Raw genomic sequence first — 72,089 nt, forward strand, 5'->3', positions numbered from 1 at the left:
TGCTGGGTGAACACTGCATGTTTCTACAGAGCCCATCTTTCTCTCTCTTTCACATTTGTGCTGGTGACTTCCCTACCCAATGGCTTTCCTGGGCACACATGCAGGGACTATTGCTCCCTAGGGGTCCCATTGCTCCCACCCTGGCATTTGCAGATCTTTCCTTTCTGTCTCTTGATGTTCTGGTGGGTGACTTCACCAGGCCCTTGACCCCCACCTCGTAACTCTTTTGAAGAATGCTATATGCCTGTTCCTTGTGCGGCTTTGTGATTGATATTTTTCTGTACTTGTCAGTTGTATTAATTTGCAGTTAACTAAAGTACTGTCTCTACTTTTATTTTTATTATTTAAATTCTACTTATGTGCCCACTGTCCACGTTGACTCTCAGTGAGGAGACATGGCTTTTAACTCCTTCACAGAAGAACACCAAGTATGTATTTTTTTTCTTTTCAATGTTTATTTAATCAGCATTCATAATTGCTTTACAAATACGCTTTATAAAGACAAAAGGAACAAAGTTATCAATTGGTTTACGCATAATCATTTTAAGCACATTACTATAGTTACACTTAATAGGATGGCATTTTCATAATTGAAAGAAAGCAAACCATGAAATAAATAAGGAATGCTTTAAAGAAATGTCTGAAAAATATCATACCAAGAAAAATAATCGAATGTGTTTCACAGCATTTAATTTCTGCAGCTTTTCTTACTGTAAGTCCATGGCCCAGTTCACAGGCAGGCACCACCTTTATATATCCACTCGCCAGTTTTATGGACCAGCTTGCAGCAAGTCGTCAAGAGGCTTCAGTCTTTTAATGGGCCTTGTGAGTAAACCCGACACACTAAAGGAATGCTCTCTCAAAATAATCCTTAAACAACGTGTGTATAAAAAAGCACCTTTCTGAATTATGAATTAAACTGTCCGAGTCGTCGTATTTGTGGTTTGCTACATCCCAGAGATCTGTTTGGAGTCCACTGCAGCTATACAGACCAAGTACTGGCGTACAGACCCCTCGAGCTGGCGTTAGATTATCCAATACGTTAAATAACTCGGTCGTGTTAGTTAGTGGGACCTCTCATAAACGCACGCTCGTTCACAACAGTCCAGTAAATAAATGGTGACCCGGTGATTGATGGCTTGGTTTCGAAATCCATTTGTCTACATTTAAATTAAACGGGACTTGCCGCTCCCTGGCTAGATAATCTTTACCACGTTCAAAAATGTTACTGCTTTATTTTGCATCACAAAACGTTTTCTCCTATTTCAGAAATTCCGATTGGGAGTGCTACAACTATTAATTAAAACCTGTTCCAGAGATACTGTAATGAAGTTGATGGGTTTGCATTTTAGTCCTTCGCTTGGCCTGGCAGCACATGTCTGGAATGTTGTAGGAACTCAATGTGAACTTAGAAAGGCCTGGCAGCACCACAGCAGTGGCATCGTCAGCTATGGCCGACGCGTTGTACGACCTCCCTCACTACGTTTGAATACAGAACAACGTTAGCTCAGTGGGACGACAACCCATTGATCCTTTAAGTTTCACCATTACAGGTGAGCAGACACTCAAACCTCACCACCATGACAGCTGCTCCCCGGACACAGAGGCCAATTTGGGCCTAACAGGAGCAGGTTTGATGGTCTTGTGTGTTATCCAGGCCAAAAGGACCCTAGCAGTTCTTCAGCTGACTGTCCCCCAACATTTATGGTCTGTCTACAGATCTTTAAATTTTATGAAACATTGGAAGATATGGACATTATTTGAAAATTTAGAGTTCTAGATTGTTCTCTCATTTTCACCATTACAGGTGAGCAGACGCTCAAACCTCACCACCACCACCACCATGACAGCTGCTCCCCGGACACAGAGGCCGATGTGGGCCTAACAGGAGCAGGTTTGAAGGTCTTGTGTGTTATCCAGGCCAAAAGGACCCTAGCAGTTCTTCAGCTGACTGTCCCCCAACATTTATGGTCTGTCTACAGATCTTTAAATTTTATGAAACAATGGAAGATATGGACATTATTTGAAAAAGTAGATTAGAGTTCTAGATTGTTCTCTCGTATCTCCTAATGCAAAAATAGTCAATTTAATGTTTCATTTGAAGATTCGTCAATTTCCTCAAGCAGGAAATCCAAGGTTGACTACACTGAAGGCTACACAGGAACCAAACCTGAACGACAGGCAAGTCCTTCACATGGCGCAGTCCCTGCTCCCCCTGACAGAACAGAACCATCTTTAAGATGTGGAAGGAAAGCCCAGAAGACACAGGAGAGCATACAGACTCCACGCTGACAATCACCAGTCTAACCAGGACACTTTAACTTGGGGGGGAAGTGGCCAAGCATGCTTTCTGGTGTCTTTTGATTCTGAAATGGAAAAAACGGGTTCAGTCAAGAAATGGACGACTACATCCCAACAATTGTCTGACGTGTGGCGCGGTTTTAAGGTAATGGCACACTCCTAGTGCATCTGTCATTCATCTTGTGCTGGGGGGCGTCCTACCAAATCCCAAGATTAGCATTCTGTATTCAGTAGACGGGGCCTGTACCAAAAATGAGTGCGTCTAAAATGATATTTCTATGTTAGTACAACCTGTAGATGAAAAATATTAAATATCAGCCTATTGCAGTACCATATACTATGTCCTTTTCCACCCCAATTAACTTGCTGCAATCTGCAATTTAGTGAATAGATGAAGCCATATAAAGCATTTCCTAAGTAGTGTATCCCGGCTTTTGAAATTTCAACTTCGGCAAATAAAACAACTTAAATTTATGATTTGAAAATCTGAACTGTAATGTTAAGAGAGTGGATTGAATCGCCGCTCTGCCTCAGTTTTTAGTCAGTAGGTAAGATGATCAAGACGATATGCGCGTCTGAGGAAGGCCCCTCAAATGGTCTGAAGGTTAAGAGCTGTGTAGCAGAGGTTAGCGCCCGTGCACAACACACACAGCAAGTTACAGAGGGACGACAGGCCGTGGTAGCGGAAGAAGGTGCTACGCAGACTCTTGTATTTGGGGTCCTTCTCCCGGAGGGTCTTGTAGGCTTCTTTCTTGGCTTTCATTCCCACTTCGTCTCCGAGGCGGTGCTCCTTCTCAATTTCCTGCATCTGCAGCATTGTGTCTGTCACCGTCTGACCAAACCACTGGGCATTGAGGCCTGCAAGGACCACAGACGCAAAGAACAGGCCAATCTGCACAAGGGACAGCAAACACACAAGTCAGTCTCGTTCGGAAGTTCAGGGCACAACGATCACCCAAAGCTGATCCCCTGACGGGAGCACAAAATGAAATGAAGTTTGTTATGATGCCAGTTTGAACTATAAAATTATTAAAACTAATAATCTCAAACGTATTTAGTAGTACTGATGAATGTAACTGCAGAATTAACAGATACTATTTTTATATAGACAAATAACGGAATCATTTCATTCAATTCTTACTTACATCTCTTTTGCTATTCTTCCTTTCAAATTTGCATCAACCACAAAACAGTCCAGCAGTAACCTGGTGGAGATCTTGACAAAAAGGTGCGTTTTACGGTTTACGTTACCTGCACTGACTCATGGGTGTCCAGAAGTTCTCTGGGATGATACACAGCGTAGATGGCCAAGTTAAGGAAGGACGAGCCCAGCACGCCGTAGAAATAAAACGGGAACAGCTTGCTCTGGACCTGACCAAAGGTATGGCGAGACACACCAGCCGCCATCACAAACCCTGTGGGTCTCAAGCAAACACAAAGTGAGATGCATCGCTCGTTCTTGCTCTCCGTCTATAGACACAATTTGGTGCTTCCATTCATTTTCTGTGGAACCAGCGTACAGATTTGTAACACTTCACCTGCTCGAGGCTGTTGGTTAACTCAAGTTAGAGATGAACTTGCTAACCTAAATGTTAAACGGCATGCATGGGGCAAATTAACACTCCACACCATCCAGATCGCACTGACCTGGAAGTCTTATCAGGATTAAAGAAAACGTTCAACATGTTCAAAAATGAACGTCTTTGTCCACAATTTCGTTTGACGTTTATTTGCCCCATCACCATGGAAGCATTTTTCTTGTAAAGAGGCTTCAGAGCCAATTGAACGAATGTTGTGGTAGCAGAACACGTGGCACTAGCTGTTTACCTTGGCGTCTTTCATTAAAAGTGTGTAACACCAATGTGAAAAGGCGTCGCCATTAAAGTATGATGGCACTTTAAGCTTTTCTGAAGTATTCTGCCAATGATGGCAACCCTAAGGGTTTAGGTTTGTTGCACATTTAGAAAAAGATTAAGGTGAACATGGAAGTGATACTTCTTTAAAAGTGATGTAGTTTCTTAAAAAGGAAGTAAACAAAAAAAAAAGGTACAAATATCACTCACGTGGCCTTTCTGCTCTGCCTTCTCTAAACCTGACTGAACATTCATTTTACGTGTAGCCAACTGTACCGGGCACATGCCAGCCTGTAATATGTGAAGTGCTGCTCTTGCAGGGCTGTGATGGTTTCCTGGAGTCAGGGTGCCCTCTACTGGAGACACCAGTGTCATGCAGGGTGTGCCCGTTTGTGCCACTTGTCAGTTTTAACATTACCTGCTACAAATGTGACCCACAGCTGCATTCCCCAGCAGGCCGACAGGATCAGCAGGTGTGCAACTTTCACCAAGTCGGTGGGCTGCCCTTCAGTTGGCATTCTGAAGATCTGCAAATAGAAATGATGGAGGTACTTGAGGAGCAACTCTGAAAATGTGCCACACAGTCGGGGAAGTCAAGTAAAATGACGCCTTTCACTGGCTAACTGAAAAGATTACACTATGCAAGCTTTTGAGGCAACTCAGGCCTTTTCTTCAAGGGTCATTTTGCTTGACTTCTCAGTACATTCATAATGGCCGACACGGTACAACGCCCCATTACTACCTCACATAAAAAGACTCGATTAACAAGTTGGCAGGAGGTGTAGAAATAGTTGCCCAACAGTTGCCAAAGATGCATCTATCAAAGACGTTACTTGGGGGTCAGCAGATATCAATCGCTCAGTTTTTGCCTTTTAATTAATTCATTAATATTTAATGACATTTGACTGCCTGTCCAAGAGAGAGATGACTTTTCTGTTTTAAGGTCAATATATTTCACGATATACTGACTTTCTGTGTTGTTAATTTATAGGATTGAACTGGAATATAATTGGGGCGGCACGGTGGCGCAGTGGGTAGCACTGCTGCCTCGCAGTAAGGGGTTCGCTTTCCAGGTCCTCCCTGTGTGGAGTTTGTATGTTCTCCCCGTGTCTGCGTGGGTTTCCTCCCACAGTCCAAAGACATGCAGGTTAGGTGCATTGGCGATTCTAAATTGTCCCTAGTGTGTGTGTGTGCCCTGCGGTGGGCTGGCGCCCTGCCCAGGGTTTGTCTCCTGCCTTGCGCCCTGTGTTGGCTGGGATTGGCTCCAGCAGACCCCGGTGACCCTGTAGTTAGGATATAGCGGGCTGGATAATGGATGGATGGAATATAATTGTGCAAGAAATACCAAGTTGAAGATATGTGATGCTGGCACGGTATCAAGTGAGCCTGGTTTCTAATGTAGTGGCACCCGGTCCAGGGTTGGTCACCACCTCACATCCATTGGTGCCAGGATAGGCCATGGACTTCTGCAGCTGGAAACGCGCTTACAGGTTAGAAAATGGATGCAGGCATAAAACCGACAGACGATTAGAACTAGAAGGCATTTATTTAAGTGTTAAAGTACATTAGGAGTATTAAAGGCACAGCTGCCCACACACACCGCATATCTGTAACAGAGTAGGGATGGCACAAGACTGATGAGAACAGCCATTCAGCCTTTGAGCTCATCCATCCCGTTTCCTCAGATTCTCCAAAATAACATCCCATTGAGATTTGAACGTCCATAAACTGCTGCTCTCCACCTCAGCACTTGGCCGTTTACTCTGTGTGTCTGTGGAAGGAAAACTTTCTGACATTTGTGCTGAATCTTACTTTTAACAGGATTTAAACTTCGCTCCTGTGATATTACCAGCTTTCTAAAAAAAAAAAATTAAAATCGCCATACCTGCACAGACATAAATCGATTACAAATATATTAAACTAAATTGAATGAAACATCTCATTGCTAAATAAAGTCACAATCCGACTGTTTATGATTATTTTGCCTTTAGTGATATTTTGTGTGACTGTTTTTTAATGTACACTCATATTTTACAGCTGCTTGATTCTGTAATGTGTGAACTTTGCATTTTATAATTTGAAGTAAGTGAATTTCTATAGGGGCAGCACGGTGGAGCAGTGGGTAGCACTGCTGCCTCGCAGTTAGGAGACCTGAGGTTCACTTCACTTTGCATGTTCTCCCCGTGTCTGCGTGGGTTTCCTCTCACAGTCCAAAGACATGCAGGTCAGGTGCATTGGCGATTCTAAATTGGCCCTAGTGTGTGTCCTGTGGTGGGTTGGTGCCCTGCCCAGGGTTTGTTTCCTGCCTTGCGCCCTGTGCTGGCTGGGATTGGCTCCAGCAGACCCCCGTGACCCTGTGTTCGGATTCAGCGGGTTGGAAAATGGATGGATGAATTTCCATACTGAGATGCTCGTCTTCTGTGCAAGTGACCGTTGTTTGTTCAAGTCACCTTCCTGTCTGGTTGTGCAGTTTGGCCGGATGGCCTACTCTTCTAGGAAGAGTCCTAGTGGCTGCAATCGTAATCCATTTCACAAACACTGAGGCCACTGCGCTCCTGATTATGGTCACAGCGGTAGAAACGGCTCTCCACCTCACCACAATCTGATTGTGAAATTCTACAGAAAATTTCTTGGGAGTTCAGGGTTTGGGTTTTGTCCTGACAAACAGTGTGGATTGTGGGGCCTTCTGTCCAGTCAGTTCAGTGTGCCACAGGTGGACTCGCAGAGAATTAAAGCACCTGAGCGCCATTACGAGTGCCACAGCAAACGGTCAAAAAACTTTTATAAGAGGAATTCCAGTTTGTGATTTTAAATAAATTTACAAACCTTTCTGAAAACATGTTTTCACTTTCTCATTATGGGGTATTGAGGGTAGATTTATCGATAAAAATTGCAAGTGAATCCATTTAAAATGAAATCTACCACACAATAATGTGTGCATAAGGAGAAGGGGTCTGAATACTTCGCAACTTGACTTTTTTTACGATTTTTATCGTTTACTATTTTTTTTTTTAATAAAGTTTCTCCCATGCCAATTTAAAGTCGACAGTTAACCAAACAACATGGCATGAATTATGGAGATGAAAAACCAATCTTCTCTGTTGTATAAATTCCTCAAACAGCCCGACCAAGAATGGAGCGGGTTACCAAGTGCGTCCTGTTTTTGCCCGCTGTCCCATGGGGAGGAAGGTCCCTTTACCGATAAGTATTACGAAATATGCATACAGTACATAGTTTTGAAACCGTTAAGTTTACCTAATGGGAGGTGACCCCTGTAGCACTGGGCGCGAAGCTGTCGCCGCTTATCTTAGCCTGGAGGCCCGTTGAAGGCGGCACTCACACCATCTTAAAGTCAAACCGGCACAATCTAACGTCACGAGTTCACCCAACACGCGCGTTTTGTGAATACGAAAAGTAAAAGGCTGTCAGAAGATCTCGCCGAGAACGCAGGTTTGTGGAGCTTCGGCACAGCAGCAGCATTAATTAACCACTGTGCTATTGTGCTCTTATTTTAGATATGAAACCGTCCACTGACTGACGGAGCGTAGGGCATTTATAAAACTATACCAATTTCGAGAGAATTGTTATTACTCTTTGCTATTTTAGCATATCCGTCTGTGTGCACCCACTATTAGATTACCTCACGTCACACACGTTATGCGTCACCTCGACTGCTGCGCTTCAGCCTCTTCACGTCCCTTCGGTCAGTCCCCAGTGAACTTAGACGTGACCGCGTCTACTAAAACAAACTTCCTCCAGCTTCGACGAAACCCCGCCCACTGGCAGCACTTGACCAATCGTTTCCGAGAACAAATTAATACGCGGCACGACTTTTGCAGTAACGGACAATTAAAAAATCCAAATATTGCGTAAGGTTTTCCACCCACCTCTGCATACGGAAGCCACGAAGGGACCCACAAGCACGTGACGTGATACAATTACTTAAACTTCTAATGTTTAACTGAGGTGCTAACTAATACAAAAAAGAACAATAGTCTATTATATGTATTTCAACGTATATTTCGATAGATGGTCCACTGCAAATATTAACATCGTGATCTGTTTTGATTACTTTGATTTCTACCGCTCTTAGATAGTTAGTTTATTGCCCTCCACCCAGTGGTTCTTACACTTTTTTTTTAGGGACCCAAATTTGCATTTCATGTGTTTTCGAGACCCAGAATCGTAGCTGATAGTCATCACTGAGGTGAGGAGGACAATCGCTGACGCAGGTCACAGCAGAGCACAGGCGTTTGCTCAAACTACCCATCGAATGACACTCTACAACCTGTAGGCCAGTGCTCCGCAACCTTTTCTCACCTACGACACACCAAAGTTCTTCCTAGAATTTCCGCGGCACGTCAAAACCTTTAATATTTAGCTGTTGCGTAGCTGGGGTTGGGGGGGTGGGTTTGGGCGGTCCGCTCCGAGCGCCAGCTATTTAGGGGCGTCCAAACTACTGCAGTTTCCTTTTTTTTGTTCCTTGAGGAGGCGCAAAAAAAAATTTCTTTCAGCTTTGGGGCGTCAAATTTTTCACCGCCCCGGGCAACATGATCTCCAGCTACCCCACTGATATATAGATATTAATTTAATACACTAATTTTACAATAAATTTTCATTTTTTATTATAAGTATACATTTATTATAAGTATACATACATAAAAACTATACTATATTTACTTTTATGCAATCTTAATAATTACTATAACATAATGACTGATTAATGTGATACCTGCGCTTGTTTCAATGAACACAAAAGTTTTATATTCGGCTCAATATTTGTCAGCGCAACCCGAAGTTCTTGGTCAAGATCTTTTAAGCATGACCGCTTATCATTTTTAATTAACACAAGAGTTGTTTGTCTTTTTTTGGCGTAATTGGGATGGTTTGAATTTAGATGGCGATTTAGTTTACTGGGTGCCATTGCCCCGTTTGATAGCTGATCGCCGCAAATGATGCATTGTGGCTTTGGAGCCGTTTCGTCACCACACCACGAGAATCCATATCGAATGTAGTCTTCGTTGTACTTCCTTTTCACAATCTTCTTTGGTTTTTTTGCAACACTTGTGCTGGGTTCTTCATCATCTGAACGTGAAGACGAATCTTTTCCACGTAAATATTTATCCATATTTAAAGGGGTATAAAACTAAATATGAATCACACGAAGAACGTTAACCATACACAATTCAGCAACACAACTAATAGTAATGAATGATAACTACTGTCGCAAGACGAGTGAATGCGACGTAGCACGACTAATACGTCGGCTTGAATTGAATCTAGGTGAGGGCACGGAGCGCTCAGCCTATCAAAGCATACTACGGAGTTGTCTGGCGACTACGTAGGGTCTACGTCGTAGGCGACAGGCGATGGGATTTATTATTTCAGAGAAATGACACATAAAATTATTAAACCTTTAAAAGGCCATTTACGCGAATATTTCATTGCACGTATTCTCGTTATTGTGTTTCTAAGGAGGACCGTTGAAATATTATTTAGTTAGAAAATTGTCTTATTTGACCGCGTCACACCTGTATCGGCTCAAGGCACACCAGTGTGCCGTGGCACACCGGTTGCGGAGCACTGCTGTAGGCGACCCTCTCTCATCGATTACAATCACGAGTCTGCGCGGGCCAAAATCAGACCCATAGTTTTAGAACCGATGCACCCAGCCCGTCACTCTCAGAGCCTACTTTTGTAGAGCACGGTTCTGTGTTAACGCCAGTCCGTCACTGGGCTCAAATGCTAACAGCATAGGTTATCCAGACGCCTGTGGCAGCGATATTTAATTTTAAAACCTCTGAACATGTGTGGTGCGGCTGTGCTCGGGTCCTAATCTGTGGCAACACGGTGCATCTGTGCAGGCTCCCAGCTCGCTCTCTCTGTAAAATTTTAATTGCCCCGTGGGGACAAATCAACTATGATAGATAGATAGAAAAGACATAGTCAAGACGCCGCAGTCACAAGCTTTAAATGTCAGAATTAAAGGTGAATTGAGTTGATTCGGTAGAATGATTTTCATCTTAAAAAGTGTCACATACCTATAGCTACAAAAGCAACAATCTAAGAGTGGAAGAATAAAAATTCCTCTTCTCACCAAACGACAGAAATATAAATTCAAAGTAGTTACTCAACCACAGCGTCTGTCGGTTCTGTGCAAGTGGGCGTGGCCTCGACAGGATATCCGTTTCTGCACCGCGCGTTGTGATTGTACCGTGTGCCTGTCACTCAACTATCGTCAAAGGGAATTACTGTACGAGTCTGAAGGTACGGTAACATTTACAGCTGCTATTCTTATTTTATTTTATTTTTTTGCACGATTCTGAATGCGTTTTGCGTCTTCTTTAAGTAGGACGAGGTGTAAAAGGCAAGCCGTTCTAAATTAAGGATACATTTGTTTATAAGCTGAGTAGGAGGAGGTTTGTGTGTACTCGTCAGGCCTGAGCGGTTTGAAGGGGTTCGTACACGCGCGAGGAGCCGAAAAGTTGACTGCACGTTTTATTTTTTCGTGGCGAAAAGCCAAACAAAATGACACCTTTTATTGGCTAACTAAAAAGATTACAATATGCAAGCTTTCGAGGCAACTCAAGCCCCTTGTTCAGGCAAGATGTAATCTCGTAATTTTTCCAAGTCTAAGCGCCTCGTAGCAGTTTAGCAGGCTCCGTTTCGCCGTGTTTGCATATCAATTGGTTGTTTTTGGCCCAATTAAGTTTACCCGGCATTAAAGCAACGGAGCCCTTTACCAAAGATGGAGTGCGGTGTTCAAAGCGGTCCTGTGCCGCTGCACAAATCTGTTATACTCCAAAAATGGCGCAGTGTGCCGGGGAGAGCAGCATCTGTCCTGCAGGCCCGGGAGAGGGGAGGAGAGCTGAGCTGACGCCCGCTTTTCGATTTGCAGGTAACGTAAACGGTGTAAAACGTGGGCTTGTCGGTACATCACGCAGCGCTACGATACACAGGCGTGAGTTGGCTCCAAAGGAAGGAATACGACATCGCAGAGTAGAACGGAATCCTTAATTTGAGCTGATTGAGGCTGAACATTGTCAGGCTAAACCTTTCATATTTTCTGTAGCACAAAAACTACAGACTTGCATTCAAAGTTCGGTAAAATAGGAAGCCGAGACCTCGGTGATGTTGCCTCTCCCCTTCCGTCCCATGGCCTTGTTATGACCGTGGAGGCCGAGGGGAACCTCAGGTTTTCTTTTTATCCTCCCCGTGACCGCTCGGCCATCTCCAGTGAGGCGCGGGCCTTTGTATTTAAAGTAAGTTTTAAAGCGGACACTGACGATGTCCCCGCGCGCGCTCGTGTCGTGTCTCTGACCCTCCTGCTCTTCTCTCTCTCTCTGTAGTTCTGCTCCTCTGCAATGGCCCGCAGGAAGTCGAAAAGGAAGCCACCACCGAAAAAGAAGATGACCGGCAATCTGGACACCCAGTTTACCTGTCCCTTCTGTAACCACGAGAAGTCCTGCGACGTCAAAATGTAAGGGTCGGGGGTCCCACCTGAGCCTCATTTCTGTATGTTTTGTCTGTAGTTGGTCTCCATGCTTTTTCTATGACAAGGGTGTTTTTTTTACTTTAACCCATTTGGGTCGAACTGCGCCATTTTGTTTTACAGGGAACGCTCAAGAAACACGGGGGTTATCTCCTGTAGCGTGTGCTTAGAAGAATTCCAGACACCCATAACTTGTATCCTTTTCAGGTTGGAAGGGGGGGGGGCTAGGTAGGTGGTCTCCAGCACTGCTGCAGTCCATTGATCTATAGGATTAGTGGGTATTCCACCTCTCGACTACTCCGCTTTCATTGTAATTTGAAAATTTGCAGTTTCCATTTTTACTGTGTGAAGCAAGTAATTCAAAATCGGGTTTTTAAATGTTATAACCGAGTATTCCTGATACTTATTTGCGGAACCCCGAAGGTGTTTCTGCTCGTGTCGCTTTGACCAGCCCTGGAGTGCGTAGCGGTGACGCCGTTGAGCGCCCTCTGCTGGGCCGTCTGTAGATTTTTTTTTTTTTTCTTGTCGTTTGTGTTTTGTATTTGCACGCTTCCTTGACTCCTCCCACAGATCTCTCGGAGCCGGTGGATGTGTACAGTGATTGGATAGACGCCTGCGAGGCCGCCAACCAGTAGCCCGCTCCGTGTTCGGTGGGTGGGGTGCTCTTTATATGGACGGAGAACTCGCGTCCGAGGATGGGGGGGTCCCACTGCCCCCTCGAACTATTCCTTATTGTTGAAATGTGAATTTTTGTGTTTTCAGCTTTGTATTTGTTTGATTATAGTTATAATAAAGGGTTATGATTGACAATTGAATTTATTCTGCCAGTCGTGTTGCCTTTCTCTGTCTTCCGTTCATTTACTAAGCCCACTTGGGCAGAGACGTGAGAAAGACTGCAGCCATCCCACCAAGCACTGGTTGTGAGGCAGGAACAATCCCCGGATGGGGCGCCAGCCCTGGATGAACGTGTGAAGAGGGTGCTTCGACTTGCAGGGCGTTTATATTTTCGTTTTCTGCGCAGTTTTACGTATTGACTGACGTGTAGCCAGGTGGTCATCGTATAGAGAAACACAGCCGTCCATTTCTTCTTTTAGTTGGATAGCAGAAATAAGCCACTCGTATTCATTTCTTCCCCTACCTTATCTATTTATTCTTTTAAAATTAGTTTTTCGTGACATTTCGGTGGCACAACTCCGGGTTTGACACTTCGGCCATGCAGTTGGCTTTGTTGGTTCTGTGTGTGTTTCTTGTGTCTCAATGTATTCCCGTTTGCTCCCCCATTCGAAAACTGGGTTTGAGCTCGACATACTCCTTTTTGGGATAGTGAGGGTCCGGAGCCTGGCCTGACTGCATCAGCACCAAGGCAGGAGTGGTCTCTTGGGAGACTGTGCATCTGATTTAGCCTGAGTGGCGATTCTAAACGGTCCCAGCGGGAGCTGCAGGGTCCCACCCAGAGGTTGACGCCGCTGAGATTGGCTGCCATCTCCTTGTTACCCAATTAAGGAAATGGCAGGAATGACTGGGGCCTTGTTTGATGGAAAGAATGAATTGAAAAATGGACTTCCAGAGCTCCTCCAATAAAACTGGACTCAAATGTGCAAATCTGAATTTTATTTAAAATCACAAACTAAAATTTCTCATTCGCAAAAGTATGCAGACCCCTACCTGAGTACTTTGTTGGAGCCCCTCAATTCCAGCTTCATGTTTTCTTGTCGGGTCTCTACAAGCTTTGCACACCTGGATTTGTGCAGCTCCTTGGAAGCGCTGCCAGTGTCTGTAAGCTGCCATCTTTAGGTGTCCCCCAAGCGCTTACTCTGTGGGTTTAAGTCTGGGCCACTTAAGGACACCCAGAGACTTGTCCCAAAGCCACCCCAGTGTTGTCTCGGCCGTGTGCTTCAGGTCATTGAACTGTCGCCCCAGTGTGAGGTGGTGTGCGCTCTCGAGCAGGTTTACTTCAGGGACTGCTCTGTGTCTGGCTGCCTTCATGTTTCCGTCAATTGTGACTGGTCTCCTGACCCTGCTGCGGTCACCACCTGGTCTCCTGACCCTGCTGCGGTCACCACCATGCTTCACTGCAGGGATGTCGTGAGGCAGGCGTTGGAGTTCTGCCCAAAGTGTTCCAAGTCCTGTGTTAGTCTCTTGTTCCTCATCCACCTTTAATGCCATTTGACAAAGTCCAAGTGGGCTGTCAGATGCATTTAACTGATGGACGTCTGTGGAGATGTCGTCCTTCCAACTGGTTTTCCCATCGTGGTGGAGGCCATCTGAAGTTCTGCTGGAGTGGCCATCATCCCTTCATCACCTTCCTGATGGCTGACCCTGGGGAGAGTCCTGGTGCTTCCAATCTTCTACCATCTCACAGTACTTGCAGCCACTGAGCTCCTGGGATCACTCGGGCCGTTAGGTGGGCTTTGGTCCTCTTGCCCCGATGTGTGCCTCCCCACAGTTGCACCATGGAGGTCTACAAGAGGGGCTTGCATTTTGTCCCATCATGCAGTGTGAATTGTGGGACCCTCTGTCCACAGATCCACGTGTGTGATTTTCTGTATGACGTCCAGTCAATTCTGGGTTTCACAGGTGGCCCCTCAAGAGGAGTTACAGCAAATGGGAGCCCCCTGAGCAGACAGCAGAGGGTCTGACTAATGGTAGGGGGGGGAGATTTCGGGTTTGATTTTTTTTTTAATCCATTTGCAGACCTTTTCTGTCCCGAGTTTCCATTTTAAATTGAAACCTGCAACTCTAAAGTGTGTTTCGGGGGTCTCAATACTTTATGAATCCCACCCTCTAAATGAATGTTGCTTTGGGCTCGGCCATCACTGGAGCTGCAAATCAAGAATCACAACCAAAAAGCACTTGTAGCAAATATTTTTTTTATTTTCTCCAAAAGTTTTATTCGCTTGATTTCAAACCGTACAGAACATTGTGTCTTTACGCGCCGCTGGGCGAAGCTCTTCATCCCGTGACGCCACTGGCACAGTCTAATCGGGGGGCCGTTGTGTTCCTCGGCGGCTGCACAGAAGCTTTCTATCGGACTTCACTTGCGTGTTTGTGTGGCACGTGGGCACAAGATGAAAACGCGACTCAAGTCAGCAGGGCATGTGGAAGCGGGTGGCAATCAGGAAGGCACGCTCTGTGCCATGGCTAAAGTTTTACTTGGCAGTACCATTCTGTTGAGAACTCTAAACATAAAAATAACTCTTAAATACATATATATATTATTTTAGAAAGTTATTGCGTGTAACTAGCTCATGGGGGAGAAGACACAATTTTCTGTAATCACGTCAGTTGCAATGCTGCAGGCCCCCTTGTCTGGTTTGCAGGGCGCGTCTCGATGCTTCTCGGACCGTCCTTGTGGTTTCAGGATGAGACGCTGCAGCCCGAGTTATTCTGCGTAGTTGTCGTAGTTCTGGTCCTGGAAGCCGTGCTCGTTGAAGTATTGCTCTCCCCAGCTGTCGCATTCGCTCACACAGTACTTGGGGTCGTACACCTGCCGCGCCAGGCCATACACCGTCATCCCCTGCTGGGATGCCATCTTGTTGGTGCCCATTTGCAGGGACACGTTTGTAGTGTCGCACTTCTCCGTGCCAAGCTTCTGGTCATAAATCTGTCTTTTGGTGCCAGGTGCTGTCATGCCAGCCTGTTTGTGTGTGAGAAAGAGAGAAAGACGTTAAACGGATGAGGAAGAGCGCAGCGCCTGACAAAACGATCTGCAGGGGGCTCGGCTCACGGGCGCTGCCCTGGTCGGTAGAAGGACACGCCAGTCAAAGAGTTTGTTTAGTTTGGAGTGACGGCCGTAGAAAAACATTTAATCTCCAGAATACGCAATGCTGGACAACGGCAAACGATATTAAAATGTCCGTTAAGAAATCTCCCTTTGCTCGTGTCACGGCGGCTAATTGTATGCCAACAACGTCCCAAGGCCCTGTATGTTCACGATGAAATGGTGTTTGAATCGAAACCCCCCCCTCCCACCTTTACGTTTCTATTCATAGCCACCGCTGATGTCCCCCCTCAGATTATTTAGTGACGCTCTGTGACACCACATGGGTGACCTCATTAGGTGTGGCGTGACCCTCGCTTTTCTTTAACTTGTAATCTTCAGTTGTTCTCGTCTGTTGTGCACATTGCAATGTCGACATCACGTGACGCACAGCATTAGCCAATGACTAAGCAGCTACTGGGCTGGACATGTGACCAGCGGGTCCGTGTTAGCCAATGACTAAGCAGCTGCTGGCCTGGACATGTGACCGGTGTGTCGACGTTAGCCAATGAATAAGCAGCTGCTGAGCTGGACATGTGACCGGCGGGTCCGTGTTAGCCAATAAATAAGCAGCTAATGGGCTGGACATGTGACCAACAGGTCCGCGTTAGCCAATGAATAAGCAGCTGCTGGGCTGCACATGTGACCAGCGGGTCCTGTTTCAGATGATGAGAGTGTTCTCCAGAAGTGATTTTATTTAACAGTATTTTAGTAAAAGTTCTTGTGTTTGGGACACGGCTGGCATACGGCTGGATGACGTGACATGTGGATTATGTGACATCGGGTTGGTATTGTTCATTAATGTCCAGCAGGGGTCACCGCAGATGCCTGCTGTGTCAAACACGTCGCTGTTCAGCATGAAATCTGAATAAAATGTTGTTGGCCATCACTACACTTGACGTGAGCTAAGTTAGTTCTAAAAATGGTGATATGTGTTTTTGGGTGACGTATCCTTTACGATGGACACACCAACCACTAAACCAGTCAGAAGGTCCATGCAGTGAGTAAGAATGGTGCCCAGCGGGGTGTTTGTGCCATCAAGAGCAGCAGGCCCAGTTACACACTGCTTACCTGTGTGGCTCCCTTGTTGGTGCCCATCTGAAGGCTGATCGTGGACTGGTCCACAGGTTTGTCTACACCAGTCTTGGGGTCATAAAGGTGGCGCCGAGTGCCGTAAGATGTCATACCCTTCTGGCTGGCGTACTTGTTTGTACCCATCTGGAATATAAATTGCATTTTACTTCACTGGTTGAGAAGTGGGCATAGAACAGGGCAGTAAAGGTGGCAATGACACTAAACACCCTGGAAGGACGGCCTCAGGCCATCTGTATGCCAACTCCTCAGCTGAATGTGCTGAAGACACCGACATGGCATAAAACGGGCACATGTCTGCCTATTCCACCCTGGAGAGATTTTAACTTGTGAGGGGTGGAATGTTGGCAGACTTTCAGATTGCATCAGATGTTAAGAGTGCTAGACCACCTTCAGCAATGCTGGCAAAAAGACCCCTGAAGGAATATCTCGGACAAGGAGTCGATAAATCACAAGGTTCATTCTTCTTCTTCTTCTTCTTCAGTTGGTGCAGACACGCTGTAACGCGCATAAAAATCGTAGACCAGACCCACCTGTAAAAAATATCAGTGATTGGATGCCAAGTGTGAATGGCGCCAGGCAGGTCAGGGCTGCGATTTAGCCCCCCCCCCCCTTTTTTTTTTTTTTGCATCATAGAGACATAAAAGGTGAGATGGCCCCCTAAACAAAACTTTCTAAGTCCCCCCCCCCCCACACTGGTGGCCCACCTGTAAGCCGATGATGTTCCGTCCCTCCTTCAGTTTCTCCGGGTTGAAGCGCCGCTGTTGCTTCTCTGCGTATTTCACTCCCACGTCGGATTTGGTGTGAAAGCCTTTCGTCTTTGCCTGAGAAAGTAAAGAGGATTGGAAAGAAGGAAAAGTCAAAGGCAGAAAAGGAGACCCCCAGGCCACGTTGTGGTCCCCGTAGTTTCATACCACATGAGCATGGCGGATGTTCTAGAACTGGAGGACCACCCTGGCTGCAGGTTTTCATTCTAACCCTTTTCTTAATCGGTGACCTTTTGAATTCATTTTATTTGATTTGCTCTTTAAGACTCAGACCCCTTAATTGTTTCTTTTTCCTTAATTAGCGGCCAAACAATCACGAGATGCAAAATGAGCCAAAAAACTGGTGTCCATCAAACAATATCAGAAAATGAAGAACGATGAGGGTCTCAGGAATGTCGATCTGCTCAGGTCCCCAGCGCTCTCAGAAAAGAGAAGATCAAGTTTTGTAAATGTCTGCCATTACACACTGAGAGCAGCAACAAGCCACGGAGTTCAATGAACAACGAGACTCGGCGCCTCATTCAGCAGCTGCTTGGAGTTTGCGGCCTGACTTGGGTGGTCTTCTGTCGGCTCCCTCACTTCACATTTCATTTCTCTTTGGGTGCCATTTAAGGAAAGAAATGAAGAAATTCAGGGAGAAGTCAATTAAAATGAATCCCCAAGAAGTTAATTAGCAGCACAAACAGGACACGCGTTAAATAAAAGGGTCAGAATGAAAACCTGCAGCCAGGGTGGTCCTCCAGGACCGGAGTTGGGGGGGCGGCTGTTCTAGAAGCAGCAGCGACGTGTGCCAGTGAGTGTATTTCTTACAAGTCAATTCTGCTTTGTTAAGATTATTTTCAATATAAAAGCAGTCTTGATAATTTTCAGAATAATTGTCAATAACATATTGTTTAATAATAATAATTCATTACATTTATATAGGACATCAGAACTGTTTATATTGTTAATTTAGAAACACACAAGGCCCAGAGTCCGGGGTCCAAACTGCAGCCTGCCTGCTCTCCTTGTCTCTTTTAGCATTTAGATGGACTGTTGACTCAAAATGGCCCCCATTGGGCCCTCTCTGTGTGTGTCTTCATAATGAAGAAGGTGCCTTTAGAAATTTGTGGAAGTCCCCAGACGGGACACCAAACAGTGCTGTCCCTTCAAAGCTTTCATTACCAGCAGGACTACAAAAACAGCCAAAGCACTCGAGTCACAGTTGTGCTTGAATGTTTGTGAACCCTTTAGAATTTTCTATATTTCTGCATAAATTTGACCTAAAACATCATCAGATCTTCACTCAAGTCCTAAAAGTAGATAAAGAGAAACCAGTTAAACAAATGAGACAAAAATATTATACTTGGTCACTTATTTATTGAGGAAAATGATCGAATATTACATATACTGTATGTGAGTGGCAAAAGTATGTGAACCTCTAGGATTAGCAGTCAGTTTGAAGGTGAAATTCAAGTCAATGGGATGACAGTCAGCTGTGAGTGGGCACCCTGAGTTAAAGTCTGCTCTTCACAACACACGTTTGTGGAAGTGTATCATGGCACAAACAAAGGTGATTTCTGAGGACCTCACAAAAAGAGTTGTTGATGCTCACCAGGCTGGAAAAGGTTACAAAACCATCTCTAAAGAGTTTGGACTCCACCAATCCACACGTCAGACAGATTGTTACCCTCCCCAGTAGTGGTCAACCAACAAAGATCACTCCAAGAGCAAGGCGTGTAATAGTCGGCGAGGTCACAAAGGACCCCAGGGTAACTTCTACGCAACTGAAGGCCTCTGTCACATTGGCTAATGTTCATGTTCATGAGTCCACCATCAGGAGAACACTCAACAACAATGGTGTGCATGGCAGGGTTATAAGTCACCAAGTATAATATTTTTGTCTCATTTGTTTAACTGGTTTCTCTTTATCTACTTTTAGGACTTGAGTGAAAATCTGATGATGTTTTAGGTCATATTTATGCAGAAATATAGAAAATTCTAAAGTGTTCACAAACTTTTAAGCACCACTGTAGTTGAGGCCTGCAGTGCAGCGTCGGCCAGCAGAGGGCGCACTTTGACGCCGTTGCTCTCCAGACGTGCAGTTTGCCTTTTTTTTTTTTTTTTTGCCACGTTTTATTCTCCTAAACTGCGGATCTTCTTACATCGCCCTGATTTTGGAATAAAAGGCCCCTCACGGGACACAGAGATGTTTTCTTTGTTCAGATTTGGGTGCGTAAAGGAAGACTTGAAGCTGTAAGCACTTGATTATATTCCCTGATGTTCATTTTTGCTGTTTTTAATATTTAAATCTTTATGACTTCACTCCATTGAATCCCATCATCTGCTGAAAGGAATGTCTGAGGCCAATCTGGTGCTCCGGTCGTCCATCGCGATACGCTGGAGTGAAGGATGAGGGTGTTTGGTTCAATAGCAGCCCATTGTAATTGGGGGGGGGGGCATCGGTCACTTCAGAGTACACCTGATCTGAGGCAGGGTGGAGCGGGCACTGTTAGGAGTTGACCAGAACCCACAGAGGAGATCCGTGGCACAGCGGGCATGCTGGGGGCTGCGTGCTGTGAGGTGAGAATGTTGGATCACGTTAGTCACCAGTGTGCAGCGTTATTCCTTATTTTGGTTTATTTTCATTTTCTTAGTTTAGAAGTTGAACTGAAGGCTAACCCTACTTGCTGAACCGAGACGCTTTATTAATAATTTGAAGTTGTGCCCGCTCTGCACAGTTGGATGTCAAAGTGTAGAAAGTGAAAAGGCATCTTACCAGTCCGGCGAGAGCCATCAGTGTGCTCTGCACTTGAGTGTGATTGAAGTTTTCAAAAAGGTCGTTGGCCTCAAAAATATCCACTGGCTTCATACCGTAGTCCGTGATGGCTTTGATGAAGTTGCCAATGTTTTCAAGCTGATAAGACAAAATAAAAAGAGTAATCCGATATAATCACAAGATGTGTTCTCTACACCAGGCGTGTCACACTCACTACCATTAGTGGGTCAGCGGGCCGCACTGTAACAAATACGATCCAAATATTATACAGAGTTACTGTACCTTCCATTCCAATACTGAAAACTTTACAAAATGTAACACAACTATACTTCCTTAGAAGGCTGGCGTCCTTCAACATCTGCAATAAGATGCTGCAGATGTTCTATCAGACGGTTGTGGTGAGCGCCCTCTTCTACGCAGTGGTGTGCTGGGGAGGCAGCATAAAGAAGAAGGACGCCTCACACCTGGACAAACTGGTGAGGAAGGCAGGCTGTATTGTAGGCACAAAGCTGGACAGTTTGACATCTGTGGCAGAGCGACGGGCGCTGAGCAGACTCCTGCCAATCATGGAGAATCCACTGCATCCACTGAACAGGATCATCTCCAGACAGAGGAGCAGCTTCAGCGACAGACTGCTGTCACCGTCCTGCTCCACTGACAGACTGAGGAGATCGTTCCTCCAACACACTATGTGACTCTTCAATTCCACCCGGGGGGATAAATGTTAACATTATTCAAAGTTATTGTCTGTATACCTGCATTGTTATTACTCTTTAATTTAATATTGTTATTATCAGTATACTGCTGCTGGAGTATGTGAATTTAATAAAGTGTCTATCTGTCTGTCTATATTTTGTGATCCTGCTGACTATACTAAAATGAATATCTTTCTCTCTATCGATCTATCGTGTAAAGAAAAGCCGTTTATTTCCATACAATGTCTGTCCACTTAGAGTCTTAGCCTGGTCCAGCCTTACAGTCTGAGATCTTTTTCTTTTGTCCCGGCACTTGGCATCTCTTGTTAGTTACCCGCTCGTCAATATCAGGCTTGACATCTTGTGCAGCTGCAACGTTTATGACAGACGAATGGGTCTCGACGGTAAGTCTTGGTAGCTTTCATTCACGACAACAATTGCTCACAAAGGTAAGTGCTTCCGAACATAGACAGTACTCTCGATGCCAGCGTACGGATCTGCACATACGAGGGTGGCGGGTAAGCATACAAGCCTGGCACACCAACTTGGTTGTATTTTGCCTTCAGAATCGAATCTGACTGCAGGTCAGTCAACTCCATGTGGATATTCTCAACGTATGGTGTGGTGTAGGGTGACGTAAACTGCGCCAAGTCCTGTTCGTGTGACCTGAAATCACGAAGCCGCTCACTGGATTCATTGCTCGGTAATTCAAGTTGGAAAACAAATCCTCCAAAAATCTAATTTTACTTTACTAAGTTTATTTCAGGGGCGGCATGGTGGCACAGTGGGTAGCGCTGCTGCCTTGCAGTTAGGAGACCCGTCTGAGTTCACTTCCCAGGTCCTCCCTGCGTGTCCTCCCACAGTCCAAAGACATGCAGACACCATCATCAATGGTCTCACACACACACACACGTTACATGAACATCTTGACAGAGAAGTAAACTGAGAGACGCGTGATAAAGTCAAGTGGAGCTAACAGCCGTCCTGAACAGACGAGTTTGGAGTCAGCTGACCTGATTAATTTCGGTAGGTCATTCCAGAGCTGAAGCCCCTGCTGTCACCCATGGGGTGTAAATTAGTGTGAGGCACAACAAGATGGCCAGAATCAGAGGACCTTAGGGGGCGGGCAGGCACATAGTGATGGAGAAGGTCACTGATGTAGTTTGGCGTAAGGTTATTTAAGGCTTTGTAGGTCATTAGTATGATTTGATATTCAATCCTGTAGGACACGGGGAGCCAGTGATGGCGGAGCAGGATGGTGTGATGTGCTCGCTGCTGCTGGTGGTCCGTGTCAGGACTCTTACAGCTGAGCTGTGATCTAAGATTACAAGGGGCACCTGCCAGCAGCGAGTTACAATAATTGATGAGGGATGTGATAAAAGCAGGGATGAGCGTCTCAGTGTTAGTAAAGGAGAGGAAGGAGCGAACACGGGATACGTGACAGAGGTGAAAGTAAGAAAGTTTCTTCATATGATTGATGTGGGCAGAATAAGAGAGGGAGGAATCCAAAATGACCCTGAGATTCTTTGCAGCAGAGGCAGGTCTGATGAGATCACCACCAAGATGGACTGCGAAGGAGCTCGTTTTATGAAGTTGCACTTTAGTCCCAATTTGCAGGAGTTCAGTTTTGTTGCAGTTTCATTTTAAAGAGTTCTGCGCCATCCAGGTATTGATGTCACTGAGGCAGGTTGTGAGCTGAGAGACCTCTGATGTAGAGTTGAGTGTCATCTGCATAAAAATGATAACCCAGTCCATAGCTACGGATAACATGGCCAAGGAGAAGACTCTAAATACAGAAGAGCAGAGGGCCGAGTAACAGAGCCCTGAGGAGCTCCTTGTGTGACTGGCGCTGAGTTGGACCTAAGAAAAGACCTCAAACCTCAACTCAGCAACTTTAAGGTAACCAGAGGGGCACATTTGGGTGAACACCCTGTTTTTGTCCATATAAGTGGGGTGGGGGGGTCATTTCTAACTCGTGATTTGAATGTGAAACAAGCACAGTAGGCCCAATTTCAACTTTAATGTAATGGGAATAAAGTGAAGCCACAGGAGGAGCAAAATGCCCCTTTGCCCACCCATTGTGCAGCAGGACGTGCCGATTTGAACGTACTGCACACAAAGCCCCACAGGGTTCAGCCAATGTACCTGGTGCCAGTTTTGAGAGGAGTTGTTGATCTTCCTAATGGAGCCAGGCTGCAACTTGTTGACGAGTCTGCAACAGATAAAAAAAAATCATTTCTAGTGTGGATGATATTTGCTCTTTGATTTTATTTCCATAAGTAAAGCCCCTCTGACCTTAGATGGCCGAATATGACCCTCCACATATAATTTACACGACAAACCCACTTGTTTAAAACATCCATCCATCATCCAACCCGCTGTATCCTAACTACAGGGTCACGGGGGGGTCTGCTGGAGCCAATCCCAGCCCACACAGGGCACAAGGCAGGGTGCCAGCCCACCACAGGGCACACACACACACTTAGGGACAATTTAGGACCACCAACCCCCCCTAACCTGCATGTCTTTGGACTGTGGGAGGAAACCCACGCAGACACGGGGAGAACATGAAACTCCACGCAGGGAGGACCCGGGAAGCAAACCCAGACGGGTCTCCTAACTGCGAGGCAGCGGTGCCACTGTGCCACCCTGTTTAAAACATACCAGAGGAAAATAGAAAACAAGTAGACATTCACCGCGTAGCACCAGGCAGTTCACTGAATGAACGCCAAGTCAAGCATGAGTACTGCATGGGGCACAGCGTGGGCAGGAACAGTGGCATGAGGGTGAACTCTTATCATTGTACGCCACTGGGGCACCTTCATAAGCACATTTCGGTCAGGTAGAATGCCCAGTGGGACTGGGTGGTCTTTTGGCCTGAAAACCCCAAGAGAAGTTTTTTAAAATTGTCTTCTGTCCTCTCTGGCCGCCTGACCATAGCATGACGTGTGGTACTCACTCGCATAGTATGACCCCGTCCTTGAGGGCCTCCATGAAACTCTCTCCCATTTTTTTCCCAGTGATTTCCTCTATCCAGAAGCGCAGCTCTTCTTCCTTATGCGGGTCGTACTTTTGGGCCAGCTAAAGAACAGAGACAGGAACAGAGTTTAGTGCGGGCCTTCAACGTGCAAAGCAGCAACCTCTTTGAATTCTGTTATCTCCACACCACATGTGACAAAGTCTCACGAGACCGCCAGGCAGATTTGACTTTGCTGTAAAAGATCGTCCATATGAGGGAGACGTTCATACAAAAATGTGCTTCCTATGCACCCCACCGAATTGGACATTCAATGAGTAATTAACAAGCATTAGCGGGACTGGAGACCCCACTGAACGCACTCCGAGTGTTCGCGGCTCTCTCTTCTCTCATCTCCATTAATTCTGTTCTCATCACTTGCTCAGGGGACCTCACCCACCATGCTGGGCTTCCTCTCGTAGCCCTAAAATGTGCTGTGGCCCTAAATCACATTCCTCTTTGTATTACAGTTACGTTTAGGAGACTTACGTGAAGATTATCACACACACACACGTTCAGCGATCCCAGCCAGGCAAAGTCTTGAGTGGTGCCAACTGCCAGTCACTCCACAAAAGTAGGCATTGGATTCTCCACATTGGGATCCACGATCAGCAGCACTAAGGGACATGCGGGTGTCATTGTGACTCGTATAAAAGCACAAGACTTCTGTTTATATGTCACTTACTAACTAAAATATGGCCTCCTGTTACTGAAGTTGTTCAAATCATTGAGGAGCAACCGCCACGGCCTTCATAAACCCTCTGGGTATCAAACTGGCAATTTTGCCCACACTTGGTGCCCTTTTATTATTTCAATCACTCTACATTGGTGATTCCCATCTTGGGGTGCACACCCCACTGGAGGGCAATTTGAGAATTTAGGTCTGTTAATTTATAAAATGAAAAAACAGAAATTCACTGATAGATTTCATCATGAAAAAATATGTATAATATGAATTTTTCTCTTTGTTAGTTTTCTCTTTGTACAGGTTGAAACTGTTCTTGTATAATAACTTTAGTGGTAAATACTATAATACATTCAATTTATATGCAAGCAATAATGTAAACTGAGATTTTATTAAATATTTCATGTAAAAAGAAATTAATGTCAATGGAAGACATTATTGTTCATTCTTCCTCAGGTATAACACTTACCTTTATTGTTACTATTGGGAGACAATCAGTTTATTTCTTATGGAGATGATGTGCTCCACATAGGCTTCAGATAAGATGGAGTAAACGTCCATCCATCATCCAACCTGCTGTATCCTAACTACAGGGTCACGGGGGTCTGCTGGAGCCAATCCCAGCCAACACAGGGCACAAGGCAGGAAACAAACCCCGGGCAGGGTGCCAGTCCACCGCAGGGCACACACTAGAGATAATTTAGGACCACCAATGCACCTCACCTGCATGTCTTTGGACTGTGGGAGGACACGGGGAGAACATGCAAACTCCACGCAGGGAGCCCCCGTTGAAATGAACCTCCTAACTGTGAGGCAGCAGCGCTACCCACTGCGCCACCGTGCCACCCTTTTACTTTCATACGAAAATCAGTTTTACTGCAGGAGCGTACAAAACCTCCGCCGTTCCAATGATGTGCCCTGCTGTTCTTTGCTGTACTTTCCTGCCCGTAAACAAATCATTTTTATTTTTACGGAGACATTAATATATTTATATAAACATAGAAGAGATGGTGAAGAACCCTTTAATTTATGATTTTACAACTGGCTTGGGTTTTTCTACTTAGAAATCGTTTTTACCATTAAAATAATATGAATTGTAACAATGATTATAAAGTTTTGCAATATAACAAAAATATAAAATGATCAAAATATTACAGAAAAAGCTGTCATTAAAGTTATTTTATATTTATGAATATCGTGTCTCTTATTATATATTTTCAAAACTGTATTTTCATATTACTTCATATTTTATATATATATATATTTTAACAATTTCTTAGTGACTGCGGTGGGCTGGCGCCCTGCCCGGGGTTTGTTTCCTGCCTTGTGCCCTGTGTTGCCTGGATTGGCTCCAGCAGACCCCCGTGACCCTGTAGTTAGGATACAGCGGGCTGGATGATGGATTACAATGTTTGCTGGTTTAGGGTTCTTCCTCTGAGCTGAGCGTTCATTTCCTGCCAGACCCGAGTCTGATATTCTAGATGGCCACTCTGGGGGGCTCACCACTCACATATTTAATTTGCTGGTAGCCTGCAAACTAGTAAGGAAGTCTGCAATGAGTTGCTAGGTCAATAAATCAGAACGAGAAAGGCAAAGTGGCATGACATGACCTCAGTACCTGAATTAGTAGGCCGTGTAAAACTGAACCTCCTGGGAGCTCCAAGTGGATTTTAGTTTGAGGGGGAAAAATTTTAAAACTTTAATGAATACGCTCATTGAGAAAAGAAAAGTACAAATTATTCTCTGCAGGCCTAGCAAGAACCCCAATAAAAGTGAGTTTTATCACCTCACCACATGAAGCCCCAGAGGTACTCGAGAAAGGCTCGCACTGCAGAAATTTAACGCCATGGATTGTGGGTCAGGGTGGCACTTGGTATTGGTGGGGAGGAGGTACAGGCTGGCGAAACAGCAAATGATCAAATACGTCATAAATGAAGCCACTTCTGCGACAGCCGTCTCTGTGACGGAGGTTAAATAAAAGAAAGGAGCGTTTCTTCTCCTTATTGACGTGCCATTGTTTTCTTGTGATCACAATTAAAACGTCAGTTCTGCTTTCTTTTTGACATTACACTCCCTTACTGTAATTCTGGTGCCGTCGTTTCTGTCAGATGTGTGCTCGGGGCTTTGTCTGCGAAGCTACAGAACTGATGTCCTCACATGTGTCAGAGTCGAAGCGAACTTCATTGTCATCTCAACCACATACAAGTATACAGGCAGACGGAATTGTGAAGCTCGGGGTCCACAGTGTAACAGCATGAAGTGCAAATAATAAATTAAAAATAGAATTAAAATGTAAAATTAAAACACAAACAAGACAAGACAAAGAAGTAGCAGCAATACTGATGACTAGTAAGCAATATGAACATTGATGCAGTGTATGGGATTTGCAATCTAGATACATAAATATAGTCAATAGATATATAATATAATAAATATATAAATACTGTAATAGATAATACAGACATTACCAGTGTATGATAATAGTTGTTTAACAATGACAGGTCAGAATACTTGAGGCTACGTCTCCACAACTCTTTGTTGCAGGGGTCCCCATTTACGGTCCTGGAATTCTGCACTGACTGCAGGGTTTTGTTACAATTCAGAACCCTAATTGCATATTTTAGTTTAAATAAAAACATTTGGGTTTTATTTGTTGCCCAGTTTCTTAACCAGTCATCAGATAATGATGAGGTGCAAATGACAAAGGAACCAGCAGCTCTGCAGCTAACTTGCCTCCATTTAAACCTGTGTGTGTTCATCATGAAGTGTCTCTGTTAGTAAAAGGAGAGAGAAGAAGAGGAGCAAAAACAAACAACACTGCAATGTGGAAGAATGAAAGTACAGATAAGCCATACGGGTCAATACCAAGTTTATTATCTGATAGATAGATAGATATGAAAGGCACTATATAATAGATAGATATTCATCTTAGTATAGTCGGCAGGATCACAAAGATAGATAGATAGCTATCTATCTATCTATCTTAGTATAGTCGGCAGGATCACAAATATAGATGGATAGATAGATAGATACTTTATTAATCCCAAGGGGAAATTCCCATACTCCAGCAGCAGCATCATACTGATAAAGAAACAATATTAAATTAAAGAGTGATAATAATGCAGGTATCCAGACAGACAATAACTTTGTATAATGTTAACGTTTACCCCCCCTGGTGGAATTGAAGAGTTGCATAGTGTGGTGGAGGAACGATCTCCTCAGTCTGTCAGTGGAGCAGGACGGTGACAGCAGTCTGTCACTGAAGCTGCTCTTCTGTCTGGAGATGATCCTGTTCAGTTGATGCAGTGGATTCTCCATAATTGACAGGAGTCTGCTCAGCGCCCATCGCTCTGCCACGGATGTCAAACTGTCCAGCTCCATGCCTACAATAGAGCCTGCCTTCCTCACCAGTCCCTCTTTTTAATGCTGCCTCCCCAGCACACCACCACATAGAAGAGGGCGCTCGCCACAACTGTCTGATAGAACATCTGCAGCATCTTATTGCAGATGTTGAAGGACGCCAGCCTTCTAGTGAAGTATAGTCGGCTCTGTCTTCTCTTGCACAGATCATCAGTATCGTCAGTCCAGTCTAATTTATCATCCAGCTGCACTCCCAGGTATTTATAGGTCTGCAACATCTGCACACAGTCACCTCTGATGCACACGGAGTCCATGAGGGGTCTGGTCCTCCTAAAATCCACCACCAGCTCCTTGGTGTTGCTGGTGTTCAGGTGTAGGTGGTTTGAGTTGCACCATTTAACAAAGCCCACGATTGTGGTGTCATCAGTGAACTTTAGCTCGTGGCAGGACTAGGTCTAGTGCTAGGCCTGACTTCTAATTCTGAAAGTGTTTGGAGTGAAAACCTGCAGCCACTGCAGACCTCCTGGACAGGCGCTGAGTACCGCTGGCCAGTTTCAAAGGTGGGTGTTGAAATTGCAAGGATTTCTATGTAAATATTGTTTTTTGGTTTTTTAATGCACTTTCTTTCTTTCTGTTGGTCCCTTTTTCAAACTCCTCTCCTTATCGAAACTCTCAGCACTGTCAGAGAACCTCGCTGAAGTGAATCTGATGTGACGCCAGTCAGAGGAGAGCAGATGGCGCGGAGATCGGCCACACCGTTGCTTTTCTTTGCCTGCCTGACTCCTGCTACCTCTCAGTCGTATCCCCCCCCCGTCCCCCCATCTCCCTGGCTCCTCTTTCATGATCCACATTCCTGTATCCCAGCCCAGAGAACTTCTTTCTGACAGTATGCAACATGAGCCAACACAAACAAGAAGGCCACAAGCTCCAAAAACTGAACAAAAATGTAAATGTGAGATGGGCCGCGTCCGGGACGCATGAAAGAGAATCGCACACAGACGGCTTCTTCTGGAGGCCGCGGCGCTCTTAACAGAAAGACTTTCATTTTTACTCTGCGTAGCTCGTGCACACGCACAGGGAGCGTAATATAATGAACCTGCCGAGGTTTATTAATAATAATAATTCTTTGCATTTATATAGCGCTGTTCTCACTACTCAAAGCGCTCAGCACTTGCCGTTTGAGGGCCCAACAGAGCCGAGTCCCTATTGCCATTTACCTTCTGATTGCCAGTGCAGATCCTCAGCCTCAGAGCCACCACTCCGCCTTATTACGCAAACTTCGGCCATCTAGAACTCATACAGCGCTTCTCATGTCGGTCCGTATGTTGAGGAGGTCTACTAACCCACCAGCCCCCTAAATTCTAAACTCTAACCCGTTGCACTCACTGTGTTCCTGTAGGGCGCCCTGCACATCTCCAGTAGCTTCTGCTGCCTCCTCCCCGCACAACACCCTTAAAATGTAAGCAGAGTCCTCTTAAAAACATGGCCTGGGTCTCTTAGGGTCCCAGCGGAGTGGTGGCTCTGAGGCTAAGGACCTGCACTGGCCATCGGAAGGTAAATGGCAATAGGGACTCGGCTCTGTTGGGCCCTCAACCCTAACCTGCCAAGCGCTTTGAGTAGTGAGAACAGCGCTATATAAATACAAAGAATTATTAGACCACAGTTTCATTAGGACCCCTTTCTTTAGGGGGCCACAATACAGGCTTTGTCAGGCCAGGGTTCACAAACAGACACTACTGGCTGGGGATCAACATATACGAGAGAGAAACACCGCGACCCTCACAATTCTCCGCTGTCACTTTTGGCCTTGGGAGCTGCGATGCGAGATAATCGCTCAAATACGCCATCAGGTGGGAATTTCTAAGGAATGACGTGATGACTCGAGAAATTTAGCGCTGAAGTGCGAGCTGGATGAACCGATAATAGCTGGCTATCAAGTGTCAAGTTCAACTGGCCTGCATGTTCCCAAAGAGAAACGATGTCAGTGGCCTACTGTCCCTGCCAAGGGCTGAATGACATACTACTGGGCTAGACTGGCAGGCTGGCACTCTCACTGCTTGGTGCATAGTGACAACGACTGGATTGTCCGAATAGTTGACAGCGCGGCTGTTGCTCCTTCACAGACAGGCCACTTGTAAATGAATGTAAAACACTGCAGGAATTTCCAAAATCACTCTTGGGAAGTAATTGTAAGAGAGTGTTTATGACATCCTGGTGTAATCCATCCATTTTCCAACCCGCTGAATCCGAACACAGGGTCACGGGGGTCTGCTGGAGCCAATCCCAGCCAACACAGGGCACAAGGCAGGAACCAATCCTGGGCAGGGTGCCAACCCACCGCAGGACACACACAAACACACCCACTAGGGCCAATTTAGAATCGCCAATCCACCTAACCTGCATGTCTTTGGACTGTGGGAGGAAACCCAGGCAGACACGGGGAGAACATGCAAACTCCACACAGGGGGGACCCGGGAAGCGAACCTCAGGTCTACTAACTGCGAGGCAGCAGTGCTACCTACTGCACCACCGTGCCACTCCTGGTGTAATGCTGTGTGGTAAAAGGAGCTATATTGCGCCCGACCCGACACGATCTTTTATTTTTCTTATTTTTCCGTGAACCCCACAGGCAATACACAGTCCCCAAGTACTTAATCAGAACACGCAATCCTGCACCCTGGCACCACCACTCCTCCCGTCTAGCTCCGTCCTCTTCTTCCCGATTCTGGCTCCTGACTGGTGGCTGCTGGCCTCTTTTATATTTCACCCGGCACCGCTCCAGGTGCTTGATTGGCTTGTTCCGGGTTCTCGATCTGCACTTCCGGGTGACCCACAAGGCCGCAGGAGTCCCAGTTACAGCACCCAACAGGTCTGCATCCAACTCCAAGTCCCGTGGAGCCCTGCGGGAGCGCGAGGCACCTCTCCAAACCAGGGGGGGGGGGTGGCCATCTAGCGTCCAGGGCTGCTCCCCCTGAAGACACATTGCAGGGGCGTCCCGGCTGGGCATGGACGCCAGCCGCGTGCCACATCCATCCATTATCCAACCCATTATATCCTAACTACGGGGTCATGGGGGTCTGCTGGAGCCAATCCCAGCTAACACAGGGCACAAGGCAGGAACAAACCCCGGGCAGGGCGCCAGCCCACCACAGGACACACTCACACACACACCAAGCACACACTAGGGACAATTTAGAATCACCAATGCACCTCACCTGCATGTCTTTGGACTGTGGGAGGAAACCCACACAGACACGGGGAGAACATGCCAACTCCACGCAGGGAGGACCTGGGAAGCAAACCTCAGGTCTCCTAACTGCGAGGCAGCAGCGCTACCCACTGTGCCACCGTGCCACCCAGCTGACAACACCACGCTTTAATTTCTTTGCTATAAAAATGCCATCATTACCCTTGAAGACTACAAGTGGACGGTGGCATTGCCCGTTACTGCCCGATAACACCAATCAGCCTGGTTCTCCTGCGGATGAGATCAGCACATCTGTAATTCTTTCATGTACTCATGAGGTGATCGATGACGTCACTCTGTTTATGTCACTAACTTTAACGTTACGTCTTGAATACGATGACATCCTGACGTCACAATGATAACATATTTGTGTTACTTGTCTAAGGAGAAGGAGCTCAGGTTCAAGCAGTTTATTGTCATCGTGTAACACAACAAAATGACTTTTTGTGACAACCCCAAGGTGCATTTAAAGAAAAGTCCAATAATTCCAAATATGTCGTATACGGTGTCAAGTGATCAAGTAACCAGAGAATATTATTATTGCACCTGTTAATGAATCGTACATCCATCCATCCATCCATTTTCCAACTCGCTGAATCCGAACACAGGGTCTCTTGGGTCTGCTGGAGCCAATCCCAGCCAACACAGGGCACAAGGCAGGAACCAATCCTGGGCAGGGTGCCAACCCACCGCAGGGCACACACAAACACCAAGCACACATACATTCCATATTCTATACTGGATTACATTAGGATCCCTGCGGTGGGCTGGCGCCCTGCCCGGGGTTTGTTTCCTGCCTTGTGCCCTGTGTTGGCTGGCATTGGCTCCAGCAGACCCCCGTGACCCTGTAGTTGTAGGATATAGCAGGTTGGATAATGGATGATGGATGGATTACATTAGTATATTTCACATTACCAATAGAGCTTATTGCACATGTTCAATTAAAAATGATCTCAGACTGAGGAGATTCAGAGTCCAGAAACTTTATGGCAGATGGGATGAGCTGTTTGTGCGTCCAGGGATTGACTGAAAGCATCAGCCTGACTGTCCTTGTGAATGTTTCTGGCCCTCCTCACACAGCGAGTCTTATATGAGAGTTCGAGTGACGGCAGTTCAGTCCCAGTAATGGCCTCTGCTGTTTTTACAACCCGCTGCAGGGTTTCTTTCACAGCCTTAGTGCAGCTGTTGTACATGCAGGCCATCATGCCGTTAGTTAAGATGTTCTCGATAGAAATTAACCAGCAGCCTCTGGGGGAGGTCAGCTCTCCTTGGCTTCCTGAGAACATAGAGGTGTTGTTGGGCTTTGCCTATTATAGCCCAGGACTGGTCCTCTAAGATGGTGACTCCTAGAAACTTAAAGCTGGAAACTCTCTCCACAGCACCTGCATTGATTGTTATCGGACTGGGATTGGTCTTTTTAGTGGTCCTAAAGTGGTCTTTTTGGTATCTAAGACCAGGTTGTCGGTGTAGCACCATGCTGTCAGATTCTGAACCTCTTCCCTACATGCAGCTTCATTGTTGTCTGTTACAAGCCCAACGACAGTCGTATCATCTGCAGATTTAACAATAATGTTTGATTGGTGGATGGGTTGACGAGTGCATAGAGAAGGGGACTTGGCACACATCCTGGTGGCACACCAGTGCTCAGGGTAAGGGTGGAGGATGTGTGTTTGCCCATCCTGACAGACTGGGGGCGGTTTGTGAGAAAATCCAGTAAGCAGTTGCATATGGACGGAGCGAGTCCGAGTGCATAGAGTGTGTGGATCAGCTGGTTAGGTGTGATGGGATTAAATGCAGAGCTGTGGTCAGTGAAGAGCATCCTAACACAGGAGACTGTGGTACAGCCATGTAGGTAATCATTGCAGTGCTCGTGTCTTTTTATGGGATACGTGGCTTCTCCATTTTGTCAGGTATACGCAGCCAAACCCATTCTCTCATGGCGGCTTGTTCCTTTTAGAACAGAGCTGCCCGTTTTCACAGCTTCATCACACCGATGCTCGTTGAACTCACCACTCGTGTAGTCGAAGTGTTTTGCTGGAAATGCACCTGTTGGGCCTGAGGTGTCCCGACCTGCGCTTTGACTTATCGTTGTTTTCCACCATTCATTGCCCACCACCTGAAGTTATCAGTCATTAGCATCACAGCTATGGCCACAACAATCGCAGGAAAGTCAGTGCCACGCTCCTGTATAATGTCAGACAACAGAATAGGCCAATAAGACCAATTTTCCTATTTTTAGACCCTTATTTGGTATTTGTACTTTCATTTTTATTACCTTCTTTAACACCTTCTTTATTTCACCTTATACAATTTCTTGTATTAGGAATTTGTTCGTTTTCGCATACCCCTTGGGGTCACAGCGCAGCGTCAGCCATTGTACAGCGCCTCTGGTTAAGGGTCTTGCTCAAGGGCCCAGCAGAGTAGGATCTCTTTTTTGGCAGTGACGGGGATTCGAACTGGCAACCTTCGGGATACCAGCACAGATCCTTAGCCTCAGAGCCACCACCCCGCCCTAAAGGTTTCTGCCTAACCTTAGCAAACAGACGGACAGACAGAAACACAGACACAATATTCTGGGTGTCTGTAATGTGATTACTCACAACTACTGATGCAACAACCTTGAGTCTGGTCTTGATCAAAAGTTTATGACCCGATACATTCTGGTAATTCAAAAACTTGAGGTACTGGCAAACTCAGTAAAGTGACTTGCACTTGTGGGATTCTTACAGTGAAGTGATAGGCAAACAAAGTGACATAGAGAAAGAAAACAGACGACCAGCTACAGCTGCTGAGCGTCAAGCAAATTGCAAAGGCTGATGAAGTGACAAAGAAGAATACAAGAGGAAGAAGAAGAACACCATCTGCTGTTCCATTATTTCCCACCTGCATTTTTTTAAATGTATATACAGTATTTTTGTATGTCATTGCCAGAAGTTAAATGACTCATTTTTGATTGTTGTTTTGGCTCTTTACTTGAACAAATGGCCAGTTTATTTGCACCTTTTTCAAGTGTATGTGTGTGTGACTCACTCACTCACTACTGGATTTCATTTAGTTTATGAACTACTAGATGCCCAGGGTCGCAGGTCGTTCTAAGGTTCTAGAAGCCTGGAGCAGCACAAATTTCATGTAAGTACTGAGACTAGTTTGGTTTTTGTTTGTTTGTGTACACACTGATGAAAAAAGGACAATCTGACTTACAAAAAGTTACCTGCTGCAAGTCCTCCAGACCGGTCAGACAGAGACGACCTGGGTACAGCAGACCCCTGTATGGGGGGCGTACGGCCACTGGAGGCACCGCTGAGACAGTTTTGTCCAAGAGGCCATAAAAAAACACTCAGTTTATTAACAGTTAATTACAAATAAATGGTGCGTCAAACCAATCGTACTGTGATGGACCTCATCATAGCATCAAGTGCGGGCAACAGAATGGAAAGACGACAAGGATGGACGTGAATGGAGGTCTGCAGGTTCCGCTAGTTCTTGAATATAACACTATGTTGATGTAGTCATTTGAGTGTTGTAATGATTATTGATTATGTAACAAAGGTACTGACATCATGAAGACTTTGAGTTTTACATCATCTATTGAGGACGTTATTCTTGAGCATTATTTTATCAGTAAGGTGCTGCTGGAGAATGGGAATTTCCCCTTGGGATTAATAAAGTATCTATCTATCTATCTATCTATCTATCTATCTATCTATCTAATCCTGCCAACTATGCTATCTATCTAATATATAGTGCCTTTCATATCTATCTATATCTGTCTAATCCTGCCAACTACGCTATCTATCTATCTAATATATAGTGCCTTTCATATCTATCTATATCTGTCTAATCCTGCCAACTAGGCTATCTATCTATCTATCTAATATATAGTGCCTTTCATATCTATCTATATCTATCTAATCCTGCCAAATACGCTATCTATCTATCTATCTATTATTATATAGTGCCTTTCATTTCTATCTATATTTCTATCTAATATATAGTGCCTTTCATATCTATATCTATCTAATCCTGCCAACTACGCTATCTATCTATCTATCTATCATTATATAGTGCCTTTCATTTCTATCTATCTATCTAATATATAGTGCCTTTCATATCTATCTATATCTATCTAATCCTGCCAACTACGCTATCTATCTATCTATCTATTATTATATAGTGCCTTTCATTTCTATCTATCTTTCTATCTAATATATAGTGCCTTTCATATCTATATCTATCTAATCCTGCCAACTACGCTATCTATCTATCTATCTATCTATCTATCATTATATAGTGCCTTTCATTTCTATCTATCTAATATATAGTGCCTTTCATATCTATCTATATCTATCTAATCCTGCGAACTACTCTATCTATCTATCTATCTATCTATCTATCTATCTATTTATCTATCTATCTATCTTATAGTGCCTTTCATTTCTTTCTATCTATCTATCTATCTATTATTATATAGTGCCTTTCATTTCTATCTATCTATCTATCTATCTAATATATAGTGCCTTTCATATCTATATCTATCTATTCCTGCCAACTACACTATCTATCTATTTATATCATAATTCTGATTTTTCGTCTTTTGGCAGCTCCCATTAGGGGTCGCCACAGCGGACCATCGTCTTCCATATCTTTCTGTATTAAGACAGATGGCATTGTATCATAAAGTTGGCAAAATGACTCTTTTAAATTCTTTATCAGAATGCTAATGACAGCAGGATTGATTTGCGTCCAACCAATAACACAGTCTGGGCCTTGAGATGGCAAAACAGCAATGGCCTGGCTGGCACTATTTTAGATTGTTTAATTGCAGCACATTTTTAATTAATATAGCAATGTAATTCCTTTTTTTGAATTATTAACTATTTACTTTACTTCACCTTGACTCATTTTTTAAGCAGTACTTGTGTAGAGTAGCACTTAAAAGAACAGATGAGAAATATGATTAGTATGGCGATGAAGCAGTCATTCAGGGAGGTTTCAGGTAATTGTCATGAATTTGTCAGCATCTTTGTACAATAAAGAGGAGCTCAAGTTCATCTGAAGTATGTAACACATTTAAACAGTGAATGGCACATTTGGACAGTTTAGCGATGTGCCAGTGGGTAATGAGGGTAATAATATAAATCAAGAATGGAAAAAGTGGCACTGTGAGGAAAGCACAGATGAAGCGTATGAGGTGAGAGTGACAGAGGTGGGTGATGTTACGACATATGAATGACTTCCAGCCATCCATCATCCAACCCGCTATGTCCTAACTACAGGGTCACGGGGGTCTGCACAGGGCGCAAGGCAGGAGGCAAACCCCGGGCAGGGCGCCAGGCCATCACAAGGAGTGAACACCAAGCACACACTTGGGACAATTTAGAATCGCCAATACACCTAAGCGGCATGTCTTTGGACTGTGGGAGGACACGTATTCATGACAATACTAGAAAAAGACAAGTGAGCAGAAAGATGAACTAAATAACAGTAGTGTGCGATACAAAGGGAAGGCGTCACTCGTGATGTAACGAGGAGACTTCCACCCGGGGGGCTCTGAACAATTGTTGTTACTGTTCCTGCCATGACTTTTATGTTACGTTACTGCTCTGTGTAAAATAATGACAGTAAATGTCTGTCAAAATATATATATATATATTAGAGGCTCTTTTGTTTTTTTAAGCTCAGAGCCGCCCGTGTGTCTCCAATGCCAGAAAACTAAGAAAGCAGAAACACTCGGCAGAAGCTCACTGGGGAAAAAAAACAAAAAACAGCACAAAGCCCAAATTTCCAGAGCGGCAGTTCAGACACCCGATAGCACACCTCCTAAGCAGGACATTTGCCTTCCTAGTAAGAGCTGCACGGTAAAGGATTAAAAAAAGGGAGCGCGGTCCTCCATGCTATGCGAGGCCGGCCCTGTGCATTTCCTCTATCAAGTCCCCAAAGATCGAGTGACAATCCTGACACAATGGCCGTATCTGGAAGAGCTCTGGCGCGGACGTAACTCTCAGTACCTCAGCGTGAAGTGCACCTCCAGTAAACAGTGGCCGTCACCCCCCGTGCCCCCCCCCGTCCTGCTCTTCGCCTTTATCCCTCAAGCGGGATCACCTTAAATGGAAGAGCGCACCGATCAACGTGCCACTTGTAATCACATCACTGGTGAAAGTGAAGAGAGACTCCTGTGGCGAGGGGCAGCGCTCTGCGCGTCTGTCAGTCCACTCATCGCTGTTTGCAGATTTCACGTTGTGCTCCATTAGCAAGTAACTTATTAAAATGAGCTGATCAGTTATCACTCCTTTGAGTGCAAATTGAATAATTAACTAATCCGTAATCAAACAGATCCACTCATTAATGAATATGATTTGATCGTGTAAGCTTTACTGTAATAGTTGTTCTCCGTCCCGTCCAGAGTTCACTCTTCTCTTAAACTAACACAACACCTTTATGATTCCCAGGAAGAAAAGAAAAACAATCAACACTGGAGTGGCGTCAAGTGACGAGGAGCGTTTACGTATCCTGAGAGGCTTCAGTGCCACTCGATACTACGGTTTGAAGACATTCGCACTTCACGTCTATAAACTGATAGAAAGTGCCCTGAGGAATTCTCAAGAGAAACTCAAAATGGCCCTGCGGTGGGCTGGCACCCTGCCCGGTGTTGGCTCCAGCGGACCCCCGTGACCCTGTAGATAGGATAACGGATGGAACTCAAAATGGATTTCCCTTAACGCAGTTAGATTCCCAGACCCAAGTCCTAAATCCAGCCTCAAAGCGGACTGGCCGGGAGCAACCAGCTAACTTTCAGAGTTAACCCAGGAGTCCGGGTCCGAAGTCGCCCAACAAAGTGCCAGCCAGTCTGTGCCCAAAGTTAGTTCCTGGTTCCACAATACCACCAGCCCTGTCTTGGCTTTAGGTAGCGTCATTACCTGCACCAGTATATGTTACCAGTAACCGTCCAGTAAGACTCCCTGGTGCCATTTAGTGGAAAGCGGACTGGAGATGGTGACACATCAGTTTTTTGCAGCTTTTCCCTTTGTCTGCTCTTGCCCACAGTGCTCCTTTCCAGGGTCTGGGGCATTGTGCCAAGCTTGTGCCAAGGCTCTCAGATCATCAGGTATGGTTCTGATGTTACAAACTCAAGCGTATCTCGTGACATCTCGCTGTGCTTTGTGGGTAGCCAGATGATCTGATACTGTATGTTAGTATAAATCCAGCAGGACGTCTATGGACTTCTAGAATCACTTTAAGTGCCAATAAGGGTGAGCATCAAGTCAGACTGACCTTCTCCTGTGTAAGCGTGTTGGACATAATCCTTAGAAATCAACACTTTAACTACGAGTATACGACAACGACAACGTAGTCATTTATAGGAGTGAGCCAGGAGACGAGACTGAAGGAGTTGAATCTTTTCAGTTTAAGCAAACAGAGATAAAGAAGGAACGTGAGGAACGTTTAAATTAGGAAGGGAATTAGTGCAGTGGATCCCAGCCGTTACTTTAAAATGAGTTTTCAAGCAGGAACACACGGACGCAGTCGGAGACTCGTCAAGTTTGTTAGAAAGTTATCTTCACACAAAGAACCAGAGACACATGGAGGAGATGACCAAGTAGCGTGGTGGACAGTAGCACTTTGGGGACCTTCAAAACTTGACTTGATGATATTTTAGACAATATGGGTGACACATACCCACAGGTTACATGAACATCTTGACAGAGAAGTAAACCGAGAGAAGGGTAGTGAAGTCAGGTGGAGCTAACAGCCGTCCTGAACAGACGAGTTTGGAGATGTTTTTTTAAAAGAATTCATGGAGTCAGCTGACCTGATTAATTTCGGAGTCTGGGCACCTGTACAGCTGACGGCCCTGCTGTCACCCATGGGGTGTAGATTAGTGTGGGGCACAACAAGATGGCCAGAATCAGAGGACCTTAGTGATCTTCTAATGCTTTAATATGTTTGAATGAATAAAAACAAACACATCAGCAAGTTCCAAATGGAAAGCGAGAGAGCGTTCTCCTAAACGTGGCAGCGGATAGGCAGGCTTGGGTATCCTGACGGTATGAAAGTCCGTCTCGCAGAAGAGTACACCAAAGAACGGCAGGGCACATCATTTGAACGGTGGAGTTTTTGTACGCTCCTGCAGTAAAATTGTTTTTCATAATAAAGTAAAAGGGTGGCACGGTGGCGCTGCTGCCTTGCAGTAAGGGGTTCGCTTCCCAGGTCCCCCCTGCGTGGAGTTTGCGTGTTCTCCCCGTGTCTGCATGGGTTTCCTCCCACAGTCCAAAGACATGCAGGTTAGGTGCATTGGCGATCCTAAATTGTGCTTGGTGTGTGTGTGCCCTGTGGTGGGCTGGCGCCCTGCCTGGGGTTTGTTCCTTCCTTGTGCCCTGTGTTGGCTGGGATTGGCTCCGGCAGACCCCCGTGACCCTGTAGTTAGGATATAGGGTTACTACCTCCATGCCCTAAACTGATTTTTACGTACTATTAGAATTTATCTGCTCATTTTCAGATTAGATTAGATAAACTTTATTAATCCCAAGGGGAAATGCTGAGGTCTAAAGGAGCAGCAACTTAAAAAAGTAAAGATTCAAAGTCACCAGAGTAGCACAGTTGTGTCCCAGTCAGTCCTGTTAAACTTCTAGCACACACCCGTCCATTTTGAATGGCTGCACTCTTACCTTCTGCTTTCGTTAGGGTTAGGGTTAGGGTGCCAGATGTCTACACTGAAAATGAAGAGACTACACATACGGGCGTTTGTGCATACAGTACATCTGTTTCAGTGGGGCTTCTACAGCTACGTCTTTTAGAATATTGTGCACATGCAGAATGTGCGGTGGGCATTTTTAGTGGCATAATTAATAAGGGAAACATCTGTTGACGTCACCAAGTTACCCCATGTTGACTGCCTACCACTGCCTTTAAGTCCATAGTCAGTAGCCCCAAGCACATTATGAGTGTTACTGTAAACCAGAAATAAATAAAAAATAAATAAATGCCTTATGAGACCAATAGATGCCCTGCACTGTCTCCATTACTCTTCTAATATTAGTGGCTGCTGTAACCCACGGATTTCAGCTCTCAGGTCCTTCTACCTGTGGCTCTGTCAGCTTTGATTTCTTCTTACATCTTAAACATTTGAATATAAAGTTTATTGACAAGTGTAAATCGAATCATTGTGGGCATACAGAGTAGTATACTGGTAATCCTGTCTAGGGTCGCTTCTTGCCTTTGAAGAAAACATAATAACAGACTCCTGTAAGCTTCTTTACAAAATGGATAACATTATATTTTCAAATATTATGTTGACCCTACAGTGAGCTGGTGTCCCATCTGGGGATGGTTACTACTGTAGGTGGGCTCTGACACCTCATTAACCTGCAATAGAGAAAACCGATTTGAAAACACAAATATAAGGATGGATAATAACGCCAAGCCCAGTATACACGAAGCGGTCATCAGTTTAGTAGCTGGCAATATCTTCTGTCAATTCGCCTCCAACGCTGATATTTTGTGGTCTGGCCTTTGATGACCACTCTAGTTGAGGGGTGTGGAATTTGGTCCACTGCAGTAAAACAATCATCTGACCCTTAAACTATCACCGCAGAATGTCACAAGCAAACGGAGTTTTGCCTTCACGAACCTTCTCCCACCGCAGCCATCTCTGTTCTCCCACCGGTCACAGGTCAACGTCTGTTTGAAAGTCAGTGAGCCGGTAAAAGAGAAGCTGAATTCTAGCTAACGCTCCTGCAAAGACCTACACAGCTCGACTCTAGGAATACAATGGAACGAAGCTGAGATGATTTGGAGCAAAACAAATACCAAGAAACCGATTCACCTGAGGGCTGTTGTCCTCTGGAGTGTACTGCTGGCTGTCAATCACATCTCGTAACTTTGAGGTCTATCTGTCACCAAGTTCATGTTCAGTCTGGACACGATGTCAGCTGTCATTGGCTCCCTGTAGTAATGTTGTGAATCTTCCTTCATTTTGTTTGAAGATTAAAATTGAACCTGGACATAGCTAGGTGACCCCTCATTTCTGATTGGTTAGTTTTTGCCTAGAACACGGGTGTCGAAACTCCCGCAGTGGCTGCAGGTTTTCATTCTCACCCTTTTCCTAATCAGTGACCAGTTTTCACTGCTAATTCACTTGTTTTCTCTTCATTTTAATAGCCGTTTAAGGTTTCAGTCCTCTGAATTGACTCATTAAATGGCAGACAAACAGAAATGAGATGTGAGACGAGCCAACGGGTGACCAGCTAAACTGGGGCTTCAAACTCCTGCCAATTTCACTCCAACCAGCTCCTTAATGAGAAGCCAATTCCTGCTGTTAATTAAACCAATTATTTAATTCCACAGCTTGTTTCTGTTCTCATTCTGCCACCACAGACATTTCCAAAACTGTTGATTTTCGTTTTTTTCCTAAGAACACCGTCAAGATGTTTTGGTGACCTTGGAGATCAGCCTTACTGAGACCTTCACTTTTCTTTATGCTCATATAATGTGGTTAGCTGGTGATGTGGCGGGGCAGCACAGTGGTGCAGTGGCAGCGCTGCTGCCTCGCAGTTAGGAGACCTGAGGTTTCTCTTCCCAGGTCCTCCCTGCGAGGACTTTGCATGTTCTCCCCGTGTCTGCGTGGGTTTCCTCCCACAGTCCAAAGACATGCAGGTTAGGTGGACTGGCGATTCTAAATTGTCCTTAGTGTGTGTTTGTGTGTGTCCTGCGGTGGGTTGGCACCCTGCCCAGGATTGGTTCCTGCCTTGTGCCCTGTGTTGGCTGGGATTGGCTCCAGCAGACCCCCGTGACCCTGTGTTCGGATTCAGCAGGTTGGAAAATGGATGGTGATGTGGCAGCTTGTTTTGTGTCTCATTATTGTTTGGCTCCTCATTAAGGAAAAAGAAAGAACTAAGGGGTCTAAGTCAAGTTAATTAAAACAAAGGCAAAAGAAGTTCATTAGCAGCAAAAACTGGTGAGAATTAAAACCTGCAGCCACTACGGCCCTCCAGGACTGGAGTTCGACACCCCTGGCCAAGAACATGGGTGTCGAACTCCGGTCCTGGTGGGCCGCAGGGGTTGCAGGTTTTCATTCTCACCATCTTCTTCATTAGGTTTTGCTGCTAATTAACTCCTTTTGCCTTAATTTTAATTAACTTGACTCAGGCCCCTTAGTTGTTTCTATTTCTTTAATTAGCAGCCAAACACAAAACAAGGTGCCACATGAGCAGCTCATCTGTGCCCACCACACAGTATCTGAAAATAAGAAAGGAGAAGACCTCAGTAAGGCTGATCTCTCAGGTCACCAAAACATTTTGACGGTGTGCTTGGAAAAAACGGAGAAATCAACAGTTTTGTAAATGTCTGCTATGGCAGAATGAGAGCAGCAACACGCCATGGAATTAAATAACGGGTTTAATTAACAGCAAGAATTGGCTTCTCATTAAGAAACTGGTTGGAGTTTGAAATCCCAGTTTAGCTGCTCACCTGTCGGCTCTTTTCATGTCTCATTTCTGTTTGGCTGCCATTTAATGAAGAAAAGAATCAATTCAGAGAGCCGAGTCCTTAAAAACAGGGCTAGTAAAATGAAGAGAAAAGGAGTTCATTAGCAGTGAAAACTGGGCACTGATTAGGAAAAGGGTGAGAATGAAAACCAGCAGCCACTGCGGCCCTCCAGGCCTGGCCTCGAATGTCCTGATTTTATATGAAACCTAAAGACATGTAAGGAACGCCTCAGGTGGTGCTCTTTGCCAGGCTAAGCAGATACTGGTGGCATTTATCAAATGTAGAATCCCAATATACAGTAATTATGTGTGCTTTGGAAGTGCAGACATTCATCAGCCTTACCAGATTTGCTCTTCTAAAACAAAAGGTTGGATTGCAGCAAAAGGAAGCTTAATTACTCAATAAAATATATAAATAATTAAATATTCGACAGGCTTCTTTTATCGCGAATATCATCTCATAGGGTTTTACACAAACAGCACCTGCAAATTACAGAGATGTATACATTCTCAAGGTTTAGTGTCACACAGTAGGTCAGTTGTAGACTAGATAGATAGATAGATAGATAGATAGATAGATAGATGTAAAAGGCGCTATATAATAGATAGATAGATAGATAGATAGATAGATGTAAAAGGCGCTATATAATAGATAGATAGATAGATAGATAGATGTAAAAGGCGCTATATAATAGATAGATAGATAGATAGATAGATAGATGTAAAAGGCGCTATATAATAGATAGATAGATAGATGTAAAAGGTGCTATATGATAGACAGATAGATAGATAGATGTAAAAGGCGCTATATGATAGATAGAGATTGATAGATGGATGTAAAAGGCGCTATATGATAGATAGATAGATGTAAAAGGTGCTATATGATAGATAGATAGAGATAGATAGATAGATGGATGTAAAAGGCGCTATATGATAGATAGATAGATGTAAAAGGTGCTATATAATAGATAGATAGATGTAAAAGGCGCTATATGATAGACAGATAGATAGATAGATGTAAAAGGCGCTATATGATAGATAGATAGAGATTGATAGATGGATGTAAAAGGCACTATATGATAGATAGATAGATAGATAGATGTAAAAGGCGCTATATGATAGATAGATAGAGATTGATAGATGGATGTAAAAGGCGCTATATGATTGATAGATAGATAGATAGATAGATAGATAGATAGATAGATGTAAAAGGTGCTATATGATAGATAGATAGAGATAGATAGATAGATGGATGTAAAAGGCGCTATATGATAGATAGATAGATGGATGTAAAAGGCGCTATATGATAGATAGATAGATAGATAGATAGATAGATAGATGTAAAAGGCGCTATATGATAGATAGATAGATGTAAAAGGCGCTATATGATAGATAGATAGATAGATAGATAGATGGATGTAAAAGGCACTATATGATAGATAGATAGATAGATAGATGGATGTAAAAGGCACTATATAATAGATAGATAGATAGATGTAAAAGGCACTATATGATAGATAGATAGATAGATAGATAGATAGATAGATAGATAGATAGATGTAAAAGTTGCTATATAATAGATAGATAAATGTAAAAGGTGCTATATGATAGATAGATAGATAGATAGATAGATAGATAGATGTAAAAGGCACTATATGATAGATAGATAGATAGATAGATGTAAAAGTTGCTATATAATAGATAGATAAATGTAAAAGGCGCTATATGATAGATAGATAGATAGATAGATGTAAAAGGCACTATATGATAGATAGATAGATAGATGTAAAAGTTGCTATATAATAGATAGATAAATGTAAAAGGCGCTATATGATAGATAGATAGATAGATAGATAGATAGATAGATAGATAGATAGATGTAAAAGGCGCTATATGATAGATAGATAGATACTTTATTAATCCCAAGGGGAAATTCACAGACTAAACTGCTCCTTCTTCTTGAGTGCCAGGTCACAGTAATCTTTAGCCCCCCAAGTACGTATTCCACTCCAGTCTACTAATATTCCCACCAAATCTCCAGTATGAATGTGAGAAATAACACAGTGGCATAAAAATGGACATTTATTCCCTGCTGTCAAGAAAAGCACAAAATGGTTTCCTCACTTGGGACTCGATTCACTAAGGGTTGGATTTTGCTGCCAAAAAAATCACTATATTGCCAAACTTGGAAGAAATGCTTGAACTCTATAGTACGCAAAAAAAACCTGAGAATCTAAATGGCATTGGAAGTGCTAAACGAGAGAAGAGGCAATTAGTTATACAGCAGCGGCTCACTCCAGGTAGGAAACAGCAAAGACAGACAAGGTGACGGTGTGACACTAAAGACCCCGAGTTTAAACTGTGCACCTTTCATGGTGGAGAGCATCTTGAAGCACTCACTGTATACATTACAGTGTACAGAAATCGGAGCATTAAGACAGAAGTGTCACAGTAAACCTCAGAAATGACAATCAATGTGGCTATAAAGTGTCAAAAGTATGAGAAGTGACATAAATCAGGCGATAAATAAATACTCAGGCGTTTATTCAAATTAAAGTTGTCCTAAGATGTATGCTTGACTTCTAAATGTGTTTAACTGGTATGCTTCAGGTGTCACCTTATATCTGTAATTTATTTAACATATCTGAAATAAAGTCAAAGGTTACTGAATTTACCATTCTTATTATTTTATTATATTTTTAAAAGTACCTCGCTCCGTTCTAATCTAGCCCTGACATCCTAGAGGCACAGCATCTCCTTTAATGACGAAATGTGAAATTGTAGAAAATGACCCTAAGGGGGGGGGGTGCAGACCGAGGGCCTCAGTGGATATTTGATCTTCATGTAGAGCTTTCAATACGGTGACAATCAAAAGTGTATTCACTGTAAAGTGACGCTGTACACAACATCACTGAGTGGCATATTAAGTGTAATTCTTACTTTCTTTTTTTGCATACGATATTTTGGTTTTAATTATTTGTGAATTTTTCAGTCCTTCCATTTTCCCAACCTGTTTACTCCATGGCGGCCTCGCAGTTAGGAGACCCGGGTCTGCATGTTCTCCCCGTGTCTGCGTGGCTTTCCTCCCACAGTCCAAAGACATGCAGGTCAGGTGCATTGGATATCCTAAATTGTCCCTATTGGGTGTGTGTGTGTGTGCCCTGCGGTGGGCTGGCACCCTGCCCGGTGTTTGTTTCCTGCCTTGTGCCCTGTGTTGGCTGGATTGGCTCCAGCAGACCCCCGTGACCCTGTAGTTAGGATACAGCAGGTTGGATGATGGATGGACGTTTACTCCATCTTATCTGAAGCCTATGTGGAGCACATCATTTCCATAAGAAATAAACTGATTGTCTCCCAATAGTAACAATAAAGGTAAGTGTTATACATGAGGAAGAATGAACAATAATGTCTTCCATTGACATTAATTTCTTTTTACATGAACTATTTAATAAAATCTCAGTTTACATTATTGCTTGCATATAAAATGAATGTATTATAGTATTTACCACTAAAGTTATTATACAAGAACAGTTTCAACCTGGACTTGAATATACAAACAAAGAGAAAAATTCATATTATACATATTTTTTCATGATGAAATCTATCCCAAAGTAGTTAACACGTTTTAGTTGCACGCCTACATTCTATATATTTACAGGTGTAGCACAGACAGGACAAATGGTTAAGTAAACTTCTCTGTGGCACAATAGTTTTAAAATGGGATTTGACCCTGCTGCCTTATATCCATCCATCCATCATACAACCCGCTGTATCCAAACACAGGGTCACGGGGGTCTGCTGGAGCCAATCCAGCCAACACAGGGCACAAGGCAGGAAACAAACCCTGGGCAGGGCGCCAGCCCACCGCAGGGCACACACACACACACACACGACATAATTTAGGATCGCCAATGCACCTGACCTGCATGTCTTTGGACTGTGGGAGCAAACCCACGCAGACACGGGGAGAACATGCAAACTCCACGCAGGGAGGACCCGGGAAGCGAACCCCTTATATTGTATTGTAGAATAACATTCTTGACACCAATTGCCAACAAAAACACAAATAAACTAGATCTTTAATCTTGATAGCAGATACATGTTAAACATTTTATCCAGGCTCACAAACACACCCTCACAGAGTGCCAGTGGTGCTAATCTGCATCTTTGGGGGAGAGAAAATCCGTGAGAATAAAGGAGAATACGCCAACTCCACAATGACAACGTCCCATGTTCATATCAAAGCCAGCTAATCGCTGTTCTGCCATACTATACAAAATATAATAGGAACAACAAAATACTAATGTACAAATAATTATAATGATTAATTGACATAAGCCCACTCTTCTTATTCACTGCAAACATCTATCTGTACCTTTCATATTTGTTACAGATAATTACAAAATGCCAACCGCAGCAACTCTCTTTGCAAAATACTGCATGTGGTACTGAGAAGAGGTTTACCGGCTACTAAATTTAAGTTAATTACATTTATCTGGGTATTCAGTTTTTTAAATCTATCACAAATAAACCTTGCACTTAGCATGAATACACATGGGGGGTTTAGGTTTGGGTCAGTATTCAAGTTCATCAATTATTTATAGATCAAAGATGGAAAGGAAATTCTTAAATGATGTTCAGAATCTGTATATATATATATGCACATATTTATTGAGAGAGTCGTTTCACTTCACCAGGTATAGAAAGTATCGTTTACCCACTACGGACCATTTCCAAATTGTTTTATGCTTATTTTTTGTCTACACACCGGACTGAATCAACTGTTAACAAGAGTAATAAGCTGTCACTTTATTTAAACTGTTATCCGATTGACTTTGCACTTCCTTGTCGAGTACCTTAAATATTGTAAGTACCCTTCCATAAAGACACCTGTGAAAGATAAAGATACAGTAATAATAAAATCGAAAAAGAGACGGTTACTAACTGATGGGTGTGCCTGTAACGCGCAAACTGTCAGTTTCTGAAAACTGATTAAAAGGGAAAATAAAAATTACCAATTTTTTTTACAGATTTTTAAAAATGGATTGACTTGATGTACTGTGGTCATGCACAAAGGAGAAATACTGAAATACTTTTGGACCCGCACGTCACGATCAGCTAAAGCTAACCAGCTTCACACTTGACTGTATGCCATTTACTTGCCCATTTGATGTCTGCCTAGCAATCTTTTCTTTTCCTGACATCACAATTTCTGAAAATTTGGACATTCTCGTAACGGCTCATCGAAGGTGCCACAGCAGCAGTGCAACCACAACCACTTACTTTACTCTTGACTTCGGCGGACAGTCCGTATGCGGGCCCTCTGTTGAAATGGACAGACATGATTTGCTTTCTCGGAGTCTCTCAGAAGGATGAGACGAGATACAAAATCCTCTAGTGCAGAGACTGAGGTGATGAAGTATGCGGGACTCGAGCTGCCTTTCCCCCCCGCTTGCAAACGTTGTAGGGCACTCTTTAAAAGTTCCTTTTCTTTTTAAAAGTATCCTATTTGTGTGTGCTCCGAAAGACTCCCGATTGGTTAAAGCAGCGTCCAATCGCGGCGCGACTGCTGCGCAGTGATGTCATTCAGAAGGCATTAGATTGCAATGTGTCATTTTTTCCACCTTTTCAAATGATATTGAAGAAATAATAACAACATGGTGCATTACTAGTATTACTACTCTGGGAATAATAATAAAAATGTTTTTAATGACTACATTTTTTAAAAACTGCTTCGGACTTCTTATATAGCAAGAAGCGGTTGACTCATCAATCTTCACTCTGTAACATCACAGTACAGCACTGCTAATGTGTCTTATACAAATATAGTTTCTGGTGCAGTTTTATATTGCGAAGAAGCAAAGAAATCGAGCACTGCCAACATTTACGCAAAAAACTTCAATTATATAGGGAGATGATCCATAACACTGGAAAATGATTAAAATCACTTAACTTAAAATATACATCATACAGAAGCAAACGACCACAGCCTGTGGGCAAACTGCCTTCTGCAGTATTGTTTTTGCTTTGTTGTATTTTGTGTCAAAGTATTATCAATATTAAGAAAGAATATTTAACTACATTCTAATTAATTAATGATATGGCACTTCGACTACTTATTTTAATAGAGTTGTGGCTTACAACTTTCTAGATTTTTTTTTTTTATTACAACTTTCTAGATTTTTTTTTTTTGCATTATTATCATTCTTTAATTTAATATTATTTATTGTATCAGTATGCTGCTGCTGGAGAATGTGAATTTCCCATTGGGATTAATAAAGTATCTATCTATCTAGATACAAAATAAATGATTAAAATAAGTCTTGGAATCCTGAGATGCTGCTCATTGTAAAAAGCACCATTACGGGTGACACGATTTAAGACTCAACCTCCGTGGCTGACTCGCTGCACAACCACGAGTGAGTCACATAACAATGGCAATGAACATAATGCAGAAATATGGAAACAAACGTAATGTACCTGCAAAGTATCTTGAGGAGATGTTCACAATGAAAGGTGCTATATACAATCAATGATTAAACCAGGTCGACATTTAGGAGTAATTCTATTATTCTTCTAATTATGTTAGCTCTGAAAGCACTAGGTCTGTATTTTCTAAAAAAATAAAAAGAATTAAAGGGTACTTTTTCCAATGTAAAGAACTTTACTGCATTAGCTGATGCCGTATTTGATGTATGCTCTGTCTGCATGGATTTGGTACATTTCATATATGTAGAAGTTTCCTTCAGGCTCACTGGCTTTTGATAAGTTTGCACATTATTTTGTTTGGTAACCATTAGTCTAATCATGCACTGATATAGATGGCGTATACAGTATCTGTAGCCTGCAGTGAACTGTTCTCACTTACGGCTGCTCACTGCTTTGCACCGGTGCCATCACAATACAGTTAGGTCCAGGGATTGTGTTCACAAAATGCTTTAGCTGCCTCACATTTTTATACAATCGTTTTGTTCACCCCACTGAATTAAAGCTGAAAGTCTGCACTTCAACTGCATCGGAGTTGTTTCATTTAAAATTCATTGTGGTAATGTGCAGAACCAAAATGAGAAAAAAGTTGTCTCTGTCCAAATATTTATGGACCTAATTGTATGTCATTGCTGCCCTGCAACCCTGCGATGGACCAAGCAGTTTGAGACAATATATGGATATACAAATGATCTTCAGTGCACACAACGTTCACTTCCAGACAAAGCGTGCACAATTTTCTTTAACCTTTATTTTTTTAATTCTTCAAATGCATACTTAATCTTCTGTATATAAGAATAGTCAATGATTTTGAAGTTGTCAGGAATTCACTTTAGCATACACATAAATTCTTGTTCCCTGACCACATTCTTGTAACTGAGTTTTCCAAATAATTTGGCCTTCACTAAAATGGCTCACCTGCACCGTCTTTTCTGTCTGCCGTGCGGCTCTTTCTCCTTCATCTCCAGTAATCTGACTGCCAAAGCACTGCACACCTCCACCCTGACACTTAGTTGGGTGCAAAAATAAGTAAATAAATAACATAAACTGGAAATCATCTCAACTGACAACAGGCGTCCATTACACGCAGAACCTAATTCAGCAAATCATGGAGGATAGTCACCCCAGGAAAGTACCAAACACCTTTATAAGAGATAAAAAAATATCCAGATGTAGAGTTTTTCATATGTCTCATGTAACCACTTTAGGCAACTGCTAGACGTAGTTACCAAATAATTTCTTTTCAAATGAGGTAAATATTTTAGAATTTCTGTGTCAGCTCTAACCTGTCTTATCTCTATTTCATGTTCTCTTGTGTAAACATGGCTAAACAGAAACCTTAAACTTCAATTTAAATTTAGTACTAAAGTGTTCAAGTACAAGTCATCTTTTACTTGTGCTCAACATGAGAAAATTATAAATTTGGAATCATTGTTTAGCTAATTACTCCTATTTTATTAACATCTTCAGAGCCTGTGCATTTGTGTACCAGTAAATTGTTTCACGTGGGTGACACACGCTTTTTGACTGTTTCAAATGTGCCAACTGGAATGTCATCAAAAGGATACGGAATCTCAATGATTCAGAAACAGTCACCCATCTATAAACAGTACATGCCAGTGTAATGAATATGCAGCCATTCAAGAAATCATATTTCACTCAATATGAATACTGCATTGAAGAGAATTCAGAACAAAATGAACAAACATCCAACCCGCTATATCCTAACTACAGGGTCACGGGGGTCTGCTGGAGCCAATCCCAGCCAGCACAGGGGACAAGGCAGGAAACAAACCCCGGGCAGGGCGCCAGCCCACCACAGGGCACACACACACACACTAGGGACAATGTAGGATGGCCAATGCACCTGACCTGCATGTCTTTGGACTGTGGGAGAAAACTCACGCAGACACGGGGAGAACATGCAAACTCCATGCAGGGAAGAGAACCCGAGTCTCCTGACTGCGAGACAGCAGTGCCACGCACTGCGCCACCGTGCCACCCATTAACAAACATGCAAAGTAATAAATAAACACGAGTTCTGCAGAACTGAGTTTTAGGAACAATGAAAAGAAATCCTGGCAGGGATCATACAGATAATTACTGACATACAAGGCAAAGATACATTATATGACTGTGGAAAATGAACTTCTTCTTTGAAATGATTGAAATATTTTCTATTACTTAGTTTGCTGTCAATGACTTTCCTTTATTGTATTTTAAAAAGACAGAAGCCAATAATATAGTAAGTAATATTTCAGCTTTTGTAGATACTAAAAAACCAAGCCAAGTTCATTTCCCAGACCTCATTTATAGTCAATTTCATTGTTCAAGAAATCCATCTCTTTATGAAAAGATTTGTGATTGTCGCAGTGTTCAAAAACAATAAACCAAAAGGAAATAAATGATCTGCACTCCATATCTCCTGCTTGTGTTCCAATGAAGCCACTTCTTAAATGCAAGAGGACTTTAGCATGATGGTATCCTCAAAACATTTTGAACATCAGGACAAAGGACATCATCTAGTCAAGATTGTGTTTGCAGAATTTGGCAGCACATTTAATAAATATCAGCACATCCTCTGACTGTGGACTTCATATAATTCAGAGTTAATTCCAAAGTATCCTTGCGGTTATATATTTTTCTCAGATTTAAATCAAACGGGTCTTCCCTGCGTGGAGTTTGCATGTTCTCCCCGTGTCTGCGTGGGTTTCCTCCCACAGTCCAAAGACATGCAGGTTAGGTGGACTGGCGATTCTAAATTGGCCCTAATGTGTGTGGGTGTGTTTGTGTGTGTCCTGCGGTGGGTTGGCACCCTGCCTGGGATTGGTTCCCTGCCTTGTGCCCTGTGTTGGCTGGGATTGGCTCCAGCAGACCCCTGTGACCCTGTGTTCGGATTCAGCGGGTTGGATAATGGATGGATTTAAATCAAAACTATAATCCTTAAAAATTACACAAGCACAAGGTTGTGCTCTGATATTGTACAGTTCATTTATACAACAGTGTCAAACTGCGTCTCTTTCTCTAATATTTTGTTAAAGTGGTGATTATACTGCACTGATATTTTACAACATCTAACATTTTGTTCCACTCAGGTTTATAAAGTGAGGTATTAACTTTTATTACATTACGCTCCGATAATTTTTAAAAACATTGTGAAGAAGAGAAAAATCAACGGTAATTGATTTGACAAGAAAAAAGCGGTGGGCTGGCACCCTGCCCGGGGTGTGTTTCCTGCCTTGCGCCCTGTGTTGGTTGGGATTGGCTCCAGCAGACCCCCATGACCCAGCAGTTAGGATATAGCGGGACTGTTTGACAATGACCGAATACTGCAAAGCAAAATAAAAGTGTGATACCAAAGATCATTTTTTCTTCATAACTTTGGTTGCTAAATGATACACATTTCTTTCTAAATTAATATGCACTTTCTTTCTTCATTTCTGATGGTTTTCTGCTTTTAAATTATAATGGAATTGACTGACTGAATTTCCCACTCAGTTAAATGTGATTTTCAGAATCTGGCAAGGACTTTTGAAGCAGTACTGCCGCCCTGAATAGCTAAACGCAGCTCCAAGCGTCCATACGTTCATGTCATGTATGGAGAGTAAGCTCTGCTACAGCAGTCACTGACCACGCTGTGTGCTGGCTGAGAACGTACGTTTTATTATAAGTTTCAAAAGCATCACAAGCTGACACGTTTTCTGTTGCTTCAATCAAATAGTCGATTTTTTTGTTAGTTAATTGACTTCCTTTGAATATTTTTACTGCTCTGTCAATTTAATAAACCACTGGTTAATAAATCAACCAGATGTTGACAGCAAATAGCAATCTACTCATTAAGGAGTTAGTCATGGACTCTACTGGAGATGAATTTAAATTTGTATTAATCCACTTTTAAGAAAAACGAATTATCTACTTGTATTATATGTTCATGCATTGCTTTGGAAGCACAACTGTCAGAAAAAGACAATTTGTTCCAATAGCCTGATCTTATTTTTATGTCTTTTTTGGAGTATTGTTGGTACAAACAAAACATCTAGCAAGAAAGAAGTCCTGCAGTGGGTTGGCACCCTGCCTGGGATTGGTTCCTGCCTTGTGCCCTGTGTTGGCTGGGATTGGCTCCAGCAGACCCCCGTGACCCTGTGTTCGGATTCAGCGGGTTGGATAATGGATGCATGGGAGAAAGAAATCTATGAAAAGACTGATGTCCATCTTGTTCATGACAAACCAGCAAAAAGAAAACGAAAATTAGTGTGATGCTCCCAGTGGTGTAGCTAGGGGAGGGCAAGGGGGGACATCTGTCCCCGGGTGCAGCATCCAGGGGGCTCCAGAATTACCTTCCCAATTACATTTTGGCAAACAGGAGGGGGCGCAAAATCTTCAGTTGTCCCCGGGCGCTAAAAACCCTAGCTACACCTCTGAATGCTCCCTCTATCAGACTCTGGCTGTCAGTACAGCAGTTTTCATCTTTTTGATTGCTGAATGAAAAAGGTCACATGAGCTGTATTCATACTACTCCTGAAGGTTATATTAAAAATATATTCACTGGTTTTCTCTAGATGTTTTTTTCCTACAACTTATTATTCTGAATTTTCCCTTAGGATTAATGAAATGTATCTTCTTCTTCTTCTTTCGGCTGCTCCCGTTAGGTGTTGCCACAGCAGATCATCCTCTTCCATCACCTGCATGTCCTCTCCCACCACATCCATAAACCTTCTCTTAGGCCTTCCTCTTCTCCTCTTCCCTGGCAGCTCTATCCTTAGCACCCTTCTCTCAATATACCCAGCATCTCTCCAAACCAACGCAATCTCGCCGCTCTGACTTTGTCTCCCAACCGTCCCACCTGAGCTGACCCTCTAATGTCCTCATTTCTAATCCTGTCCATCCTCGTCACACCCAATGCAAATCTTAGCATCTTCATCTCTGCCACCTCCAGCTCTGTCTCCTGCTTTCTGGTCTAATGTAACCTAATTACTAACGGCATCTTATTAAAAAATTGTAGTTTTTTTTCCACTCAATCATGAAGATTACCATTTGTTTCGAATGATCCCCTTAATTTGTAAATGTATCAATGCAAGGTAGCTAGCTGGCCAACGTTCCAAAATGTATACCATTAGCATCATCAAAATCATTTGAAAATGAATACAACTACCACAAAATACTTGCAATGTCCAGCACCCAGGGCCCATCTAGAGGCAATCATGATTAAAACATTACATTAATGGGATGATTTAGCTAGCAAGATCAGCTTACCAGACTAGTTTATGTTGACATCACTGACAGTGTCTTGAGCCAAACTACTGTGAAAGGTCTATAAATACAAAGCTGAGTTACACTACTCACAACTTAAATGGGATGGTCTCCATTACTATCCTAACACATAAGAACATTTTAGATAGATAGTGTGGAATGATACAAAATTTGAATCAATATCTTAAATAGTAATTGAACAAAAAGTCTTAGGCTGAGGGCCTTTTGACATAGTCAAAGGGGGGGGGAAGAAGATTTCGTGACTACGCCTTAGTGCAACGAATATATTTTTGTACTTAGATAAACAAGTCTAAATCGCCTTGATGATTACTATCTGTGTGCGTTTGGGTGGATGGAAACTATGGTATGCAAACCAGCTGATGCTAAGAAAATGTATATACTGTATATATATATATATATATATATATATATATATATGCAAGTATAAGAGTTCTTTGTGTTAACCATATGAATGCATTAAGATCGTTAAGGTATGTGATGTGGGAAAGTTAAAGGTTATTGAGCATTAGAGCCTAGGTGTAGAAAATAGCCACAAGATAAATAAAAGAAATAAATGAAGGGTGGGTCAGCTCTTAGGAAATTACACCATCTTAGTCAGAGAAGAAGAAGTTACTCCACCAGTAAGAAAGGGCTGCTTGTGAAGCTGAAAATATAAGATAAGCTTTGCGATAATTGTGTACGTGACCGAAAGAATATAAAAACCTGCTGAAAAAGAGGAACAGGGGCTGTGACGTGATACTGTTAGCGGCAAACTGACAGGCTCTGCACAGACTCTCTGCTCACCAAGAAAGAAATAAAAAAGAATTCTGTTTGTTTGAATTGGTGTCTGCCTGCTGTTGTCTCGAACCTTCGTCCACAATAGATAGATAGATAGATAGATAGATAGATAGATAGATAGATAGATAGATAGATAGATAGATACTTTATTAATCCCAAGGGGATTTCACATTTTAGATGACAATAGGGCATTTAACCCAACATATTTCAGGAGGCCCTACTTACCTTTCTGCTGGTGGCATTTCATTTTGGTCTGTAGTTTTCATTCTTCCACTGTCTTTAAATGATATGTCTGTCAAAATACCACACTAAAGCAGAAACTTAACAAAAAGAGTGCTTGTCTGTCATGTTTGTATTTTTCTCATAATCAATACCATTTGCTTGTAATGCTGCTTTGAAGGCCCAGTGCTACACTTCTACAGCCCATCAACAGAAGTCCATGTACAAATCGACACGTTACTGAATGAATTCAAAACGGATGAACTAAGGCTCAGTATGTGAGAGATGTGCATTTCTTTAAAATCATTACCATTCATATCAAGATAAGTGGTTTTATATGTGTTGCCTTTTTAAAATTATTGTTTATTTAGTACATCTCATTACCCTAATGTTCCATAAATAATTAATATACACACAATCTATTTGGGTGAATAGCTAAAAGTAAAAAAAATAAAAAGTGACAGATTTCAATATTTTAAAGTAGTGCACAAAAATCCCGCGATTTGTTCCTGCCTTGCGCCCTGTGTTGGTTGGGATTGGCTCCAGCAGACCCCCATGTCCCTGTGTTAGGATATAGCGGGTTGGAAAATGACTGACTGACTGACAGACAAAAATCCTAATGTTAATGTTAGTTTCAAGTATAGACCAAAACTAACATCCATCCATCCATCCTCCAACCCGCTGAATCCGAACACAGGGTCAGGGGGTCTGCTGGAGCCAATCCCAGCCAACACAGGGCACAAGGCAGGAACCAATCCTGGGCAGGGTGCCAACCCACCGCAGGACACACACAAACACACCCACACACCAAACACACACTAGGGCCAATTTAGAATCGCCAGTCCACCTAACCTGCATGTCTTTGGACTGTGGGAGGAAACCCACGCAGACACGGGGAGAACATGCAAACTCCACGCAGGGAGGACCCGGGAAGCGAACCCAGGTCTCCCAACTGTGAGGCAGCAGCGCTACCCACTGCGCCACCGTGCCACCCCCAAAACTAACAGTAAAATAAAATCACAGACTGCTCACAATTGGTATGGTCAGTACAACTTTTAATATCCAGGATGAGAAGGAAGGGGAAATGTGGAAAACCTAAGAAGTTCCAAAATGTGTGGTGAACAGCTGTGCTTTCAAAAAGTGCCACAACATCATTAGACTTGACGCAGTTCAATAGAGCTGGGAAGACAGAACTGAGGAACAACACATTTAGGCTTAACTGGCCAGAACAGACACAGTTTGCTCACAGGTTGAGGCACAAAGAATACTTGAAAAGATGGCCAGACCAGACACTGAAGAGAATTAAAAGTTCCATCCATAAACTTGTAGGTCAGGTGGAATGTTTTTACCTGGACTCGCAGCTTTAAGCCAGCTTAGTAAGTGAAGCAGAGGAGGAGTATGGGTGACTGTACCAGTGGGGCTTCACCATGCGAGGTTCAGGCTGCTTGTAATAGTCCAGCCTGTAGGAAAGATGAACCTAAGCAAGAAGTTTAGTGGCATAATAAGTAAGGAAGGGTCAGATTTTACAGATGTTGTATTGGTTGATTAAGGGTATCAAGAATTTCATTTACCCTTTAGCGTTAGCAATTAACTGAAAATGTAGCTCAGTTAGTTATTTGGAAATTGAAACAAGTAAGCTTGCATATATCAGAAGAACAGGTAATCCAACTGAAGCTAAACATGTTTGGGCTCGGCCAGTACTTGAATAGGAGACTATCTAAGAAAACCTCGAGCTGTGTAGGATGGTTCCCGATGTCCTGAATAACTGCTCACCATGGCCTAGTCATGCCTACAACTTATTAATCATTCCCTGTCCTTTACTGGCTAATTATCTCCCACATTTTTTCACCATCTAATAGCTAATGTCTGGTGAGTGCACTGGTGCAAGAATGGCTGCCATTGCATCAACCAGGGGGATGCTATACATTGGTGGTATCTGAAGTGCTTCCCCACTGTCTACATAAATATCTTTAGTAGGTTAGAAACGTGTTATATATGATAATTGTATTACATTATTATTATTATTATTATTATTAGTAGTAGTAGTAGTAGTAGTATACTGAGTTGCTGAGGTATTAAGCAGAAATTGCCTGTTATCTATACTAATAAAAGACAAAGCCCTCACTCACTGACTCACTCGTCACTAATTCTCCAACTTCCTGTGTAGGTGGAAGGCTGAAATTTGTCAGGCTCATTCCTTACAGCTTATTTACAAAAGTTAAGCCGGTTTCATTTTGAAATTCTACGCGTAATGGTCATAATGGTCGACAACGTCCGCCATGTTAAACTTTCTTATTTATGGCCCCATCTTCACGAAATTTGGTAGGCGGGTTCACAACGCTAGAAACCGATGTACGTACTTATTTCGGTGGTATGACGCCACTGTCGGCCACCATATTGCACTTTCCAATGGTCTTTGTTACTTATGGGCCCATCTTCAAGAAATTTGGTACGCGGGTTCACAACGCTAACTGAATCCTACTTACGTTGATATATACGTCCATAGCCTGCAGCTCGGTCGCCATGTGAGGCGGTGTTGGGTCCCTCATCCCCACGCCTCCCACGTATTTGGCTGCCTGCCTATATAAGGCCGTCCGTCGCTCCGGTCTCTTCATTCCCTTCCTTGCTTCGCCACGATATTCACGTCTCCCTGCTGATAACTGCAGCCTTTTTATTTAATCCACAGCTTCTCTGCTGTTTTATTGTTCGTTTATTACGATTATAGTTATTGTGTATTTTAGACTTAGTTTACATTGTTCAGGTACCCATTTCCTTTATCGTTCTAACCGTACCCCTATTAACATGTCTATCGAGGTGATCACCATCAATCAAAGAACTGTCACTTACCGAGTGGTTTCCATGCCGGAGATGGCGCCTGCCTTTTCCATTCTCTGTGTTACATATTGCACGGCCATATCAGGTTTGATATCCAGAGGATCATTGTGTCTTATGTATTGACTGACTGGGACAGGTTCAAGGTGTGGACTGATGACGGTACAGGAGATAATTATACTACACAGGAACACTAGAAGAGTGAAATGCTTAAGCCTTTCACCTATGGCTCTGCATGTGAGTTAATGGCTGCTGCTGAACTGTTCGGTTGTTGCTTTCAAGTGTACCGAAATGGCCAAATATTTTACACCTTTGGACAACCGGCAATGCCTCTTAAACATCTTAGATTCACAGGTGATGATTTGAGTAGTGGACACTTTGATGTTTATGAATGTTTAAACTCTCAAAAGCTGGTTGCGAAGTTATCGATGAAACCCATTTCAATTCAAACGCCTCCAATTTCCAGTAAGGCTCTGCTTCGCAATGACAATTAATAAGTCTCAGGGACAGACCCTACAAAAGGTTGGCACTGATATGAGGCGAGATTGCTTTTCACATGGCCAACTGTACGTTGCATGCTCAAGAGTAAGCTCAGCGCACAGCTTGGTCATATTACAACCGGAGGGCCGAACTGACAACGTGGTATACAAAGAGATCCTTAACACATAATTATTGGTATATTTTCCCTCAGTTTAAAAAGGTTTCCTTTTCTTCTTAATAAAAATTTAAAAGCAGTACTTCGCCGCTGTGAAACGTGGGTATTTTGCTAGTTTTACCATAAAGAAGACATATTTCAAATGAGTTTGATATTCACATTTCAGTTTAACAGTAGTTGCACCACACAACTAACAACTAAAGTTTAACTGTCATTGATAGTTTGTGGCTTAATATGTATAAGAATGTTGAAAATATTACTCTACAATCTGTTAGGCCCTGCTCAACAACTAATTACTTCCTGTGATCCTGCAGATTTATGCATGAGGTCTTAATTGTTAGAATGCATAAGAAGGTTTATTATGGTATATCTGACACACAGAAAGTCAAAGGTTTAAGCAAAGTATGGAAGATTATTTATTACCTGTTATCATATAATTTATTTCACAATCTTACATTTATTATGTACTAGTTGATTACCCAGTGGCTTCGCTCACTGAGTGCAAGGGAAAAAATAAAATGTAGCCTAGAAGTTATTAAACAGTAACACATTAACATTTAAGAAGTAAAGATACATTGAGCACTACTGGAGTGGTTTCAGGTAAACTACATTTTAAAGGCGCTATAACACAACAGGTAAGTAGTAGATCCCTTGTGAAAGGCGCTACACGACCGCTGTGGTATAGAAATTACATTTTCTATGTGATCGTCCAAATTTTTGCCTGACAACCTTGCACTACATGCCTGTGATTCACTTGTTAAAATAATTAATCACAAAAGCAACCTTGAATGTTCTGGGGTTTTAGTGACCCGAACTTACCTTCAGGGACAGTAAGTAGTTGTGCAGGGCAATTTACAAACAGAGTCCTGCTTCGATGGCGCCGATTACACTTATTCGCAAAGATTTTCACTCTCCCAGGAGCCGACGGGGGACTTGAATTGTCACAAACAGTGCGAGAAGAGGGGACGCTGCCCGAAACTGCGAAGCTCTCGACCCGGCGGAGCAGCCCGACATTCCGCGCCTCCCAGCGTCCACTTTGTTCTCACGACCCCTCGCAGCTGAAGGCGTTCTCGTCTTCAGGTTGTTTACAGCTCGGCGCAGTTAAAAAGTAGAAAGACGCAAAGCTGTTTTCCTCATCTCTTCTACTATCAAGTACTGCCAACTAAAAAAAAGTTACAATGTGGCAGTTTCAGCAACAGTCACGTGGACGAATAAATAAAACTTCTCTGTCAGAACGCGCCTGGCGGCGGACGGCTCAGCGCTGAAGTCCAGACAGGAGGGGTGGGAGAGGGTGACACGGGGCGCACACAAATAATAACAATTCGTAAAGATGATATAAAATGGCGTCCACAAACGAAGTGATTAGTTCCTGTATTATAATATGTTCTGTGGTCATAGGTAATTTCCATATTGTGTGGTCATACGTAATTTCCGTTTCAAACGCGAAAATAATTTTATATATATAGATAGGTACTGTATATTATGATGCTTTCCTCAAGCTGCATAGCACTCCAAAAAGCTATTAGCTTTCTAAATAATTATTGACATTGGTTTATTGAGCTGCTTTCTGTCTGATTCATCCAAAGAACTTCAGATAACACCACTAATTTATATTGAAAGGCTCAGTAAAAAATGAATTAAATTGAACTGCATGGATTATTGTTATTATACCTTTAACATTAGCTTATGGGGTTCCTTTCTGTATAATTGTTGGTCTTATTTGTATTGTGTATATTGAATCTGCTGAGAGGCATTATAATAAAATACATTGAATCACACTGAATTTTAATATAATATTAGTACTTAAATGTCTGGATTGGTTTCTGCCTTGTGTTCTGACTCCTGTGACTCTGTAATTAAATGAAGCAAGTTAGGAAAATGGAGGGATTGGGACTTTCACTGGGCCTCTTTGTGATTGTCTGGTCTATGCAGCTGAAAATCCAAACAATCAGAAAGAAAGCAGCCTAATAAACGAAATTCAACAACCTAAATGTTTGATTAGGACATCAAGTGATGATTTTTTACATACAGATAAGATACATTATGCATACAGTAAATACCGGAAAGGGTCAACTAGTGGTTTAATTGTAGTTACGATGCTGTTTTGAGCCTTAACAATTGGTGCAATTAATCTGTTATATTTCTATATTTAGAATTCAAGAAATACTTTCCTCACTCTCAGTACACCATGTGACTCATGTATATTGGCAAATAAGCAAGAGAGATACATCATACATTATACTTGAGTGCTTTGTTACATTGCAACTTTCGCATGCCTACTGAATTTACTCTGGCATGACTTTGAGGTTAAAGGGGTGACACACAGGCATTTTTTTGTTGGATAAACTGAGTCATTCATCTTTTTTACCTTTTATTACATGTGTTATTTTTAGGATTGTGCTGCTCCTCTCCAGCCTAATGTAAGAGTCAACATAACATTTAAGGTAAGTGATATCACGTTGGAGTTAAAGTGTTCTCTATTGTCCGGTTATTTGTAGGACAACTGTGTGTCTGATGCTATTAAAGAATGTTGTGCAAGCTGCTGTCAGCGAGTGAATATCATTGCTGTGATATGCTAAAAAGAAATGACAGTCTACACCTGATTTACTGTTGCACTCTAAGATGTGTGTTTAAATTAATTAATTGAAATTGTTGTTTCAGGGAGGCAAAAAGAATATTTCAGGTAAAATACGTTCTAAAGTGTGATGTAAGCACCACTGAGTATTAATATGGCATCTGTCTAGCAATCTGGAATGTCCTGTACCAGGCAACCATTTGTGATGGCAACAAACTCAAGCACAAGAACCTTTACATTGAAGAAGAACATTGTGCCAAGTTACAGTGTACCTACAAATCAGTTTCTCCCCTGCCTTTCCCTCAAATGTGCTTAGTTATCTAAGCTGGCAAGACATCAACATCAGAAATTATCTGCTAGAACAAACATCTTTATGTGATTTTACTCTTCCTGACTTGCATAAGATCTGCTTGTAATCTGCATTTTGGACATTCTAAAACATTTAACTTTTTTAGAACTGACGATTATTCTGGAGGAGGCAGGAATAAGGCTAGTGTCAGCTGCATCTGATTAAAATCAGCATTATGAAAAAGAACGATGTGAGCTTACTTTGATTGCTGTTAATACTTTTTGAACTCACCATATTCAGTCTATGATATATCTGCCTTGCTTTTCAAATATGATATTAATAACAATACATCAATTTCCACAATACTCTTGATCCCATAGGGGTTTGCAGTCGGTCTGTACTATCCCAAGAACAATACAGGAAAGGTGCTGGAAGGCATTTCAGACTTACCAAATAATTGTAATAATATTTGTATAGATAGATAGATAGATAGATAGATAGATAGATAGATAGATAGATAGATACTTCATTAATCCCAAGGGGAAATTCACATACTCCAGCAGCAGCATACTGATAATAACAATATTAAATTAAAGAGTGATAACAATGCAGGTATAACAGACAGTAACTTTGTATAATGTTAACGTTTACCCCCCGGGTGGAATTGAAGAGTCACATACTGTGATGGAGGAATGATCTCCTCAGTGTGTCAGTGGAGCAGGACGGTGACAGCAGTCTGTCGCTGAAGCTGCTCCTCTGTCTGGAGATGATCCTGTTCAGTGGATGCAGTGGATTCTCCATGATTGACAGGAGTCTGCTCAGCGCCCGTCGCTCTGCCACAGATGTCAAACTGTCCAGCTCTGTGCCCACAATAGAGCCTGCCTTCCTCACCAGTTTCTCCAGGCGTGAGGCGTCCTTCTTCTTTATGCTGCCTCCCCAGCACACCACCGCGTAGAAGATGGCGCTCACCACAACCGTCTGATAAAACATCTGCAGCATCTTATTGCAGATGTTGAAGGATGCCAGCCTTCTAATGAAGTATAGTCGGCTCTGTCCTCTCTTGCACAGAGCATCAGTATTGGCAGACCAGGCCAATTTATTAACCAGCTGCACTCCCAGGTATTTATAGGTCTGTACCCTCTGCACACAGTCACCTCTGATGATCACGGGGTCCATGAGGGGTCAGGTCCTCCTAAAATCCACCACCAGCTCCTTGGTTTTGCTGGTGTTCAGGTGTAGGTGGTTTGAGTCGCACCATTCCTATACTCCTCATGCAGCCCACGATATCGGTGTCATCAGCGAACTTTTGCACGTGGCAGGACTCCGAGTTGTATAATTTATTTAAGTTATATGCACTGCATTTTCAGGCTTGATGGGGAAAATCCAGGATCCAGTCCTAAATGCAACATCAGTTCAAACATTAATACCTCCATACTCCTCCACCTTGCTCAAGCAGAAGGCTGCCTGCCTTGCGCCCTGTGTTGGCTGGGATTGGCTCCAGCAGTCCCCTGTGACCCTGTAGTTTGGATATAGCGGGTTGTAATGGATGGATGGATGGAAAGTGAGGTGCCTTACTTTAATCTTAATGGATGAAATGTTGGCATATTTGTACAGTGCAAGAAGCAGTAGCTCAGGCAACATAGTGCCCAGTTTGCATGTGATAAATTACAAATCTAGCCGTCTGCAAAAAAAAATCTTGCTTAATTCTGTCCTCAAATTAGAAATAAAAGTTCATAATCAAGATCAAAAAAGAGTTTGTGCCCTTAAGAGCAGCAACACAACACTTCAGGACAATAATCTTTTGTCTATGAGAATGTGTTAGACCAAAGTCATAAACTAATAGAAAAATCATGAATTGCCCCTTTGACTGGCAACCAGAAATAAGTAGAGTCCTAAACAGAGTCATAATTAACTTTAATAAACTGTTGCAGAACAGAAGATAATTCCTGACAAAATACAGGATCACAAAGCACTGATGAATTAACCAGCCAGTCAGCTCCATAAGATGTTAAAGAGGTGAAATACAGTTTGGACAAAGCACATCAGTGGTCAGTGAGAGATGGTGAGGCCAGACAAGTGGAAAAAAGGAGTCTCTGTCATGGAGCTTGAAGTGCAAAGTCAACACAGATAATGACCATGGAATCTGAAGTCATTCTCTTGGAGGTGCGAGGCAGCAGACACATCTGCCTTAGTTAAAATGACTACAGTAAATTGTTAACTCTACAATTAAACACACTATATTAACAACACTCATACAGGAGATTGACCAGAACATGAAAGGTTTAGGTGATGGAAGGGTATTTTTAATTTTTAAAATCTGCTATAGACAGCAATCTACAGTTCCCCTATTGCTATAAATCACAAATTACACCAATACTGTAGAAGGCTAAGCTGAACATAATTGTACTGGTAAAAGTTTGAGATTTTTGTTTGTATTTTTATGACTTTCTTCCACAAAACAAGTTGAGGCTGCATGGAAACAAACTGGCTGCTTTCTTGATCTGAAGTGTAGCTTGATTTCACTACAATGGCTTCCCTGGCATATTAATTATAATTGTTGAAACACAATGATCTCAGTTTCACACATCTACCATAAACCCATGCTTACCTTGAATACATTTTTCTGCTAGGAAGAATCTTCTAATTTGTAATATGTGTGAAACTAAAATCATTTAAGTACAAATATAATTCTGCATATTTTTCAAAGGCGGCACGGTGGCGCAGTGGGTAGCGCTGCTGCCTCGCAGTTGGGAGACCTGGGGACCCGGGTTCGCTTCCCGGGTCCTCCCTGCGTGGAGTTTGCGTGTTCTCCCCGTGTCTGCGTGGGTTTCCTCCCACAGTTCAAAGACATGCAGGTTAGGTGGATTGGTGATTCTAAATTGGCCCTAGTGTGTGCTTGGTGTGTGGGTGTGTTTGTGTGTGTCCTGCGGTGGGTTGGCACCCTGCCCAGGATTGGTTCCCTGCCTTGTGCCCTGTGTTGGCTGGGATTGGCTCCAGCAGACCCCCGTGACCCTGTGTTCGGATTCAGCGGGTTGGAAAATGGATGGATGGATATTTTTCAAAATGATAAAACCATTGAAATATTACTGATGCATCCTGGGGATTTGCTCCATTTTACACTATTAACAAAAAGTCTGGATTAATATTTGATCAATTTTTTAAGAAACAAAAATGCATTATTCAGGTTTGTTACAGAAATATAAACACAATTTAATTAAATATATTTTTGATAAAAGCTCTTTTTACATTTTTAATATTTTACTCTTTTTACTTTCTAGGCTTCTTTGGTTTCTAGAGTACCGATATTAAAGTTCTTTGTATACTGTGGTTAAAAGATAAACTTTGATGGTTCAATAGTCTATGGAAGCAAGCAAAAAAACTAAACAAAACCAAAAAATCAAACCTGTCCCAAAATAATAATTACCAAAGAATCACAGAACTTGTACAAATGGAAAATATCCATCTGCAAATAAATTTAAAGAATTAATGGCTTACAAGAACTGTGGATGTTACCACCTTGAAGAGTCTATTGAAGCAACATAAATCCATGACAAGTAAAAGCACATACAGTTGTGCTTGAAAGTTTGTGAGCCCTTTAGAATTTTCTATATTTCTGCATAAATATGACCTAAAACATCATCAGATTTTCACTCAAGTCCTAAAAGTACAGTAGATAAAGAGAAACCAGTTAAACAAATGAGACAAAAATATTATACTTGGTCACTTATTTTTTAAGGAAAATGATCGAATATTACATATTTGTGAGTGGCAAAAGTATGAGAACCTTTGCTTTCAGTATTTGGTGTGACCCCCCTTTGCAGCAATAACTGCAACTAAACGTTTTCGGTAACTGTTGATCAGTCCTGCACACCGGCTTAGAGGAATCTGAGCCCATTTCTCCATACAGAACAGCTTCAACTCTGGGACGTTGGTGGGTTTCCTCAGATTAACTGCTCTCTTCAGGTCCTTCCACAACATTTCGATTGGATTAAGGTCAGGACTTTGACTTGGCCATTCTAAAACATTAACTTTATTCTTCTTTAATCATTCTCTGGTAGAACGACTTGTGTGCTTAGGGTCGTTGTCTTGCTGCATGACCCACCTTCTCTTGAGATTCAGTTCATGGACAGATGTCCTGACATTTTCCTTTAGAAACCTCTGATATAATTCAGAATTCATTGTTCCATCAATGAAGGCAAGCCGTCCTGGCCCAGATGCAGAAAAACAGGCCCAAACCATGATACTACCACCACCATGTTTCACAGATGGGATAAGGTTCTTATGCTGGAATGTAGTGTTTTCCTTTCTCCAAACATAACGCTTTTCATTTAAACCAAAAAGTTCTATTTTGGTCTCATCCGTCCACAAAACATTCTTCCAATAGCCTGGTTTGTCAACGTGATCTTTAGCAAACTGCAGACGAGCAGCAATGTTTTTTTGGAGAGCAATGGCTTTCTCCTTGCAACCCTGCCATGCACACCATTGTTGTTGAGTGTTCTCCTGATGGTGGACTCATGAACATGAACATTAGCCAATGTGAGAGAGGCCTTCACTTGCTTAGAAGTTACCCTGGGGTCCTTTGTGACCTAGCAGACTATTACACACCTTGCACTTGGAGTGATCTTTGTTGGTTGACCACTCCTGGGGAGGGTAACAATGGTCTTGAATTTCCTCCATTTGTACACAATCTGTCTGACTGTGGATTGGTGGAGTCCAAACTCTTTAGAGATGGTTTTGTAACCTTTTCCAGCCTGGTGAGCATCAACAACTCTTTTTCTGAGGTCCTCAGAAATCTCCTTTGTTCGTGCCATGATACACTTCCACAAACATGTGTTGTGAAGAGCAGACTTTGATAGATCCTGTTCTTTAAATAACACAGGGTGCCCACTCACACCTGATTGTCATCCTATTGATTGAAAACACCGGACTCGAATTTCACCTTCAAACTAACTGCTAATCCTAGAGGTTCACATACTTTTGCCACTCACAAATATGTAATATTCGATCATTTTCCTCAATAAATAAATGACCAAGTATAATATTTTTGTCTCATTTGTTTAACTGGTTTCTCTTTATCTACTTTTAGGACTTGAGTGAAAATCAGATGATGTTTTAGGTCATATTTATGCAGAAATATAGAAAATTCGGGCGGCACGGTGGCGCAGTGGGTAGCGCTGCTGCCTCGCAGTTGGGAGACCTGGGTCCTCCCTGCATGGAGTTTGCATATTGTCTGAGTGGGTTTCCTCCCACAGTCCAAAGACATGCAGGTTAGGTGGATAGGTGATTCTAAATTGGCCCTAGTGTGTGCTTGGTGTGTTTGTGTGTGTCCTGCGGTGGGTTTGCACCCTGCCCGGGATTGGTTCCTGCCCTGGGATTGGCTCCAGCAGACCCCTGTGTTCGGATTCAGCGGGTTGGAAGATGGATGGATATAGAAAATTCTAAAGTGTTCACAAACTTTCAAGCACAACTGTACATCATGTGTAATCAGTATAATTACTTACTAATTTCTGATTTGATATATCACCAAAGACGTGTGCAAAATACCTTTGCGTGTTATACATGAGCCATAATATTTCAACTGTAACATCCAGTAAAAAAAGAACTTTTCTGATCAGACAAAAATGAGTTATGATGCTGCAGTCGCTTTCCTATAGATGGCAGTATATTTGCTCAGAAATTGTGCAGAAATACAACATACATTTACAAACATTTAAGGGTGGAGTGGTGGCTCTGAGGCTAAGGATCTGTGCTAGTATCCAGAAAGTTGCCAGTTCGAATCCCCGTCACTGCCAAAAGAGATCCTACTCTGCTGGGCCCTTGAACAAGACCCTTAACCTGTAATTGCTCCAGGGGCGCTGTACAATGGCTGACCCTGCACTCTGACCCCAAGGGGGATGCGAAAACTAACAAATTCCTAATACAAGAAATTTTATAAGGCGAAATAAAGAACAAAAAAAAATACAAAGATAGATAGATACTTTATTAATCCCAAGGGAAATTCACAAGAATAAGAAACACAAACCTATCACTTCAACGTTTCATGCCTTCTCTTGATTAGTCATAATTACATTCTGAAAAGCTAAAATTGTAATTTTGATATTAAATTTGTTGATGTGTCATATTTGGAATGTGAGAATTTTACATTTATTTGGTTGAGATGTTGTAGTAGAAGTCATCGTATTATCGTATGTACAGAGTACAGTGAAATACTTACAAAATTTAAATGTAACACCATTTTGACAAGCCAAAACTGAGCTAATTTTCCTGTTCACTTCTGGACAGCTTTGAATTAGACATACTGTACTGATAAATATTACCTTAGATATCTAAACTTTCAAATTAAATATCATTAATTTGAGCACATCAAGATATCTGTAATTGCTATTTGATTGCAGATATGTACCGTTTAAATTTAATAATCATTTGGTCTCATCATGGGTTGTGTTTAGCCATGCTGAATTTCCAACAGGCAGTTTTCCCCTTTCATTTATACCCAAGTGACGCTGGGTACTTTGGCTAGTTTATAAAATGAAATAATACCAACAGTGCCATTAAATCTGGCATCCATGCATTCTGGGCAGTCTGCACTTCTTTTTGTAATAATGACTGATATGGAGATTTTTGTTTTGATAATGTCATTTATTTCCTTCTACTCTCTGAGCAAGTCACTTAACCTACTTGTGCTCCATTTTAAAAAATCTCTTAAAAATTGTACTTCATTCGGACCTTTTAAGTCACATTAGCTAAAGGTATAAGCCAAATATAGAAGGCTTTATTGAAAAATTGTTGCCTGGTACAGTGGTAAGGGTGGCACATTTGTTTGTGAAAATACTGACCTATAATTCCAGGAATTGGAGGGTGTGTTGAGAAGATGTAAAGAGTACTTTGAGAGGTTGATGAATGATGAGAATGAGAGAGAGAGAAGGTTGGATAATGTGGAGATAGTGAATCAGGAAGTGCAACAGATTAGCAAGGAGGAAGTAAGGACAGCGATGAAGAGGATGAAGAATGGAAAGACCGTTGGTCCAGATGACATACCTGTGGAAGTATGGAGGTGTTTAGGAGAGATGGCAGTGGAGTTTTTAACCAGATTGTTTAATGGAATCTTGGAAAGTGAGAGGATGCCTGAGGAGTGGAGAAGAAGTGTACTGATGCTGATTTTTAAGAATAAGAGGGGTGTGCAGAGCTGTAGTAACTACAGGGGGATAAAATTGATGAGGCACAGCATGAAGTTATGGGAAAGAGTAGTGGAAGCTAGGTTAAGAAGGGAGATAATTTTTAGTGAGCAGCAGGATGGTTTCATGCCAAGAAAGAGCACCACAGATGCAATGTTTGCTCTGAGGGTGTTGATGGAGAAGTTTAGAGAAGGCCAGAAGGAGTTGCATTGTGTTTTTATGGACCTGGAGAAAGCATATGACAGGGTGCCTTGAGAGGAGTTGTGGTATTGTATGAGGAAGTCAGGAGTGGCAGAGAAGTACGTAAGAGTTGTACAGGATATGTACGAGGGAAGTGTGACTGCGGTGAGGTCTGTGGTAGGTGTGATGAATGCATTCAACGTGGAGGTAGGATTACATCAGGGATTGGCTCTGAGCCCTTTCTAATTTGCAATGGTGATGGACAGGTTAACAGATGAGATTAGACAGGAGTCTCCATGGACTATGATGTTTGCTGATGACATTGTGATCTGTAGCAATAGTAGGGAGCAGGTTGAGGAGACCCTGGAGAGGTGGAGATATGAGAGGAGAGGAATGAAGGTCAGTAGGAACAAGACAGAATACATGTGTGTAAATGAGAGGGAGGTCAGTGGAATGGTGAGGATGCAGGGAGTAGAGTTGGCGAAGGTGGATGAGTTTAAATACTTGGGATCAACAGTACAGAGTAACAGGGGTTGTGGAAGAGAGGTGAAGAAGAGAGTGTAAGCAGAGTGGAATGGGTGGAGAAGAGCGTCAGGAGTAATTTGTGACAGACGGGTATCAGCAAGAGTGAAAGGGAAAGTCTACAGGATGGTAGTGAGACCAGCTTTGTTATATGGGCTGGAGGCGGTGGCACAGACCAGAAAAAGCGGAAGACAAAGTGGGAGGTGGCACAGTTGAAAAATGCTAAGATTTGCACCGTAACGAGGATGGACAGGATTAGAAATGAGAACATTAGAGGGTCAGCTCAAGTTGGGACGGTTTGGAGACAAAATCAGAGAAGCAAGATTGCGTTGGTTTGGACATGTGCAGAGGAGAGATGCTGGGTATATTGGGAAAAGGATGCTAAGAATAGAGCTGTCTGGCAAGAGGAAGGCCTAAGAGAAGGTTTATGGATGTGGTGAGAGAGGACATGCGGGTGATGGGCGTGACGGAGCAAGATGTAGAAAGTAGCAAAAGAAGAAGGAGTCCAAATCCCTATTCCAGTGACAGTTTGTGTGGGTTCTGCCTGCTTGCCCCATGTCTGCATAAATTTATGGTACATGATCCACAAATTCAACCCAAAGATGAATATGGCGGGTTAACAAATGATGTATTGTTGGCCCTACGGTATGTATATGTAGTATTGTACATTTAAGTACTTCCACAAGGCGTTGGGTTGGTTACTACCTTAAGCGCTGGTGGGATAGCTTCTGACTGCCCAAGATCTTCAGTGGAAAAGCACATTCAGAAAATGAATGGCTTAATAGCCAACCCCTTGACTTTCCTTACCCATTGAAGGGCTGCAGCAAGCCAATGAATTCTGGAGCTACACCAGGGCATAAACAGACTCTGTTCCTAATTTCTAGTCTATTGCAGGACACACCTTCATAGAAGCCCTGTTAACCTTTAGGATGTGGAAGACACAGCAATAAAAAAAAAAAAAAATTCTTGATGCAGGAACACTGTGCAAACAACTTAAAGCTTTATCCATCATTTACTTAACTGTGCTTTTTTATTTTTAATAATACTGTTGCCATGGCCCACAGCTTACCTTGCAAGCATCAGGGGCAAAATAGAAGACAACTCTGGACATGGTGCCAGTCCACCACTGGCCACCCTCAAGAACATAGGCCAATTTGGAACTGGAGAATAAGCTGCTATGCAATACTTGTTTTACAGCAAATATTAATTCTACACTTTATAACAAAAATAAAAGAAATGCTGTGCCAACTGGATCTAAGATAAACGAGGGCACATGTTAATCAGCTTGGCACCAACTTTACCTTTCCTCATGAATGTATTATCCATCCATCCATTATCCAACCCGCTATATCCTATAACTACAGGGTCACAGGGGTCTGCAGGAGCCAATCCCAGCCAACATAGGGTGCAAGGCAGGAAACAAACCCCGGGCAGGGCGCCAGCCCACCGCAGTGAATGTATTATGAACTCCTCAAATTTCTTAAACTGAATAAGGTGTGCAGTGACCATGATTTTCCTTAAAAACATAACATTAAAACAAATTAACGAGAATATTAAGTACAGAAGCAAAATAAAATCTCTAAACGTCATAAACCCTTTAAGCACAGACGCCTTGGGCTTCTACAAGAAATTCATTTACACGATACAGTACTTTGTAACATACCATTTTCTTTCTTTTTTGCAAAAAATCAAGTATTTGTGACGTTGCATCTTGCAGTGTACTAAGTAAAACTGAATACGAATTTAATAACAGGTTTAAGAAACTAGCCAAGAAGCTGCCGTCACCACGCCTTATAAGTCCTGCTCGCCTGCCATGAGTACCATTTCTGTTTTATTGCAGGCCCGGCCGTGACCCTGGGAAAGGTTCCAGTGTAAATGAGACACAGGCAGGGAGATGCACTTATAAACACAGTCGAAGGAGCCAAAACGGCAGGAATGTGGAGGCTTTATTTGGGCATGAGGAATGCGACGCTCATACCGCAGTGGCACGAGAAAAAGAAACGACGGTGTCGTCCACATTTGGCCTCACCCGCCCTCAAACCCGCACTCACCACTGCACTGACCACGTGGGGCGACACCGTCCTCCACCAGCCACCCCGCGCGCGCGCGCGCGCTTTCACACACGAGGCTCCATGCAGTCAGGGCAGTGCAGGTGGGCGGGGTTAACTGGGCGGCAAGTCAGGACGCCGTGCGCCCGTTGGGCGGCCCGCGCCCGCCTCGAAGACGACCGGACTTAATGGCAAGCGAAGAGGTGTACGGTAAGTTGAGGAATCCTCGGTCCACATTCCAACTTAACCCGTGCGAGCGAATCCGGGATGCTACATTTTGTGTTAGCGTTGACAAGGGTGTCACTTTCCAGGTGACAGAGATGGAACTTTCAGTCAGATAGTAGCGTCCGTGTGGCGTTTGTATCTGCTTCGTGTGTTTACGTGAGGTTTTCGGGTAGTGAAGTGGCATCTCAAAGTGGGCTAAATGTGCCTCTCAGCAGACTGGCAACCCATACCGGATTAGTTCAGTGTTATGTCTGATGCTGCTTGGATTGCTACTGCCCTCCATGATCTTAAAGTTGGACCATTCAGGATTTGTACCATAGAAGAAT

The 72,089-nt window shown here is 43.0% G+C and overlaps 3 protein-coding genes across 4 annotated transcripts; 1 reads left to right on the top strand and 2 right to left on the bottom strand.

Annotated features, from left to right (window-relative positions):
• Positions 1 to 433: 433 nt before the first annotated feature.
• Positions 434 to 10,325, bottom strand: tmem205 (transmembrane protein 205). 2 transcript variants are annotated; one of them, XM_028823890.2, is made up of 4 exons: positions 10,196 to 10,325; positions 4,573 to 4,681; positions 3,553 to 3,716; positions 434 to 3,193 (listed from the first exon to the last, which is right to left on the bottom strand). In XM_028823890.2, the coding sequence occupies exons 2-4, from the start codon at positions 4,670 to 4,672 to the stop codon at positions 2,891 to 2,893; spliced, it is 567 nt and encodes a 188-aa protein (XP_028679723.1). In that variant the 5' UTR covers positions 4,673 to 4,681; positions 10,196 to 10,325; the 3' UTR covers positions 434 to 2,890. The 2 variants fall into 2 exon arrangements, with proteins under 2 accessions (XP_028679723.1, XP_028679722.1); XM_028823889.2 differs by lacking the exon at positions 10,196 to 10,325 and adding an exon at positions 7,795 to 7,947.
• A 75-nt stretch (positions 10,326 to 10,400) lies between these two features.
• Positions 10,401 to 12,465, top strand: elof1 (elongation factor 1). The gene is made up of 4 exons (XM_028823893.2): positions 10,401 to 10,421; positions 11,504 to 11,634; positions 11,770 to 11,840; positions 12,217 to 12,465. Exons 2-4 carry the CDS (start codon positions 11,519 to 11,521, stop codon positions 12,279 to 12,281), a joined length of 252 nt encoding a protein of 83 aa, XP_028679726.1. The 5' UTR covers positions 10,401 to 10,421; positions 11,504 to 11,518; the 3' UTR covers positions 12,282 to 12,465.
• Positions 12,466 to 14,495: 2,030 nt separating this feature from the next.
• cnn1b (calponin 1, basic, smooth muscle, b) lies at positions 14,496 to 47,989 on the bottom strand. The gene is made up of 7 exons (XM_028823375.2): positions 47,793 to 47,989; positions 23,678 to 23,799; positions 22,864 to 22,930; positions 20,024 to 20,161; positions 17,206 to 17,322; positions 16,478 to 16,624; positions 14,496 to 15,283 (listed from the first exon to the last, which is right to left on the bottom strand). The coding sequence occupies exons 1-7, from the start codon at positions 47,850 to 47,852 to the stop codon at positions 15,029 to 15,031; spliced, it is 906 nt and encodes a 301-aa protein (XP_028679208.1). The 5' UTR covers positions 47,853 to 47,989; the 3' UTR covers positions 14,496 to 15,028.
• Positions 47,990 to 72,089: the final 24,100 nt, after the last annotated feature.

This window comes from Erpetoichthys calabaricus, chromosome 17 (assembly GCF_900747795.2).
Source record: "Erpetoichthys calabaricus chromosome 17, fErpCal1.3, whole genome shotgun sequence".
NCBI classification, from domain to species: Eukaryota; Metazoa; Chordata; class Cladistia; order Polypteriformes; family Polypteridae; genus Erpetoichthys; species Erpetoichthys calabaricus.

Coding starts and splice junctions, on each gene's coding strand:
- tmem205 (XM_028823890.2), bottom strand. CDS start 4,672: ATGCCAACTGAAGGGCAGCCCACCGACTTGGTGAAAGTTGCACACCTG. Junction 3,717..4,572: donor GTGGGTCACATTTGTAGCAG/GTAATGTTAAAA, acceptor TGAGACCCACAG/GGTTTGTGATGGCGGCTGGT. Junction 3,194..3,552: donor ACACCCATGAGTCAGTGCAG/GTAACGTAAACC, acceptor TCCCTTGTGCAG/ATTGGCCTGTTCTTTGCGTC.
- elof1 (XM_028823893.2), top strand. CDS start 11,519: ATGGCCCGCAGGAAGTCGAAAAGGAAGCCACCACCGAAAAAGAAGATG. Junction 11,635..11,769: donor AAGTCCTGCGACGTCAAAAT/GTAAGGGTCGGG, acceptor TTTGTTTTACAG/GGAACGCTCAAGAAACACGG. Junction 11,841..12,216: donor ATTCCAGACACCCATAACTT/GTATCCTTTTCA, acceptor CTCCTCCCACAG/ATCTCTCGGAGCCGGTGGAT.
- cnn1b (XM_028823375.2), bottom strand. CDS start 47,852: ATGTCTGTCCATTTCAACAGAGGGCCCGCATACGGACTGTCCGCCGAA. Junction 23,800..47,792: donor CCGCCGAAGTCAAGAGTAAA/GTAAGTGGTTGT, acceptor TCTGTTCTTTAG/CTGGCCCAAAAGTACGACCC. Junction 20,162..22,863: donor CCTCTCAAAACTGGCACCAG/GTACATTGGCTG, acceptor TTGTCTTATCAG/CTTGAAAACATTGGCAACTT.